Source organism: Fundulus heteroclitus, unplaced genomic scaffold (assembly GCF_011125445.2).
Source record: "Fundulus heteroclitus isolate FHET01 unplaced genomic scaffold, MU-UCD_Fhet_4.1 scaffold_39, whole genome shotgun sequence".
NCBI classification, from domain to species: domain Eukaryota; kingdom Metazoa; phylum Chordata; class Actinopteri; order Cyprinodontiformes; family Fundulidae; genus Fundulus; species Fundulus heteroclitus.
The window spans coordinates 1911323-1983411 of record NW_023396803.1 but is presented as its reverse complement, the minus strand read 5'-3'; the positions used below and the strand labels follow the sequence as shown (position 1 = coordinate 1983411).

The 72089-nt window shown below is 42.3% G+C and overlaps 1 protein-coding gene and 2 long non-coding RNA genes across 5 annotated transcripts; 2 read left to right on the top strand and 1 right to left on the bottom strand.

The window, feature by feature from the left end:
- The first annotated feature begins 15499 nt into the window (after positions 1-15499).
- LOC118560121 lies at positions 15500-17742 on the top strand. Its single transcript, XR_004929092.1, has 4 exons — positions 15500-16144; positions 16424-16550; positions 16746-16844; positions 17682-17742. It is a non-coding gene; the product is annotated as an uncharacterized LOC118560121 (long non-coding RNA).
- A 2610-nt stretch (positions 17743-20352) lies between these two features.
- Positions 20353-21866, bottom strand: LOC118560110. Its single transcript, XM_036130834.1, has 4 exons — positions 21509-21866; positions 21084-21389; positions 20496-20889; positions 20353-20368 (listed from the first exon to the last, which is right to left on the bottom strand). Exons 1-4 carry the CDS (start codon positions 21840-21842, stop codon positions 20353-20355), a joined length of 1050 nt encoding a protein of 349 aa, XP_035986727.1. The 5' UTR covers positions 21843-21866.
- A 15039-nt stretch (positions 21867-36905) lies between these two features.
- LOC118560118 lies at positions 36906-60687 on the top strand. Of its 3 annotated transcripts, XR_004929086.1 has the most exons (5): positions 36906-37001; positions 40032-40131; positions 59408-59484; positions 59595-59687; positions 59788-60687. It is a non-coding gene; the product is annotated as an uncharacterized LOC118560118 (long non-coding RNA). The 3 variants fall into 3 exon arrangements; XR_004929087.1 differs by lacking the exon at positions 59408-59484; XR_004929088.1 differs by lacking the exons at positions 36906-37001; positions 40032-40131 and adding an exon at positions 58642-58873.
- The last annotated feature ends 11402 nt before the right edge of the window (positions 60688-72089 follow it).

The following is a 72089-nucleotide window of genomic DNA, read 5'->3' as shown; positions in this document are numbered from 1 at the left end:
AAACAAAAAGAGAGCTCTCTATAAATAAATAAATAAACTATAAACTGTTGGCCATAATGGCAGAAGAGGAGAACATTGATCTGGTCGAAGGTCAAAGTAACATTGTGGGTAAAGAGGAAAATCCTCAATGGGAGACTGAAAAAAGGCAGGTGAAACTTACAGCCAAAGCTTTGCTGGTGAAGATCAGTAACTTAGAAAGTGAAAGAAAAACAAAGTTAAATAAGCTCACAAAATTAAAATAAACTATTACAGTGTTGAAAAATGACAAAGGGTGTGTGAATGACATTAAGGTGGAATTTAAAATGTTTTTGGGTTTGTCTGAAGAAGCACAAAAGGTACACCAAGGTTTGTTGGGATTATTGCCTGTGGATGAAGCACAGAAGCATGACATGTGGTTTCAAGCTAAAATGTTGAACGTTAATGATTTTGTTGCTGCTACTCATAAATGGTTGGCTGAGGCTCAAGGTTGCTCAGCCGGTGTGCCAGATGATATCAAAGAAAACGAGAGTAAAAATAATAATGAAGCTGAGCCAAAGACTGCCAGTGGTGACATGACCATGGGGGAGGAGGAGCCACAGATTGAACCTCGTGATATAATTTCAAATGTTTCCTTAAGGTGTTTTAGAAAAAATGGGAGTCAAATGGGTTCTTCAATATCATCAGTGAGGAGGAGCTGTCAAAATGGTCGTACTTAAAGCACATTCATGTTCTTCGCATGCATGATGGTGTAGACCTACTAGTGAGCACAAATGCATCTAAACTAATGGAACCTTGGCAGGTGATTAATTGTCGGGGTGAAGGGCCCTATGCAATCAGAAGCCTCCTAGGATGGGTTGTAAATGCTTCAGCAGAAGGTTGCAAGGATCTTGAAAATGGCTACCCTTCAGTTCATGTCAACAGAACTACAGTTGATAAAATAGAAGAACTTCTGACCAGCCAGTACAACTATGACTTTATTGAGAAGTCCTTTACAGAACAAGAGGAAATGTCAAGAGCAGAGACGGTTTGTTCATCAGGGCGATTGGGCGACGCACTACCAAAGAGAGAAAGAGAGAGGAGGGAATTTATAAGTTAAACAGTCAATCTGCGTTAAATGTTATGTTGAGTACGTCTCCTCCTGTGTCCTGCCTCTTTTTGGCCGATTACAACATGGTTGAATATCACCCTGATCTCTCTCATAGACGTTCACGTTATGAACGTTTTTTTCAATACGCAGGCTCTGCAATGCATTCTCTATGGCTTCCGGGAGTGCTTGTACTAACGTATTTACGTCATACAGTACGTAGATCTGCTGGATTAGTCATAAAAATTTGTAGCAATACAAGCAGATGAAACCACGGATGTTGCAACACAAACTCAGCTGATGCTTGTGTTTAGATACATCGACGGGAACCATGACGTGCATGAACGCTTCTTTAAATTCATCCCTATTTCTGATGCAACAGCCGACACAATTGCCACTGCAATTTTGAAGAGACTGGATATTATCTTCACTGATAACAAAGGCACCCTCATCGCGCAAGCATATAACGGGGCCAGTGTTATGAGGGGAGAGAGAGCTGGTGTGCAGCAAAAAGTGCGTGAACATAACGAAAATGCCCATATGTGCATTGTTACGCGCATCAGTTGAATCTGATTATGCAACAAGCCACTTCAAGCATCCCAGCAGTGAGAGTTTTCTTTGCAGATTTGAGTGGCATTGCCAGTTTTTTTTACAAGATCGCCAAAACGCACAAGCATTCTCAACCATATTGTAACAAGAAGGCTGCCAAGAGCATCCCCTACCAGATGGAACTTTAACAGCAGAATCGTGGACACTGTTTATGAGAGCCTTGATGATCTAATGGAGTGTTTTGAATCCATCAGCAGAACCAACTCATTTGATATCACCATAGTGAGGGAGGCAAATGGCTACCTGAGGATGTTGCAGGATGATGAATTTAGATTTTTCCTGAACCTATTTCATCAAATCATTCCTCATGTTGACATGATGTACCAGCAGCTGCAGAAGAAGGACATTGACCCAGTCTTCATCCAACGTGCCCTCCAGAGATTCACAGGCAGTGTGCAGGCCATAAGGTATGAGTAATATATCATATTTTCTTATTAGGATTATGTTCATACCCTCTTGATTTGTGTAATTATCATTTGTCTAACAAAGTTAAAAATAAAATATCTAGCCATTCCCAGAAAATCAGAGAAAAAAAAGCCACAGAAAGAATTAGGAGACCACTGCAGGATTTTATTATTACTTTATTTTTTTACTTCTACTTTTAAACAAATTTTATATTCATGTAATATATTTTACATTTACAGTATATTTATACTATTATATATATATTTTTTTATCTGTGGCTGTATATAATAACTGTTTATCGTTTCTGTCTTTCTAAGATGGAAATTGTATGCATGATCAATTACATACTGTTTGTATAATATAACAACCACTGTTGGTATGTCCTTCCTTCAGGGACCAAAGCTCTCAATGGCGTACCGCGAGCGAGTTATTTTTAGAAAGTGACGTCATATCATGTGGTACAGGTAGGGCAAATATGCGTTTTCCTCCACTCTTTCGCTGTACGTTACCCTTGGTTTTACTCAGTAAAACTACCGCTTTTTCTAAGTCTAAGACGTCTCCTAACCATGGTTTTTAAACATTGTTGTTATGGAACGTGCAACAACGACTCGAGGTACGCTGATAGGCCGCATATGAAGAATGTTAAAGCCGCAAGCGGCGTCGATCGGCCCTCGCAGCCAAGCGCCGCTCCGGCCTATTGGCCACCGCTGCATGCCGGCCGGCCAGCTGGCCGGCGGGGTTTGCGCACCGCCAGCCGCCCCCCACTGCAGTTGCTGTCACGCATTTTCCTCGCCCGTCCACCGGGCGATTCACACGAACGCGTTCGGCAGCGCTCCCCCATGACTCACAACAAATCTGGTGCAGACCGGTCGATGCAGCGAGGAGATACAGCCGTTGGATAATAATAATGCATTTGGCCACCGGACCGGACTAAATTGTTCGGCGGGCCGGACAATTTATACCGATTCCTGGACGGTGACTACAAACAGAAAAAAATGTCCGATGACGCCATGAACGCCGAGCAGGAGAAAAACATCGACTTACCATTCTATCAACTCAGCCCGTTTTGCAGTCTTTCTAAATTCTCGACACTCAAGCCATCGTTTGAGCTGAACGTTGGTATGTTGTTCCACAGTTCTACCAGTAAAATGGGCGCCTGGACATCCTCTTGTGAAAGTTTAACAGCTGTAAAGTCGGTCATATCGTTGTATCTGTTGCATGTGTAATGGCTAGTTGCTACGTGCGCACTCACACCGTTTGTCCTACCTTAGCGGCAAGGGTCGTTGGTCATGAGATGGTGACGTCACGTGCGCGGTACGCCATTGCAACTGTCAGAAGCAACAGGAGCCACAAGATCAAGGAGAGCCTTAGGAGAAGAAGAGAAGCAGAGGCTGTCTAAAGAGGTATCTTCATTTACTGACCAATAGGCAGACTCTGTTAGGTTAGCCTGCATTAAGGGATAGATTCTATTTTTTATACAGTGTTGTACTATATCCCAATACCAGTGCTTCCATATCTCTCAACATTTTGCTTTCACAGCAATGTACAAGTGTGTGTGAAATTAATAAATATACAGTGTATGTAAATCCATTTATTTTTTCACAGATCTGTGACACAATCCTGGCCCATGCCAAAGAGAGGTTCTCTTTTACTGACCACCTTGTGAGTGCGACGTTACTACAAGGAGAGCTGTTTGAACAGCATTGCTTAACCAGGCAAAGCTTCAGACTGAACTGTCTCTTATTTACGAAAGTCCTGATTTCAAGAGCTGCTGTGGTGCACTGGCACTGTACCAGGCTCTACAGAGGTAACCTGCAGGATACTTTCTCTGAAACTGTGGTTTCGCTGAACGTCCTTATAACCACTCCAATGACAACAGCTGAAGCTGAGAGGTGTTTCTCAACACTGAAGAGAATAAAGACCTTCCTGAGAAATGCAATGGGGCAGGTACGTCTGAATGCACTAGCCATGGTTTCCATGGAGAGGGAGCTGGTCAGGAGCATGCCTACTTTCAATGAAAGGGTTATGGACAGATTTGCTGCATTGAAAGAAAGGAGAGCAAAATTTCAATATAAATGAGTACCAGTTGTAAACTGTTTCAAACAGTACAAAGTGAATAAAATGTTCAAATGTACATTTATTTATCTGTAATTGCACATAAATGACTAATTATCTCTAATGTTTGCTGCACTTGAGATAAAATGACAACTGAATAAGAGGATTTTGAGTATTTTTATTTTATTAATGCTAAAAGAGATGACTTTACATCAAAATGTGTGAAATGTTAATTGTAAGTCCAAACTCACAAAGCACTGACAGTAAACAGGGTTTAGGTAGCCGTCAGTTTACCCATTAGATGGGTCACTTTAGCTATCACTGCTGCAACTATTGCCCCCCCGACACATTTGGCAGGAGCCACCACTGGTGGCTCCTGCCAAATGTGAGGAAATCAGGCACCAAATGTGCAAAATCAGAGGAACAAAAATTCCTGGATATAATGGATCGCTCTGCACAGATGGAGAATGGACATTACAAACGGAAACTGGCCAATTCAAACACCACTGAAACATCAACACTGGAGTTGACAAAAGAAATGCAAACTCTCAAAAACTCAATGGGAAATCAAAGTGTGTCTCTAGAAGAGCTCACACAAGCTGAGACAGCCATACTCTCCTTTTGCCAAAAAGAAAGATTCCCTGATGAGTTTGCTGCATTAATATCCCGCAACTCGGAAATACCCAGAAGCAGCCTGATTTACAAACTGGACCCTGTGCTGCAAGACGGGCTTCTGCGTGTTGGAGGCCAGCTGATTGAAGCAGCCATTCCTGAGAACATTAAGCATCCTATCATTTTGGCAAAAGACCAGCACATCTCCTACCTTATCCTCCGACATTTTCACTTGCATCTTGGTTATGGAGGTAGAAGTCATGTCCTCTCAGTCGTTAGAAGAATTTTGGATAACAAATGGAGTTTCAGCTGTGAAAAGGGTCATAGCTACATGTTCTTTCTGCAGGCTGTATGGAGGACAAACCGGTCAACAGATGGCAGACTTGCCAGAGGAAAGAGTGGTCCCTGATCTGCCACCATTCACAAATGTTGGTGGAGATTATTTTTGGCCTATTGATGTGAAAAGAGGACGCAGTATTGTAAAACGCTATGGAGTAGTGTTAACTTGCATGACAAGCAGGGCTGTGCACCTTGAAGTGGCATACTCTTTAGATACTGTAATGTTCTGTTGTGGTTCTGGTTATTTTTTCAGTTTAGGATTATTTCTGTTTCTTGTTTTGGATTCATGCTTAGCCTGTTTTTGTTATCTGGCCTTTGTTGTTAGTTTTTATTTCACCCCGTGTCCGTTTAGTCTCGTTCCTTACCTTAGGTTTTTCTTTATCTATCTTATGCTCCCTTTATCACCTCCACCTGTTTTTGTTAATTAGCCCCGCCCTGCTCTCCTGTTCTGTTGCCTATTTAAGCCCGCCTTTGTTTTTGCTTAGTTGCCGGTATATCTCATCTTGTCCCTGTCCGCTACCTCGTGGTAAGAGCTTTGCAGCCTCTGTTTATGTTATCTGTCTGTTGCCCTGAATGATCTGTCCTGTTTTTTGAGTCTGTCCCAGCCTTTGCCTTTTTGTCACCCTGGAGGATCCATCATCTGTGTCAATAAAAACCCTTTTTTAGCATCAGCTCCGTGTTTGGCTAAACTTTGGATTCACCACAAGCAAAACATTACAGATACAGACCCATGTATTAATGCACTGCGCCGATTTATCTCTCGAAGAGGGCAAGTTTCACACATGAGATCAGATAATGGCACCAATTTCCTAGGAGCAGAAAGAGAGCTACGAGAAGCTCTAGCCTCTCTAAATAATGGAAGAATTGAGAAGGCCATGGCACACAAAGGGATTAAATGGAGTTTTAACCCACCATCCGGATCACATTGTGGCAGGGTTTGGGAGCGTCTCATTCGCATGATCAGAAAGGTTTTGCACTCAGTGCTCCGTCAACAAATGTTGGACGATGAAGGATTCCACACTGTACTTTGTGAGGCTGAGGCAATACTTAACGATCGTCCCATCACAAAGTTATCAGAGGACCCCAATGACCTTGAAGCTTTAACACCCAACCACTTGCTACTCATGAAGGGAAAACCAGCCTTTCCGCCAGGACTCTTTGACAAAAAGGATGTTTATGCTAAAAGAAGGTGGAAACAAATCCAATAAATTTCAGATGTCTTTTGGAAACGTTGGATTCGAGAATATCTACCATTATTACAAGAACGACAAAAATGGATAAAGAAAAAAAGATGCTTCATCCCTGGAGATGTGGTGGTAGTAATGGACTCCACAACATCTCAAGGGTCTTGGATATTAGGGAAAGTTATTAAAACCTTTCCAGATAAAAAGTGTCAGAACTTAGCAGACAGCGCCATGCAGTTCTCTGCTGGCGCTGTCCCCTCTGCTCTCTCCACAGGTGACTGCAGCTGACTGGTGGGCGGGGTGCGCACACCTGCGGCTCGTTCTGCGAGTCAGCGCTGGAGCATAAGAGCAGCGCTCAGACAGCCGGTGGATGCCTGAGTGTTAGCATCAGTGGTATGCTTGTGTGGCCACTGTCTGTCAAACGATTATTGCTCGCATCTAATCAGTGCCTCTTGTCCTCTCAGGTTTCCCGTGCCTTGATCCAGCCGTGGCGCTTATGCACTCGTCTTGCCAGACTTCAGAGGAAAACCAGTCAGTCTGACTCGCCAGATTCCTCCGGCTGTCCTCGACCACCTCGGGCGCTGCTCGGACCTCCCCTTGCTCCCTCAGCTCACCGCCGCTCAGTCACCAACCTCCATCAGAGCCGAAAGCGCTAAGTTCCTCCTCCGCTCCACTTCCCCCGGTCCGGTCCCCGAACCTTGTGGTAAGCGCCCCGCCCCTCAGTCCGTTATTTCTCTCACCGCAACCCAGCCTAAACTTCTTGTTTCTCTCCCTAGATCCTCTCACCCCGGCTCCGTTCAGCCTTAAATTCTGTGATCAGCCAGCTCCGCTCCTGTAAATAAACCTTTAAACTGCTCATTGTTGTCCCAAGTGTCTCTCTGCATGTGGGCCAAATACGTCCGAAACATGACAGAAGAACACTCAGGCCAACAATCAGACCCAGCAGGGGCATTTGGGACGACTTTAACAGCCCATCAGGAGCAGCTTCAGACCCTCCACATGGCCGTGCAAACAACACAGAATCAGTTGCAGGGGCTGGCAGCTCAGATCAGTCAACTATCTGACACTTTCCGTGCTACACTACAGTCCGGCTCGGCATCCAATGGTGCCCCTGAGCCCCAATCTGCCGATCCTCCCCGATCTGTACCCGAAAACTCAGCCCCTAGTCCAGAGAAATTCTCTGGGGATAGTGAGGATTGTGCTGGTTTTCTTTTTCAGTGTTCGTTAGTTTTTAACCAATCCCCGCAAAGATTTGCGCTAGATGAGGCAAAGATCTCATTCGTTTTACGTTTATTATCTGGGAAAGCTTTAAGATGGGCTGAGTCCCGCTTCCCAGACTGTCAGCTTTTCGGCTGCACTTTTGCTGAATTTTTGCAGGAATTTAAAATGTTTTTTTCCGCTGATTTCGACCCAGTTCAGCAGTCCCGACATCTTTTAGCCCTCAGGCAGCGTGGCAAGCGGGTCTCGGAGTTTGCTATAGAGTTCCGCACCCTGGCGGCTGCTGCGGGCTGGGAGGCTCGCGCTTTGAAAACCGTGTTTTTTCAAGCCTTGGACGAGCCACTCAAAGATGAGCTGGCCCGCCTCGAGGAACCCGCCACGCTAAACGAATTGATCGCGTTAACAATCCGTTTAGACAACCGTTTAAGGACTCGAGGCAGGGGACGCGCAGAGAGGCCAGTCCTCTACCGGCCGCCTCCTCCCACACCTGACCGCGTACCCCTTCGCCCTGTTGCCACTCCTCCTTCCCCCCCGGAGCCCATGCAGGTGGGTCGGGTACGTCTGACTCCTGAGGAGAGGCAGCAACGTTTTGATGACAAACTATGCATGTACTGCGCGTCTCCTGAGCATTTTGTTAACACCTGTCCTGCTCGGCCAAAAGGGCGGGTCCGTCGTCAGTAAAGGGGAGGCCGGCGGACCACACTGAAGTTTCGCTCCCCGCATCTCCTAGGCTCTGCTTACCCACAACGCTGTTAACAGCTAACAAGAATTTTGCTCTATCCGCCCTGGTTGACTCAGGGTGCGACCTTAATTTAATTGACCAATCTTTTGTTTTGCGAGCCGGGATTGAAACTGTTCCTTTGTCTACCCCCCTCCAGGTTTCTGCCCTGGATGGGGGCAGTCTTCCCCGGGTAACTCAGCAGACCAAGCCCCTTGAGGTTGTTATCTCCGGTAATCATAGGGAGTTTATTTCGTTTTTTGTTTTCCCAGTTAAGCACGCTCCTGTCGTCCTGGGTTTCGCTTGGTTAAATAAGCACAACCCGCATATTAATTGGGCCGATCGGCGAGTCGAGTCCTGGTCCCAGACGTGTCTGTTTCGCTGCTTGCAATCTGCTGTCCCTGCGGGGCTCCCTTCCACGCCGTCTTTCGCTGAGGGTGACTCAGTAGATTTTAGTTTTGTTCCCGAGCAATATCATGACCTGAAATTAGTCTTTAGTAAGGCCCGGGCTGAATCTTTACCACCGCACAGACCATACGATTGCGCAATCGAGCTTTTGCCGGGCGCTCCCCTGCCTTCTAGTCGCCTTTATAACATTTCCCGTGCAGAGCGACAGGCGCTGGAGAAATACATTAAAGAATCCCTAGCATCTGGTCTAATCCGTCCCTCCTCTTCTCCGCTTGGGGCTGGGTTCTTTTTTGTCGGCAAAAAGGACGGATCTCTCCGTCCCTGCATTGATTATCGAGGGCTGAACGCAATAACTGTTAAAAATAAATATCCCTTGCCACTTCTTTCCTCCGCCCTGGAGCCGGTGCAGTCCGCCACAATTTTCACAAAATTGGATCTGCGCAATGCTTACCACTTGGTTCGGATCCGCCGGGGGGACGAGTGGAAAACAGCGTTTAAGACCCCACTAGGGCACTTTGAATACCTAGTGATGCCCTTCGGCCTGTGCAATGCGCCTTCAGTTTTCCAAGCCATGGTAAATGATGTCCTTCGGGATTTTCTAAACATTTTTGTCTTCGTCTATCTGGATGACATTCTGATCTATTCAAAGACTCTCGCTTAACACCAACATCATGTCCGACTAGTTCTTCAGCGCCTCCTGGAAAATCGCCTTTTCGTCAAGGCCGAAAAATGCGAGTTTCATAAGCCTTCAGTAGTTTTCCTCGGTCTTATCCTGGAGGGTGGGCGGGTCCGATCAGATCCGGAAAAGATCAAGGCTGTCATCGAATGGCCGGTGCCTGAAACACGGAAGCAGCTCCAGCGCTTCCTCGGTTTTGCCAACTTTTATCGCCGGTTCATAAGAGGTTACAGCCAGATCGCCGCCCCCCTGCACGCTCTCACATCCACCAAGGTCCCTTTCCGCTGGAGTGCCGACGCCGACTCGGCGTTTAATGACTTGAAGAACAGATTTTCTCAAGCACCTGTCCTCATTCATCCAGATCCTGCGAAGCAGTTTATTGTTGAGATCGATGCCTCTGACACCGGGGTTGGGGCCGTGCTCTCCCAGCATTCCAGCAGGGACCAAAAGATCCATCCGTGCGCCTTTTTTTCACGGCGCTTATCCCCGACAGAGCGCAACTACGACGTGGGAGACCGGGAGCTGCTGGCCATTAAGCTCGCTCTCGAGGAATGGCGTCACTGGCTCGAGGGGTCCGAGCAGCCCGTGGTTATTTGGACGGATCACAAAAATCTCACCTATCTACAGACCGCGAGGCGGCTCAACCCAAGACAGGCCCGTTGGTCCTTATTTTTCTCCAGGTTCAACATCTCCCTCTCCTACCGCCCTGGCTCCAAAAATCAAAAGCCTGATGCCCTCTCTCGCCTGCACGCACCCCAAGACTTCGAAAAAGAGCCGGCCCTCATCTTACCTCCCACCTGCACCGTTGGAGCGATACATTGGGAGATAGAGGATTTAATCCAGCAGGCTCAACAGTCTGACCCTGACCCAGGCAACGGACCCCCTGATCGGACCTATGTTCCCCCTGCTGTTCGTCCCCGAGTATTACAATGGGCCCACACAGAGAAATTCTCCGCCCACCCTGGTGTTCGCCGCACAACCACCTTCCTTTCCCGTTACTTCTGGTGGCCATCCATGTCCAGGGATGCCCAAGAATTTGTTCTAGCTTGCCCCGCCTGCGCACAAAATAAACCCTCTAACAGACCACCCGCGGGCCTCCTCCAACCACTCCCCGTCCCGGAACGCCCATGGTCTCACATAGCGTTAGACTTCGTCACCGGCCTGCCGTCATCCCAAGGCATGTCCACCATCCTCACTATAGTGGACAGATTTTCAAAAGCCTGTCATCTGATCCCCCTTCGCAAACTTCCTTCTGCTTTCCAAACGGCCCAGCTTCTGGTTAAGCATGTCTTTCGCCTGCACGGTATACCCCAAGACATCCTGTCCGACCGTGGTCCCCAGTTTATCTCCCGGGTCTGGAGAGAGTTTGCCTCAGCTCTCGGAGCCAGGTATACGCTCTCCTCCGGGTACCACCCCCAAACCAACGGCCAGACAGAGAGGCTGAACCAGGAGCTGGAGTCCGCCCTCCGCTGTTTAACATCTTCCAACCCGGCGGACTGGAGTAAGTACCTCCCCTGGGTTGAATATGCACATAATAGCCACACCTCCTCTGCCACCGGACTCTCCCCTTTTGAAGCCTCTCTTGGCTATCAGCCCCCCTTATTCCCCGCCAGTGTCCGACAGATTGCCATCTCCTCCGTGCACCAACACATTCACCGCTGCCATGAGTTTTGGAATCAGACCAAGCAGGCCCTTCAAAGAACGGTGGAGCAGAACCGCAGGTTCGCCGATCGGAGGAGGGTCCCAGCCCCTTGCTACCGCCCCGGCCAGTTCGTTTGGCTTTCCACCCAGAACACCTCCATCCAATCCTCTCACCGTAAATTGGCTCCCCGTTATTCTGGCCCATACGAGATTCAGACCATAATCAGTCCCACGGCCGTCCGTCTGCGCCTTCCCTCACACTCCCGTGTTCACCCCACTTTCCACGTTTCCCAAATCAAACCCGTACGTTCCAGTAACCTGTGCCCTCCAGCCTAACCCCCTCCTCCCGCCCAAGACCACCAGGCGCAGGGTCGTGGACTCCCGTCGGCGAGGTAGAGGTTTCCAATACCTGGTCGACTGGGAGGGCCGCGGCCCTGAGGATCGGTCTTGGGTACCGGGTTCCTTTGTCTCTGATCCTGCCCTGATCGAGTCCTTTTTGGCGTCCCGTCCTTCCACTTCCTCTGAGTCGCCAGGTGGCGACCGTTGAGGGGGGGGGTGGTGTCAGAACCTAGCAGACAGCGCCATGCAGTTCTCTGCTGGCGCTGTCCCCTCTGCTCTCTCCACAGGTGACTGCAGCTGACTGGTGGGCGGGGCGCGCACACCTGCGGCTCGTTCTGCGAGTCAGCGCTGGAACATAAGAGCAGCGCTCAGACAGCCGGTGGATGCCTGAGTGTTAGCATCAGTGGTATGCTTGTGTGGCCACTGTCTGTCAAACGATTATTGCTCGCATCTAATCAGTGCCTCTTGTCCTCTCAGGTTTCCCGTGCCTTGATCCAGCCGTGGCGCTTATGCACTCGTCTTGCCAGACTTCAGAGGAAAACCAGTCAGTCTGACTCGCCAGATTCCTCCGGCTGTCCTCGACCACCTCGGGCGCTGCTCGGACCTCCCCTTGCTCCCTCAGCTCACCGCCGCTCAGTCACCAACCTCCATCAGAGCCGAAAGCGCTAAGTTCCTCCTCCGCTCCACTTCCCCCGGTCCGGTCCCCGAACCTTGTGGTAAGCGCCCCGCCCCTCAGTCCGTTATTTCTCTCACCGCAACCCAGCCTAAACTTCTTGTTTCTCTCCCTAGATCCTCTCACCCCGGCTCCGTTCAGCCTTAAATTCTGTGATCAGCCAGCTCCGCTCCTGTAAATAAACCTTTAAACTGCTCATTGTTGTCCCAAGTGTCTCTCTGCATGTGGGCCAAATACGTCCGAAACATGACAAAAAGGGTCTGATGCGAGTGGTTCATCTTCAAACAAAAACCAACATTATTGAAAGACCTGTAACAGAAATACAGATATACTGTCTCTGACTCTCCGAGGTCGGTCGTGTCTTTTCTCTCTCTGCAGCTTTTACCCCCCTCCCCTCCCCCTCTCCTGCTTTGCTATGTCTTGTCTTCTGAGCACTTTCTTCATATCAAGCGAACTCTGAAAAACATGGATCTGGTAAGCTGGTCTCTCAATACTATTGATACATTTTTTTCGACGGGTAGGCAACGGAAGGGGGACCCGTCCGGTCCTGATTTGACTTATTTTGTGAGATACACCCTAAATTCCTAGAGGAAAACGTTGTGTCTTTCGACCTTGTCATTCCTGGACGTTTGAAATTTTCACATTGGATTAAGGATACTGGGATCTCTACTTATTGGTCTTTGTGGATTTTTGAAGTATCTGCAAATACAGCGGATGTCGGAGCCATTTGGCCTTGATCAGGCTGCCAGCTGCATGAAGCGCTCACTAAGGCTGTGAACGGACAAACCTGGCAGGTGAATGGAGCGAAGCCGAAAAGCTGCCTGTGTTGGAATGCAGACTGACTTTGGTGGTTGAACTCAAGGGGAGATGGGATAAAATCTGGAAGTGAAGCGCAAAAAAGCCCAATAATTTGGAAAATTGGATTCATCATTTGAGCCAGCAAAAGACTTAAAAGCTGACAGGAAAGACAGTGCAGCTTGTCTCATAACAAATAACATATTTGGATTCCCTCCCTATCTCTACTCCTGGATTGTTATGGCGGAGAGTGCTCAGAAAAGCCCCTGACTACCCCCCTCCCCCGCTGACACCTGAGGATGCTTCTCTGAACTTTGGGCCGGCTGATAACATCAAGGACAATGGCCTCTGGAGAGTGTTCACGGAGATAAAACACTTTCGCCCATACACACACGCATAACTGATACTCATAAAACTGATGAATTACGCACATGCGACAGGTCTCAAATGTTTACCTTCTGCATACATGTTGTAATGTGTTATTTGTGCTTTCGTGTTATGAGGGGTTTTTTGTGTCGGTTGTTTGTCTCTTTATTGGTGAGAGCATAAATAGGCAAACATCTGTCTCTCTTTTTCTCCCCCCCTCTTTCCCCCATGTTGTTGCACTTCCTTCGACAGTTCAAGGGCAGCGCCTCGTGAACTCCGTGTAGGCAGGGTTCGGGGCTGTTTGGAGGAATGTGGCCTTGACGGCTGCGCTATTTAGCAGCGGCTGGCTGGCTGCGTTCCTTGACAACACAAGGCCTCAGTCAATCGCTCCCCCCAAAATGTTTGTTTGTTTATGTGATGGACGGTTGTACTGGAACTGACTTTTCGATTGCAATGCAAATTGTAATTGACAATAAAATTTGATTGATTGAAAAAGTTGTCTGTTATGTGAAGCTACAAACTGATAAACTGGTAGAATAATGAATATGTAAACCTGATTTGCCTCTTATGTATACTTATATGGAGACATATGTTTACTTCTGGCTCCTTTTAATTTAAGTGTGATAATTGCTATGTCATCTGCCACACGCAATTAGGGGCTGGCGTGTAGGAGCCATTTTTCTTTTCCTGTGTTTATCGCCACCAGGGGGCGTATTTCATTTTAAGTTCTGAGTGTCTGATGGGGGCTGGGGTTATTTAAGGTCAACCATGACTGTGTTCAGGTGTAGTTAATGGGAAGAGGCAACAGTTTTCTATTGTGCTTGGTTTGGATTGAAGTGGAATGTTTGTGGATCTAAATGGAAACATTAAGAAAATGGACATTGTTCTGATAATAAATTACTTTATAATAAGTCAAACGGAAGATCGGCCTTGCGAATCTTAGTCGAGCGCACGTAAAACCAACGCCTTTCAGAAACTGTTTGTAATGCAAACAGTTATGGGATAAACCCATAACTGAATTCCGGGTTCATCCGAAAAATCCTGACATTCCAATCTCAAACCTCCCTTTTATCAGTAAGACAATTGAAAAAGCTGTGTTTCAACAATTGAGCACCTTCCTAACAACGTTTTCCAGTCTGGCTTCCGTGCTCACCACCAAGGACCGCGGAACCGGTCAAACATGTAAAATAATATATATAAATAAAATTAAATTATTCAATAGCTATTTTTTCAAATGCAAAGTAGTCTATGGCAGCAGCATCATTCTCCAATGAGAAAGCGATAAATCATCCCATCTAAAAATGTATAGGGTAGTTCACTGCTATTGTTTTCATCCGGGTTTTTCGCGCATGCGCGACTGGTTGGCAAAAGGCGAACACAATGGCGGACGCAAACAGAGAAACTGACGAGTTCTCCACGTATTTTGCTTCTTTAGATAACGTATCACAAGATCGTTTTAAGAGTAAGTTGATGGTTGATGGTATCAGATTGCCAGATCCACACAGCAAAAGCCTGAAGGGATGGAGCAAGTCTGTGAAATGCTGGCCAAGTGTTCCGTGCCGCGACATATACAGCTGCCTTATAAACACACCAGGCCAGTACACACGGGAGAGCACGAAAGCCATGAAACCACTGGACGGCTACAATTATTTTATATCAGGAAAAAGGCTCCAGCAACGCTCGTGACGCCATGAGGGATTAAGCGGGTTAGAAAATGGATGGATGGATGATGTTCACATGTTTGTGTAACAGCACAAAGCGGCGTCGGACACAGACCGCGTCTCAGCAGAGGAAGACTGCCCGGTAGGTTAAAAAAACATTGTTTACTACGGATTATTTTGGTGTTTTTGTCTTGTTAAAATGGGTGGAGGTGTCGGCGATATTGCAGCGTAAACACAGACGTACTAGCGCCCGTGAACGAGGGCGTAATGGAGCCGGAGAAGCGGCTGCTACAGCAGCAGCAGCGGCTTCTCCGGCCCGTGTAGCGATTGCCACCTCCCCTCCGCCGCTATTTAAGTAGAACAATGACTAGAGCAGAATTAAGTTGTATTTACCGGAGATGAAGTGTAGACTGCAAATTCTGTCGTAGTATGATGGCTCCCCCAGTCCATTGGGAGTGTCTGCCTGCGCTCTTTTCATTGAAAATATCCATTTCTTTCTTCATCCTTCCTCCTTCGGTAAACGACAGAAACGTACATCCAACGATTTGGAATGCCTCTCTGTGCAACCGGGAGCACAACAAGTCGTAGGCATTGTTTAGATTCCAAAAATAAACAAAGTAAAAGTACGCTCTAAATCACCCGTTTTGTCATGTAGTAGACGAGAACAGTACTGTTTGTGCCTACACGCCGTACCTGGATGTAGCGCTGACGTCACGCGTGAACTACCCTATTGCTGGGTTTCAGTCACGTGATGATTATGACGCGGCCAGGGGGCGCGATTTCAGATGGAGGGCAGGAAGTCTATGAAGCCAGCGTAAACATGGAGGACACCGTTACCGAGAGCCCGTATTGTATGGAGTTAGAGCCTATATCAAGACATAGATACAAGGAGTTAATTAATAGATATGTTGGACGTGACCCGTACCTCATGAAGATGTGTGAATTTTCGGTGGACCTTAAAGATTTGCCGACAGTGGAGGCCGTTGATATAACAAACTACCTGGTCCTTCAGACATCGTTCTACACTAAACAGCAAATGAAGGCCTATAAAAGTATGGAGGCATATAACTTCTTTGTCTGCGGGTGGGTCCACAACCTCGGCACCAAACGTCTCCACGACGATAATACTTCAGTCTTTGCCAGGGTGAGTGTTTATTCTTATATTGTTTTATGTGTTAAAAGATGCTAGCGTTAGCGGTAGCGGCTATAGTGAACGATCATCAACGGTCATGCAACACATCTTAACAACAACGTTAGCCTGACAGTTGTTTATGTTTCAAGGTAAACCACTCTCAGCGTTCAAGCGAAACACCTCTGAAGACGTGGATTATTGCGAAGAAGGATGGAGAAGTCATTGCAGCTCATTGCAATTGCATGGCAGGGTGAGTAAGGCTAGGATGTTTACCACGAGATCTCTCTCTCTCTCACACACACACATGTAGCACTACTACTAGCATACTGACAGTGTACTTCAGAACCAGGGAGAGCTGTAACGTTAAGGGATAAACATGTTTATTCATCATTTAAGGGGCTACTCCATATTAGTATAAGTGGGCTGTATTACACATCATCAAAAATGTGCTGATATAGATTGCACTTTGCTCCTTGTGTAGATCGCAATTTGGGTTTTAAAAAAATGTCATATTGTATTCTATTCACAGATTATCAGAATCATGTTCTCATGTAGGAGCAGTGCTTTTTTCCATTGAAGCTGGGGTAAAAATGCGAGATGCAGCTTCCTGCACAACAGAGCAGTGCAAGTGGCTGATGCCATCACATGTAAAAAAGGTAGGGTAATAATTTACCTGTTGGGCAAAGAGGAGCTAAGACAGCAAAGACCCACATAAACACAGTTTGGCATCTCAATCCTGTGATGATAGCCCTACCTGTTTTCTTCACAGCCATCAGATAAACGGCAGATTTATACTGCATATAGATATGTTATAAAATATAATGATCTTATTTGTATTAACTTATTTTCAGATTCCTGCTGCTCCAGTAGCTCAGATTGACTTCTCCTCAGCAAAATCCAAAAAAAAAAAGCTTGACAGCTCCATTGACGGCAGGACAACTATAAACAAGGTTGGGAAATCACTTCCAGTTCCATGCCCAAGAGTGAAGAGAGGGTCAGAGACATATGCTAGTTTTTTTGCAAAATTAAGCAAAAACTGCCCAAGGAGTGCAGCATTGATGGCTAGGGAGCCTTACCACAAAGATTTCATTCCCGTATCTAGCATGCTTCCTAAAACTCTTCTTGAATACAGAACACCAGACACACTGCAGTTACCCCCCAAAGAGCTTGGAGAGCTATGCCAGGATTTCAAGATAGAAGAGCTCACCCTGTCCCAGGTCCAGGCTGTAGAGAGGTCAACTCGGAGTCAGAGCGCAGGCAGGACTTGGTTTAGACAAAGAGCTGGGCGCATAACTGCCTCTAAGCTTAAACAAGTGCTAAGGACCAACCCCCAGCAACCATCAATGAGTTTGATCAAGGCCATATGCTACCCAGAAGCATATAGGTTCACCACAGCAGCTACAAGGTATTTAGGGTTTGAATTAGGGTAAGGCAGAGGTAAGATCTGGGGTATGAGGCTGTCTACATTTAGAATTGTAACTAAAAAAGTGTTCTATGAAGTGGGAGGAGAGTCCATACCACAACTATAAAGCTGTGGTCCTTACTCTGCCATCTACTGTAGACCTTTTTTACATTAGAACAAATGTTTACTGTTTTCATAGTTCATTTGTGGTATGGACAGCTCTGAAGAGTCAACATACGTTATAGGGTTATAAGGTTAGGGTTATGCAGGAGTAGAACTAAGTATAGGGTTTAGGGTAATGGCATTGAAATCACTGAACTGGCTCTACACATCCAATACTAAGTAATAATTTCTTTTTCATGTTTTGCATGTGTACTGTTTACAGTTATGGATGCAAACATGAGGCACAAGCCAGAGGAGCATATGAGAAGCTGATGGGTCGGTAGCATGCAGGCTTTTCCTGTATGGACAGTGGTCTCTGGCTGAACCCCAAGTGGCCATACATGGGATCCTCTCCTGATGGGATTGTCGCTTGTGACTGTCACGGAACTGGCATCTGCGAAATGAAGGTGATAATACAGTCTATGTTGTAGTAAAGTCCCTAAATCTTTGAGTCTAAAGTCCTGGGGTCCGTTCTTCGTACGTCGCTAACTCAGTTAGCTGGATTTGATTGTTGACGATTTGGCATGATCTTGGATCGTTTGGTTCTTCTAAAGACATCCTGCACTTGTTGTCATAGCAACATGTGTGCAAGCTTAAGCCTGCTCGCTAACAGGCTTATTTAATGTAAACAAGATTAGATCACGGCTGTATAAATGGAGGAGATAGGGAAGTCTGTGCAGCCATGTCGTCCATTTTTACAACGGCAACCTGTTACAGAAGGTGCAAGAATAATTTGCAGAGTTTTATAAATTAATTGTGTATTCAATTGCGTAATAGACAGGATCCTTTAGCGCAGCGCGACAGTGTAATTGTAGAGAGATTTTTCTTGGTGGCTGTTATAAACAGACAAACACATCATTTAACAGTGGCCTTTAAAGAGGAAAAAGTGGTGTTGGAGCCATAAATATAAAATATTTAAGTTATTTGTATGATGGTTAGCTTTTTATTTTTATCATATTCAGTAAGAATAAACTTTATTGTGAAGTTTGAAAGGCTTGCTTCCTGTCGAGCCGTATATTGTATTAGAAAAAACTATGGATGGATTATCTAGACACGGAGCAATACAGTTTTACTGTGTAAATTGTGGATGACTTGGAAAAGGAAGATTTTCATTTTTTATAGAGTTTGCACACGTCCTTTACTTCCCGTGTCTAAGGAATGACACTGAAATTTGGATCTCCTGACGTAACAAGTGCCTTGTTAAATTAAAGTATAATAATTAAAGGCTACCATTTTGTAGAATATTCTTGGATTTCACTTTTACTTGTCCCCATGTTCTAGTGGGTCCCATGGAGGCTCTGACATAAAAGAACAAAGTAAATATGAGATTATTAAAATGCACAAATTCATACTGTAGAAAGTGATAGAAACATCTACCATGGACAGTATTTACGCATTAATTTGTCTGCTGCTTTTTGCCAGCCCTCTCTCCTGGTTTTAACATATTTTGAGGTGTTTTAATTAATGACTCAAATTCAGCATAACCTTCCATTAAAAGCTCGTGTTCTGCTTGAGAGAAAAACTGTGGGTGTTCTTTGGCCATGCTGAGCAGCCAATAGCAGCGCTGCTGATCAATGTTTCTACTATCGATACATTTCCCCTTTTAAACAAACGCATGAACACGCAGGTATCTCAGATAACTTAATCCAGCCATACTAATCATAAAAAACAGGTGTGTTCGAAGAACCCAATTAGCCGGATCATGATTAGCCGGATGAAGTCATCTTGGATGTCTCATTTGATCTTGGATGTTTTAAGCAACTTACGAAGAACGGACCCCTGAACTGAGCAAAAAAGCCGAAAATATATTTTCTAATCTATTGTTCACATGTCCTTCTCACTGTGATTTTAGTGTCCATATTCTTACCAAGATGAAGCCAATCTACGTGTGTGTGCTGGGAGAAAGGGCTTCTGCCTTATCAACGATGGGGATCATGTCATGCTGGACCGGAGTCATGATTACTACTTCCAAGTTCAGGCACAGCTTCACATTGTAGATGCAGAGTACTGTGACTTTGTTGTGTGGAACCGCAATGACATTTTTGTGGAAAGGATTTTGCCTGATTTTGAACTTTGGGATGATGTGATTCCTAAAGTTGAGTATTTTTTTTAGAAAAAGTGTACTTCCAGAAATACTGGGACAGCAAGTTACAAACGTACATGTGTAATGTGATGAAAGAATGTTTACTGTAAAAATTAAATGCCATTGATAAGATGAATAACACATGGTGGTTTATTTACAAGATTGGGTTTGTCAGCAATTGCCTTTAGACCCCTCTTAAAAGACCTAAAACTATCATTACATTTCAAAACATATTTAAATTACATTACATATTTACAGATTGATGTGTGTCAGGGCTCAGGTACTGGACTGACTGATTATCCTTACCCCCCTCCTCCTTACTCCAATGGGACGACAGACTGAGAAAGATTAGACAAGACACAGCAAATAACCCCAATCTTGTCAATCAATGCTAGTGCCTCACCTGGTTTTGTTGCCATGTGCTCTATGGGCATAGCCCTGCTTTGCAGAATCTGATATTTTCTTCTGACTAAACCGATGATTCTCTCAACATGAATACGCAAATTAGCTATTTTTCTAGTTTCTGCCACCTCATACGCTGACAGCTGTTTTCTCCCCTTGGTAAATGCAGGTGTCTGTAGTGAAGCACAGTAAAATCCCACACTGTCGCCAATATTGAACCCACGGTCTGCTAGAACAATATCTCCAGGTAACAGGTTATTTAGGAGGCCACTCTCTATTGTGATCTGTTTATCACTGACTCTCCCTCCCCAGGCACAAGATATGTAAGTGACATAGCCTTGGGGTGCAACACCAATCAGAAATTTTACAGTATGGTGATGCTTATAGTTTGACCATGTTTGTGCTTGGGCTAGTAAATTAGAGGGCTTCTCGATAAAAACTTCAAAACAGTCAATTATCACAGCAACTTTACATCCAAATGCCTGTCTGAATCCCATTGGCATTGTAGCTTGAAGTACATGTCGCTCTGGCCACTCAATTTGAAATTCTAACCTTTCATGAAGTATATCAATTATTTTATGCCAAACTCTAGAGGCGGTGGGCAGAGATATCTTAAACCTGAAAGCTAAATCTTTCAGTTGGAGATTTAGTCTCAGCCTCAGTAAAACTAAAATTAACTGTTCAAATTTTGACAGCACAGACATAGGACCAGAGGGAATGTAGGGTTCACACAGCTCAAAAATCTGCATTAAAACTAAGAAGTTGGGGAGGCCTGTGTAGAACTTTGTCTTGTCTTCATTTTTTTCAAAGGACTCCTGGTTGAACTGTGTGTCCAGTGCTTTGGTTCGAAGATCTCCCAGCTCTGTTGTGATCTGTCCCAGAACATCCTCCATCTTCTCAATGTCATCCATGGTTAGCTCAGTCTGGCATCCGGCATCTGCATAGGCTGCAATATAGCAGTGGGGAGCATAATTAGTTAATTCATAAAAATGTATTATGTGAATTGCTGTGAAGTTATCTTTTTGACCTTTTTACAAGCATGCAAGTTCTCTGGCCCAATTATACAGGTTGATTTTCTGACAATCACATATGTAACATTTAATAATAATGCTGTTTACACATCTTAGTACAATAATTTACCTAGATCATTTAATGTCCCATTGTCCCCACTGCTGCCTTCTGATTGTGGGTTGTCAGCTGGCTGCTTCGGTTCAGAGCAGTCGCCTGTCTGCGTTAGATCGGAGCTCATACCCGGGCTCTCAGCTGTCTTTTGGAGATCCAACATAGCCTCTGCACATTCTGACCGGCTTTGTTGATCTTCTTTGAGCTTCATCCTCTTCTCTCGTTGAAGAGAGGCTTCCGATTTGGGCTTAGTTTTTTGGTAACCGAGGTTTACCGTCGGAGCCCAGTCTACCGACTCAACGTCACCCAAAGCGCTAGGACAGCCTAAACAGTCCCAATGAAGTTAATCATTACTAAGTAAATGAGCATTTAACGACAACCTTATGCTATATAAACACAACCACAAAAACAAGTTAGCTAGCTAACATAACGTTATAGCTTACCTCCGACGAAGTGGTCGCTGCAGACACGGGCGTTGGCAGACTCTGCTCCTCCAGACCGCAGACGTAAGTTTAATATCCATTTTTTACGGCGTTGTTCTGTGAGCTTTTTACAGTTTTCACCTTTATGGACAACAATCTTTGGTACTCTGTAAAAGCTCTTTTCCTTTTCTCGGTTCGAACGATTGGAGCAGCCGTAAACCACACAAAACATAGGCATTGTTTCAGACGGCCGATCCTCAGCTAATTCACCTCCTGCCCTCCATCTGAATTTCGCGGTATCGCGCAGCAGCACTGTGACGTCACGTGAAACCAAGCTATTGGCTGATTGTGTCATGTGATGTAAACAAAATGACCACTACTTCGTTTGCTTCGTTAGCTTAGTTAGCTTTAAGGCTGTGTCCAGTGCAAGTGCTGAGAGGTGTTTCTCGTCCCTCCGTCGTATCAAGACCTATCTGAGATCAACAATGACCCAGAAAAGACTAAATAGCTTGATGTGCGCCCACACACAGGGATCTTTTGACCACAGTGGATGCTTTGAGGATAGGACTTCATCCAGCATAATGACAGACGGAGACACTTTTTCGGGAATATTTAGAGCAGGGGTGAGTTTGACTTTTCTTTTTAAAGTATTTTTATTATGTAAATATTGTGTTAGCTGTAATATAATGATTGTAAGTGGAAATAAATCCGGGGCGTGTGTGCTGGAACGTCAGAAAAAATGTTAAATAAAAATTCGGTGCCGATTTTAATTATAACATCGCAGACACATTTATCATGCTCAGGGACCACAGCCTATGAGAAAGCAATAAATTCTGGTGTCTAAAAATGGATTTAGACACCAGACTTTCACATCTCCCACAGGTGCTGGGTCCCAGGTATTAAGTGTTCACTTATATACAGTAATCTTATAATTTATTTATTTATTTATTTATGTTTTTTCACTTTCTTTTTTCAAATATCACATTACACATGTCAGCTTACATAATAATATATATGATTTAGCAATGGCATCTAGGTGTTATTCGAGTGTATCTGTTGCTTTATGTCTGTTGGTTGTGCTGTTCTTTTTGTGTCTCTTTCCAGGTGATGGAGCAGACAGAGGACGTTTTATCATTCTCTTCCTTTTATCTCCTCTTTCTTTCACCTCTACTCTTTTTTTTCTTTTCTTTCACTTTTTGTTCTTCCTTTACTCTCCCATTGTCATGTCCATATAATTTGAAATTCTCCTTGCAGGAATCATAATAAAGCTATTTACAAGCATAAATCAAGTGGAGCACTATGGCGAAAGCTGTTTGCCCCACTTGTAAAAGCAAAATCTGTCGAGCTCTATCTGGCATTGAGATATCAATTCCTATTGCCATATTGCTAGACAGGACACTGGGAAGAAAAATAAATAAATAAATAAATAAAATAAAAAAAATAAATAAAAAAAAATAAATAAAAATGGATTGGCTTGTCTTGTGTCATGTGACGCAATTGCGTGATCAAGGGGATGCTGGTGTTTTATGTATGCGAGCGTGTGCGTATGTGATGGGTAGTGGTATTGGGAGTATAGGGTAGTTTAAAGTCCCTTTAATAAAAAGGGACTTTAGGGTAGTTCACTGCTATTGTTTTCATCCGGGTTTTTCGCGCATGCGCGCCGGACTGATGGGCCCGACCAATTTGAAATGCGTTCCGCGGTCCATGCTCACCACAGTACAGAGGCCGTCCTTGTCAAGGTGTTTAATGACATCCATATAAATACAGACTGTGGAAGAACCACAGTGCTGGTACTATTGGACCTCAGTGCAACATTTGATACTGTCGATCACTCCATTCTGTTAGAACTCCTGGAGAACTGGGTCGGCCTCTCTGGTACAGCTCTCCACTGGTTTAATCCTACTTAAAGGACAGGGAATTTTTAGTGTCAGTAGGTAACTTTACATCCCAGACGACAAAAATCACATGTGTGGTTCCCCAAGGGTCCATCCTGGGTCCCCTACGCTTCAATATCTACATGCTCCCTCTTGCACAGATAATATAAAACAACAACATCAGCTACCATAACTATGCAGATGACACACAGCTCTACATTACCATGTCACCAGGTGACTATGAACCAGTTCAGGCACTAAGTAAATGTTTAGAAGAAATCAATATGTGGATGTGCCAAAATTTTCTTCAATTGAATAAAAACAAAACTGAAGTAATAATATTTGGACCAATAGAGGAGAGATCAAAAGTTAGCACACAGCTTCAGTCGCTTCAGCTAGGAACCACTGATCAGGCCCGAAATCTGGGTGTAGTGATGAACTCAGACCTGAACCTCCAAAAGCATCTAAAGACAATTACAAGGTCGGCTTTCTATCACCTGAGGAACATTTCTAGGATTAAAGGATTAATGTCTCAGAAGGATCTGTAAAAACTAATCCATGCATTTATTTTTAGTCGAATAGATTACTGCAACGGCGTTTTCACAGGTCTGCCTAAAAAGTGGACCAGACAGCTGCAGCTGATCCAGAACGCTGCTGCCCGCGTCCTCACTAAGACCAAGAAAGTAGAGCACATCACCCCAGTTCTAAAGTCCTTACACTGGCTCCCTGTATCTCAGAGAATAGACTTTAAAATACTTCTGTTAGTCAATAAATACCTAAATGGCTTAGCACCTAAATACATCACAGACTTGTTATCAGTGTATCAACTTTCCAGACCACTAAGGTCTTCTGGCTCCAGTCTACTCTCCATTCCCAGAACCAGAACCAGACATGGAGAAGCAGCATTTAGTTCCTATGCTCCACTTATCTGGAACAAACTTCCAGAAAACTGTAAAAACTCTGAAAGCTTGAGTTCCTTTAAATCAAGATTTAAAAACATATTTGTTTAGGACTGCCTTTGACTGTTCTAGTTAAGTTGTTAACATCATTAGTTTAAGTTTGTAGTCCAACTGTTTTTAATATTTGCTCTTAGTTTCTATTTGCCAGTGTTTTGTCTTATTTTGTTTAAAAATCTCTACATTTTATTTCAACTTGCATTTATTCTGTTTTTCAATTCAATTCAATTTTATTTATATAGCGCCAATTCATGAAACATGTCATCTCAAGGCACTTTACAAAGTCAAATTCAATCATTTTATACAGATTGGTCAGATTATGCAGATTGGTCAAACATTTCCTATATAAAGGAACCAGTTGATTGCTTCAAAGTCCCGACAAGCAGCATTCACTCCTGGAGAAGCGTAGAGCTACAGGGAGAGTCGTCTGCATTGTACATGGCTTTGCTGCAATTCCTCATACTGAGCAAGCATGAAGCGACAGCGGAAAGAAAAACTCCCCATTAGCGGGAAGGAAAAACCTCCAGCAGAACCGGGCTCAGTATGAACGGTCATCTGCCTCGACCGACTGGGGTTACAGAAGACAGAGCAGAAACAACAAGAGAGACAAAAAAGCACAGAAGCACACATTGATCCAGTAATCTGTTCTACATTAGATGGTAATATGCTATTCCTATGCTTTAATCATGTCAAGCACTTTGTGTTGTCTTTATACTGAAATGTGCTAAACAAATAAATTTGGCTTGCCTTGCAAAAGGCAATCAGCTCCGTGTTGTTGCATGTATCCGCAGAAATCGTCCAGAGCTGTGATCATTTCTCATAGGGTTAATCACTCTTCAGTTGGCTATGAGAGGGAGGAAATTCTGTTTTCTCAGATTTATTGGATGGCAGGCTGTTGATTCAAGTTTGTGGACTGGAAAGGGAAGCTTGTGGATACACAAATAGCAAAAGCTTTTAAAAATCTTTCTTAAGCTTCATCTTAAAAGGTTGAATAGAGGACAGTATGAACAAAACCAGACATCTAATCTGGGATTCCAGTCTAAATTGAGGCACTCCGCCCTGTCACTTCAGGGGGCCTGCGCTGGAGAGATAGAACCTGCATAGCTCCTCTGCTTATGCAACCTCAGTCTGTGGTGTTAGAGATTCAATGAATGGTGGGATACATAGTTTGTCTTTTCCAGTGAGGTAGCCCAACAATTTACTTTAATGAAACCTTCCTTCGAGGGTGGAGAACTCCTTTTCAAATTAAACTCAAATGTTATTTGAACGTTAAATGTCAGATAGGATAGGGTTATGTTATAAGAATTATTATTCTGAAGTCACTATGGCCTCACACCATTCGGACAGAGGAGGCCTGGAGACCTGATGTCTGTGTATAAGATCCACTGTTTTCTGATTGCAAGGCCAAATGCTGCAGCTGCTGAGGGATACTGATTGTTTACGATAGACTGTCTTTGTTTTGTCTCATGGGAAGGCCACGGTGCAGTATTAGGGGAAGCCCGAAAAGCGAGGCAGACAGAGACAGGGCAGACAGAGACTGCAGCGGAACCGTGGGGTGCGATTACTTTCCATCTATGTGAATCTCTGCTCTGTTTCTCAATAAAAGTGCTGGAACGTCATCACCGCCGTCTCCTCATTTAGTAAAGATGGGAACTCAGTTACGATTATTGAGAATTCCACCCAAAACTCCCATAACTGTCACGAACCAGAGACAGAGGACCCAGTATTCAGCCAGACAAGAGAGGTTTAAAGCAAAAAACAGGATTTAATAATAAAACAGGGACAGGCAGACTCAATGATCAAAAGGGCAGTCCAAAATCCGGTACACTAAAGGCAGTCCAAAATAGGCAGAAGTACAGACAATGATAAGGCAAACTCAGAATATCACAAGGCAGGTCCAGGTCAGAAAAACAGGTAAGCAATCATACAGGGCAAGAAAATCAGGTTTACGGATCAGGCTGGCTCAGAGTCAAAAAGGCAATCGGGTCGGTATCAACAGGGCTATCAGAAATAAAACGCTGGATAAGACTCACCATGTGGTTTGAATTGATCTGGCAGATTGCAGAGGTTTGTGACAGGACTATATAGGGGAGTGAGCAGGTGAACAGGAGTGAAGACTAATTACTGACATGGGTGGAGTTTGTCAGGAACAGGGAAGTGACTGGAAGAAAACTGACACTGATTGGATGGAGACTGGAGAAGAGGAGTGACAGGGTGTTGACTAAGAGGTGAGCTGGCAGATAGCTGGCAGGTGAACTGAGTGACTGATTAAAGGCTGGATACAAAGAAGTGAACTGAGGAGGCCAAGTGACTTAATAACAAACTACTCCATAAACCAAAACAGAACCTAAACCTAAGACTAAACAAAACACAAGCTATAATAGAAACCAAACAAGAAAGAACCCAAAACCGATTTAAAAGGCCGGAGAGTTAACTAATAAATCAAAACTAACAAACAGCCAAAACAAAACCCAAATCCTGACAATAACAGGTTATTAGGAAATACACAGTCAATGCCACATGTAAGCACAAGGTCCATAATATGGAGGGAAAAAAATGGTAGGTCTATATATATTTGGAGCAAAGTCAACTGAGTCTAGGATAGCATTAAAAATATACATTTTGGCTATTAAATTCAGTGAGAACAATAATGTTAAAATACCCCACTATAATGAGCTTTTCAATATTTACTACTAAATGTAATAAGTGGTGTGGAGCAGAACCCGGTATTCAGCCGAACACGGTAATTCCTTCAACTGGGTTTATTGAAGGGCAGGCGAACAAAACAAAAACAAGGGTAAGGCAGACATCCAGACACACTTGACGGGAACAGGCGAACAGACTAGGCAGAGTAAAGAGAACAGGTAATCCAAAACAGAAACAAGGTGCTGGGAGCTCTTACCAAAAACAGAGAGTGCAAACGTGGAGGAACGGGAGTATAGGCATAAGCGTGTGAGTGTGACGAACCAACCAATAACTGAGGATGGAGTGATGCTTAAATAAATGAACAAACAGGTGAGCGGAGTGAACAATTAACCAAAGGGTGGAAGCAATTATGACACTGACAGGAGAATAAACCTAAGACTGAGGATAATACAGAAACAAAACAAAGCACAGAACTAAAATAAGAACTAATACAAATACCGGATAACTTAAAACAATACACTGGCTTAACCGGAACCTAAAACAAGACTGAACCTGCAATAGAAATAAAATACAGTGGATTTTAATAGGTAAATCAGAAAACAACCTGCCCTTGTGATTTTAAATATGCATAATATAAGAAATATGAAAAGGCAATAAAGTTCATAGAAGTTCTTCATAAAGATTCAAGTAGTCATGCAGGAGGCACTCCCTTAACAGAGCAGTTTTACAGAAATCATAGGAACAGCTGGTCATTACAAGGACTCACAGAAACTTTCGGTCATTACAAGGACAAGCTACTTTAATTTCATTCAGATATATAGAAGTGAATGTAATTTGTTTATGATGAGTAGTTGGAAAGTCTCTGCTGGAAAAAATGCAGATTGAGAAATTACAAATACTTAAATTACTTCCAAATTAGGGATGAAAATAGCTTGAATGAAAGATCCCTAAATGACATTGCAAACACTTACTCTTCATATAACGTTTACACTTTACTGATAAAGGCATTTTAAAAGGGTATGGAATATTTTATACTTGCATTCATGAAAAATGCTAAATACAAATGTGACCATGTCTGTCACAAAACACACAATTTGAGTCAGTTCAAACAATTCTGGCCATAACAGTAAAATGGTAATAGCTTTGTGCTTACAAAAGACCTCCCAGGTTCCAGAAATGTTTCTGTGCACTCAGAGTAATAAGAGGATCTAATCTCCCTTTTCTAAATATTGGGACTGGTAGTTTACCTAAGTGTCATAATTAAATGAAAACAGAGAGGAGATGAAAGGGGGTAAAAGATAACTACATCTCAGACAGTGAAACACTGTATAAACCAATTCCCATAAAGTGCTTCTCTGGAAAAGTTATTGCTCCAAATCTAAAGGTTGCTATAAATATTTTGGCAATATAAACAGGATTTATTTGATTAAATCATGTGTATGTAATATTTAAAACCTGATTCTTCAAAACTTTTTATGTGTTCTCATCCTTGTCCCATGTATAAGAATATACATATATATTTGTATGCAGTTAACATTTTGTAACCTTATTTAGATAATGCAAAAATGACATTCGGTGTCACTGTTTGTATTAGTAACCCACAATAACACTGTTTTGCTTTTAGATAATGGTAGGGTTAGAGGGAAACAATGTCAAGAGAGTTACAGTTCTTTGAAAAGTTCAGTAGTTGCGCCATTACAGTTTTATTCTGTTTTGGTTTTCTGTCAGCAAATGCAAATAAACAATTTTCAAACGAGGCGTGCCCAGTGTCGCAGTGGTTAGCGCCCACGATCCATGTATGGAGGCCTTAGTTCTCGATGCAGCCAACCCAGGTTCAACTCCGACCTGTGGTCCCTTGCTGCATGTCTCTCCGCCTCTCTCACACCCCCTTTCCTGTAAGCCAACTATACAAAAATGAGTGCCGTAAAATCCTCAAAAAAAGATGGGTGCTATACTCTGTAAAACTGGTCTACACTGATGTATGACATTAGTTAGATATTTCAGAGGGATTAGTTAAAAAATCCCTCTGAAATGTCTGCCAACCACAGACACAAGGAACTTTGTCACCGACTCACTGCAAAATAATATTTTTTCTAGCTGCAAAGGTTAAGATATTGTACAGTCTTTTGTTGACTGCCGTTTTCAGACAGGCACCTAGACAGGCAGACAGGGACCTAGACCCAGAATCAAGGATGTTGGGTCGATGTCTACACTCACCGGCCACTTTATTAGGTACACCTGTCCAACTGCTCGTTAACACTTAATTTCTAAGCAGCCAATCACATGGCGGCAACTCAGTGCATTTAGGCATGTAGACATGGTCAAGAGAATCTCCTGCAGTTCAAACCGAGCATCAGTATGGGGAAGAAAGGTGATTTGAGTGACTTTGAACGTGGCATGATTGTTGGTGCCAGAAGGGCTGGTCTGAGTATTTCAGAAACTGCTAATCTACTGGGATTTTCACGCACAACCATCTCTAGGGTTTACAGAGAATGGTCCGAAAAAGAAAAAACATCCAGTGAGCGGCAGTTATGTGGGCGGAAATGCCTTGTTGATGCCACAGGTCAGAGGAGAATGGCCAGACGAGCTGATAGAAGGGCAACAGTGACTCAATTAACCACCCGTTACAACCAAGGTGGGCAGAAGAGCATCTCTGAACGCATAGTACGTTGAACTTTGAGGCAGATGGGCTACAGCAGCAGAAGACCACATCGGGTGCCACTCCTTTCAGCTAAGAACAGGAAACTGAGGCTACAATTTTCACAAGCTCATCGAAATTGGACAATAGAAGATTGGAAAAACGTTGCCTGGTCTGATGAGTCTCGATTTCTGCTGCGACAGTCGGATGGTAGGGTCAGAATTTGGCGTCTACAACATGAAAGCATTGATCCATCCTGCCTTGTATCAACGGTTCAGGCTGGTGGTGGTGGTGTCATGGTGTGGGGAATATTTTCTTGGCACTCTTTGGGCCCCTTGGTACCAATTGAGCATCGTTGCAACGCCACAGCCTACCTGAGTATTGTTGCTGACCATGTCCATCCCTTTATGACCACAATGTACCCAACCCATGATGGCTACTTTCAGCAGGATAATGCGCCATGTCATAAAGCTGGAATCATCTCAGACTGGTTTCTTGAACATGACAATGAGTTCGCTGTACTCAAATGGCCTCCACAGTCACCAGATCTCAATCCAATAGAGCATCTTTGGGATGTGGTGGAACGGGAGATTCGCATCATGGATGTGCAGCCGACAAATCTGCGGCAACTGTGTGATGCCATCATGTCAATATGGACCAAACTCCCTGAGGAATGCTTCCCACCTTGTTGAATCTATGCCACGAAGAATTGAGGCAGTTCTGAAGGCAAAAGGGGGTCCAACCCGTTACTAGCATGGGGTACCTAATAAAGTGGCCGGTGAGTGTATATTAATATGAAAAATTAATCATTTCACTTAGAATTTCAGCCCGCCCAGTATCTTTGAAGTTGGTGGCAAGACCAGAAACAATGCGTTAAAATTCCCACATCAGTTTTACACTTGAGACAGAGAGGGGAAAGAGAGCGGTTGAAGAGATTCCTGCGATGAGAGCAGATAATGTAATCTGTGTAAGGTCTTAAGTTGTATTGCTCTTGTCTGAGATCCCTTTTGCAAGAGACCAGATGGTATCCCACTTGTCCTCATCTATGGTTACAGACAACTCCCTCTCCCACACCACCCTTGACACCCGCGCATCAGTAGCTGAAACTCTGTTAAGCGCATGGTAAAACCAGCTCAGAGACTGTTATGCCCCCTCTGTCTAGGGGTTCAGAGGAGGTAACATAAAACTGTGTCCAGAGAAGTGGAGTGGCATGTGAAATGGTTTATTTATAAGGAAGGGTTTTACAATAACCAAAACACAATACTCTTAACTCAATTTACAGAACCAAAGAAAAGGGCTAATGATTTCATGGATGTTAAATGCAAAAGAAAATACATAAGGTTTAACTGGTCAGTAGTGATGGGTCCGGCAACACCGACGCGTCGGCGCATGTGTCGAGCTCATAGAGCAAAACCCGTGTCGATGCGCGTATCGACACGGGAAAGTCATGTGACCGATACAGGAACTGTTTCGAACTGACTGAGGCGCCAAACTGTTTCTGTTCCCTTTAAGCTGCACGCGTGTGCATTTGCGCACAGCAGCGCGCACAGCAAAGCTATGCTGTGCAGTAAATAAAATCCAAGCTGAACTGTAAACAAAATAACGGTTAATAATGGTTAATTTTTAACCATGTTGCAACTCTGGTGTGATGGTGTACCACAGTCTCGCTCTGTTAGTGCCAGGTGCTGATCGGAGCGCACCACTGATTGATGGGTTGGGCAGACGCCTTTATGGTTGGGCGGGTTGCTCTGTGCGTCTTTGTTCTGAGCGTCATTTCAGAAAAAAAAACGGCTGATCTACACTGAGTAGAAAGCTGCTGCTCTGAGTAGTTCTTCCTCCCTTTGTCATACTCAGCATTTCCGATTTCAGAACAGATGATATCAGTCATGTAACTAAACACAGCGCCCGATCAACCATTGAACGTTGATCGGGCGGCATTTAAAGGACATGGCAGCAAAATAATTGTAAAAATAAATAAATAAAAAAGCCAGTCCACAAGCATCCTCGTTCACATTATTTATTGACTGTATCTAATAAAAATCAAATATATGTTTAATTCAAATGAAAATATAAAATAATACAATGCAACATACAATGATTTAAATTGTATTGTGTATACTTGGTCATCAAATCAGTGTCAGGTAACTCTGTCAACCAGGTTGCCTGTAGAGATTTTTAAGGTCCAGCAGGTGTCAGTATTCAGTGACACAGTATCGGCACAGTATCAATATAGTTTGCCAATGTGTCGAAACGCTTCATGACGCCTCATCGACCCATCACTACTGGTCAGGTCAAAGATAACTCAAACTACCCAAGAGGACTAATAGAGAAAATAAATGTACACACAAAGGGAGCCTCAAAATCTCCCAAACATGAGCTATGAGCCACTACAAAGTCAAGCTTCAACCAAAGCAAGACAGCTTAACAAACAAAGCAGGCACAACTGGTTTCTTGAGTCCAAGAATCTTTTATATGGTGCAGGAGGGCCTCATCAGCGGTCTGATTGACATGGCAGTCCTCTGCTGGTCCAATGAGGTTGCAGGTCTTCGGCAGCCAATCAGGAAGGTGTTCTCCCACAGCGGAATCTGCATAATTAATAGAAGCCTGCACAGTCTCAAGAGGCCAGGGGCCATAACAGAGACACTTTCACTTGTTGATTAAACAGAATTTTCTCAACAGCAGATATTTCAGGATGGTTAATAAGGGTTGTGCTGTGAGAAAATATAATGCCTTATTTGCAAAAAACAAAAGAAATCTTGTTCGGGCAACTTGTAATTGTTAGCAAGCTGGTCAAATGACAAGAGGTTATGATCTGAGAATAGGTCACTAAGGGAATTTATATTCTTGTTAGACCATTGTTGAAAACCAGGGTCCGAGGAGCCTGGGGGGAAAGCAGGATTATTTATTATTGGGGTGAAAACTGATGTGATGTTTGATCCTCCCTCAAGACAGTGAGTAATCTGCTATGCTTTTTTGTTGATTGTTACCGGATTTGCACAGAAGGCTTTGATTTCTTTAAAACTATTAAAAAATAACAGGTCATTTAGTCTGCAGTGTGATAGTGCTGTCTTAATATCCATCCAAAATGTGGTTTTACCCTTATTCCAGTCATTTAAACATCTCAAATGGGCACAAAGTTGGTAAATTTTAATATTAGACTAGAAAATTTCTGAAGAAATTTAGCAAGGCGCCTGCCACTTGGTGCATACCGTACCGTCAGAAATAGCAACAGGAAGCAACACTGCGAATTTCAGGTTCCTACGGTCTTCACAGCCCCAGCAGCGGCCATCGAAAGGTACCATGTTAAGTCAAATGAGCTCCTAGGAGCCTCTGGCTAACAGCGTTGTCATGGAGACTCACTGATAGCTGCAGCCCTCTCTGTCTGTAAGGGCAGAAGAACCCTGGCTAAGCAGAAGTTGGTAGGACCTTCCTAAAGCTACGTCCGGTTAGCAACATGCTAACGGTTAGCTGCTAACGTGGCTGTGGTCAGTATCACCGGGTGATGTTACTCTGTTAGTTTGGTTGAAATCCTGTACTGAGAAGTGCCTAAAAAGTAAGAAAATCCTAAAATTCACCGAATCTGTGAAGCAGAAGTTTGTACGAGGTTCCTAGAGCTACTTCCGGTTAGCAACATGCTAACCATTAGCCGCTAACATGGTTGTGTTCAGTATCACCGGGTGATTCTACTCTGTCAGTTTGGTCTAAATCCTGTACTGGGAAGTGCAGGATTTGCACTTCCCTGGGTTCCCTTAGATCAAAGTCTTGACAAGCAGCGTAGAGCCGCAGGGACAGTCATCTGCATTGTCCATGACTTTGCAGCAATCCCATGCAGCATCCCAAGCATGAAGCGACAGTGGGAAAAAAACTCCCCTTTAACAGGGAGGAAAAACCTCCAGCAGAACTGGGCTCAGTAAGAACGGTCATCTGCCTTGACCGAATGGGGGGGTAGAGAAGACTGAGCAGAGACACGAGAGACAAAAAAGCACAGAAGCACACATTGATCCAGGAATCTGTTCTACATTAGATGGTAATAGTGGGTGATCTGTCTTCCCTGGATGATGTCACAGTTAACAGAACGCCAGACCAGGTGTACCTACTGTGAAGAAAAAAGAGAACAAAAAGTTAAAAGATGAAATGACAGACAATGCAAATTGGAGAGCAGTAGGGGAATTCAGCAGAGTGACAGAAATAAACCCTAAAGTCCTCCAGCAGCCTAAGCCTATAGCAGCATAACTATAGAGGTAGCTCAGGGTAACATAAGTCAATCTAACTATAAGCTTTGTGAAAAAGGAAAGTTTTAAGCTAGGTCTTAAAGTAGACAGGGTGTCTGTCTCACGGACCAAAACCGGGAGTTGGTTCCACAGGAGAGGAACCTGATGACTAAAAGTAACCGGGTTCTGCTTCACTCCACTGTACCAGGCTGGCCCAAGTAACCCCTTGACTCTGCGTTGTGTAGTTTTTTTTAAGTGAGGACGAGTTTCTGGGTGATCAGCAGTTTATTTCGGGTGATTGTGGCTTGATGGGTTGAGTAGTTGTCTGGCAATCAGAAGGTTGTGGGTTTGATTCAAGCTTCCCCTTGCCACATGTCAATGTGCTTTTGGCACTTAACCTTAAGTTGCCTACCGAGCTGCGTCTTGGTGTATGAATGTGTGCGCGTTAGTGAGAGAGACTGGGTGAATGTGGCTATAGTGTACAGCGCTTTGGGTGGTCAGCATGACTGGAAAAGCGCTATATAAGTTCAGACCATTTACTATTTCCTGAATGAGAACATATCGAGGTTTGAATCAGCTTTACTCAGCACACTCTCGTGCAGCTTTCATAGACTGGCACTGACTACCGGAGCCAGCAACATATAACCAACCACAAAGAGAGGGGGGCGCTATTTCCCCATTGCGCTGATACAGAGAAAGAAAGTGGAATTCTACAACTTAAACCTAAACACTGTTACATTCCCCCCTGCTGAATTCCACTTGCACCCCGAAATAAACAAATATCACAAACAAGAGCAAAATCCCCACTATAAAAAACAAGCCAGATACACCACAGCAACCAGAAGAGATGTTAAGATATCAACTGGGTGAATCTATTGTCAAATACAAGTTAAGTGCAATCTAATAATGTAACTGAATACAGCCCCAACACCTCTGGTTACTGTATTGCATGAATAAGCTCCAAAAAAAAAAACAAAAAAACTTTATCCCCAGTTCCAATAATTTCTAACAAGTCTGAGATATTTTTGTTTAAGCCATGTTAATATCTCCGTGTTTCAATTTAATTTGGGCTGGACAAGTAATATGAAATGAAAAACTTCTATGTTATTAAATTGTGTGTTATTTCCTCTTTCAAACTTTTAGTCAAACCTTTTCTGTTTAATGGAGGTCTCCAAAGTACATTTGTTTTGAATGCTGCAGTCATTTAACATAAATAAACACTTCTGAAACCGTGATATCTATAATTTTAACCTGGATTAGATGGACGAACAGAGCTTTCACACACCAATATACATATACATACGAGACATTTAGACGAACAAAATACACACAGGCCTTTCCTTTCACACTATTTTTCACAGATCATGTTTGAAAAGTTTATATAGCCGAAATATATATTTTTGTTTATTATCCAACGCACCACTGTTATTCCAGACGGGGAGGGTGTGCGGGCAAGACTTCCCCTGCACCGCCGTGACTGTTCAACTCACCAACTGTCCGACGCCTCGCCTCCGCAGAGACAAGCCCTAACATCTCACCGCTGTTTTCCTTCTTTTATTTTCGTACGTTTTTAGCTATTTTTCCCCGACTAGCCGAGAGAAGCGTCTATCCGGTCCGTCACTAAAATGTGTCCCCAGCGCATTCTTTTTTCTTTTTCTTCTACGTTTTCATCTCCAAGAGATGTTTTATCTCTCAGACACCAAAACTTGTGATGTTCCTATATGACTATGCTGATTTACACTTTAGTTAACAACAAGCCGGTGTACATTTAGGTTATAAGTGTCCCAGCTCACTGTTTATAATATGACACACACATACTCATACACATGCATACACACCCTTTCTGGTCAAGCTTCAGTGAACTCTGTACTCTCTTTCATGTCCTTTACCTGTGACAAGGGTGGCAGAATTTTAAGTCTCTTTAGGAGAAACTATGGATGCCTCTAAACCAAAAAACCCACTGCGGCATTGGAATTTTCGACTCACTCCAGCTGTGAGTTCAGGCCTTTAAACCTCGGAATACCAGCCCAACGCGCTTGTTTTTCAAAAAGGCTAGCTTTTTTTATTCCGCGAAAACAAAAGAGTTTTATGTTCGCTTCCGCGCAATAAGGGGCTCTAAAACCCACTTTTCTAGGGTACACAATATTTTAACTTGCGGGATCCAACACAAATTAGGACATTAACCTTGTATAACCACGCGGAGATTACACGTCCTCGTCGACACCTTTGCAACACCTTTTCATCTAAAAACATTTCTCTGCCTCAAGTAATACAAAAGTCAGCCCTTCCAGGAAGCAAAAGACACTGGAGATATTTTAAATGGAATCTCCTTACCTTCTGTATGGCCGTTGTGTGTTTTTCTTCCGGAATGACGTCCTGGCCGGAAAACAGAATGTGGAACGTCGCCCTTTGGGTTCGAGGCAGAAACACCAGTTTGTTAAGAGCTACCACACCCCGTCGGTGGTGAACACCCTAAGTGGACCCAGCTCTTTTTACCCGCCAGGACCCCCACTTACATTTTACTTTGCATGCAAGACACATGAAACAGACAAGTATACTTTAATCTACTAAAGACAGAGAAACAGTTACAGACACATTAGCGCTGATGGGCTCTTGATCGGCAAGAAGCCCAGATTGCTCATCATAACAAACATTATAAAGGAGTTTTGGTTGACACCCACAGAGGGCCGTACACATCCAAAATGCGTCATCAGTAGAGAAACTGTGTCACCTCCGGGACACTATCTGACAGATATGAGTCATTTCCTTGTGTCCGGTGCTATCTAAGTGTGCCATGCAGCTCCTACGTCAAGCTGGTCGCTCCACTGACCCACTTGATATCTTAACAGAGAAAAGGAGAACAAAATCAAAATGAATATTCTAGACAATTTTACAATGGCATCAGTGGCGCCATATGGCCGTGGCTACCCCTGGCGATGTACTTGCTACCCCACCAGCCACCCGACTCGCCAGTGTAAATGGTAGTAGCGTCAGTTTAGCATTTCATCCCATTATGCACAGCCAGCAACATAGCCGCTCTTCTTGACCTTCTTGCGCACCGTAGCTCACCCGCCACTCCCCCCTCCCCCGCCCGTCTCCCTCAGCCGCTGTTGCGTTCTCAGACAACTACGGCTCAGTGCGTGCCCGCCTTCAACGGTGATAAAAGGTGAAAAGTGAACAAGACTAACGGTAAGTAAATAAGTCAAATCATTCGTTTGTAAAAGTTTTCAAAGAGTTATGTAGCTACCGTTGTTAGCTGGTGCTTCTGTATGGTTTGTCAATTCCCACACAATGAAGGGAAAGTCCACAGGCATGTCTTCTTATTATTAAGAAGAAAATAACAGTAGAAGGAGATAAAGAGATGAAAGGGGAGCAACAGAGAATGAGTGAGGAGGAGGAGGAGAAAGAGGAGGTGGATGGAGGAGAGGGACAGATAGAGCAGCATGATGAGGACACAGAGTCAGCATTAGTAGAGGACAGTGATGAGGAAAAACATCAGACAGCAGCGAGCAGAGCAGGAACAGTCAGCACCATTGATCACAGAAGCATGGCAGAACTCAGCGAAAGCAGGTGTTCCTGCACCGACAGGTGAAGTTATGACCATGTGGCCATAATAATGAAATTAATGAATTGTCAAGAAAGTAATATCCTCGGAAGAAATGTATGTTTTGTTTAGTGTGTTAGTTTTTTAGTGTGATGGACTTACTTAAATATATAACTTAAAAAATAAATAAATAGATTATATATATATATATATATATATATATATATATATATATATATATATATATATATTAGGGCTGGGCAACGATAAAAAAATTTAATCGCGATTAATCGCATAATTTGCCCAATTAATCATGATTAATCGCATTGTATGCGCAAACTCCAAGAATGAATTCAAAAGTAGTGTAAAGAGCACTTTTATTTTAATATTCTGCTGCCATATGAACAAAAGTGTTGTAACATTTGTAGCACTTATTTTATACTGGATATTTTCAACCCATCTATTGAATTAATGCACTAGTTGATCTTTTCTTCATAAGAGAACAGCAAGCACTGCAGCCAAAATATGGCCTTTTTTGACCTGCTGTATATTAGCCAGTCCCTAAGCTTCATGTATCATGAAACTGTTGACCTTTTGGGTTTTGTGGTTTTTATTTTATTATTACAATTAAATAATAATAATAATAATAATAATACTAATAATAATAATAACAATAATGTCATGTTCAGTGTTTTTTCGCTAATCCACCTCTTATATATTTCAATCCTTATGTAATTTTGTCTGTGTTGTGTGCACCTGCCTGTTGCTTTAATCCTATAAATTTCCCTGTCGTGGGATAAAAAAAGGATTAGCTAATGTTATCTTATCTTAAATGACACTTTTAAATATATGTACTGGGTTCTTTCAAGGTCTTAATTACATTTTCTGTGTGGGCTCCAGTAACATATGATAGATAATATCTACTTTGAAAGTTAACATTAACTGCTGCTGAAGAAGACCACTGATCTACCTGGATGTTCCCTGGAGGACTGAAACGCCTCAGTCAGAGACGTCAGTCTGTGGGTCTGTCGGGGCAATGACAGAAGTTTCGTCTCCTCTCTCCGTTTCTGTGGCTCGACGTTTTCATGTTTTTTCACGTGCTTAGATAAATTTGTTGTGTTTCCACTGAAATGAACCGGCTTTTTACAAAACATACAGCTTGATTTCATTTACGGTATTAAAATAAAGGCAAACGGTGCTACTTCCCCTGTACATGTTTTTCCGCTGCTGCGGTCTCTCTCAGCTGTTTGTGTGATGAGTTTGTGTGAGAGCTGAGTGGGCGGGCCAGGCTGAGCCTGCGTGCTGATTGGCTGGCGCCGCTGAGCCATGTACGAGAGGGGAGGGGGAGCACCAGAGTGCTGCCGTGACAGCGCACTGCAGTCAGCGCGCGTGCTGACTGGCACTGACTGAAAGCTTGTGAGCAACATGCGTTAATGCGCGATAAAATAAATATCGCCGTTAATAGTCTAATGAATTAACGCGAAATTAACGCGTTAACTTGCCCAGCCCTAATATATATATATATATATATATATATATATATATATATATATATATATATATATATATATATTACATTTTCTGTGTAATATATATATATATATATATTACACAGAAAATGTAATATATATATATATATATTACATTTATATAATATATATATTATATATTATAATATACGGCGTTAATAGTCTCATTAGACTATTAACGCCGATATTTTCTTTAACGCGTTTCTTTTGCGCGTTAACGCATTTTGCTCACATGCTTTTATTTTGTGAAGGTCTGTTGCTGCGGTGTAGGGGTTTGAATCAGAACAGTAGGTGGCGATAATGCGCCAATAACCTCGCTGTCAGCCAAACCTCGGATTCAGAGTAAGAAAGGTGCTGGCCGGAAAAAAACAAAGCCTACATGCGGAAGGCGGTGTTTCCCGCAGAAATTTGCTTAGGCGAGGCGGTGAGTTGGCGGCCGGAACAAGTTTTGTGCGGAGCGGAGCGGGGGGGTCTGCTTAGACGCCATCGGTGAAGTCGCTTCTCGTTTCAAAGTATCCATGTGTTTTTGCCTGTTTTTCCCTGCCATTCACTATATGCACGCGAGAAAGCAACAACAAAAAAAACGCGTAACATAAAATGGTAATGCTGCTCCCTGTTGTTACCTCAGAAATTGCCTGTTTTTGGTAGATTTTTTCCCCATAAAGAGAATTCCCTGTCAGTGGCAATAAGCTTTAATTTATTATTATTGCTATTTTTTGTTTTACATGTCTAAGTTGAGCTTTACACTAAATATGTGTTACTGATAAGTGCTACAAATGTTACAACACTTTTGTTCATATGGCAGCAGAACATTAAAATAAAAGTGCTCTTTACACTACTTTTGAATTCATTCTTGGAGTTTGTAAATACAATGCGATTAATCACGATAAATCGCGATTAATCAGGGCGATTAATCGCGATTAAATATTTTAATCGTTGCCCAGCCCTAATATATATATATATATATATATATATATATATATATATATATATATATATATATATATATATATATATATATAGTTTTGTTTTGTTTGTCATTAATACAGCTATAATTGATCATTACTATAGAGAGGCTGGTAATATTATTGTTATATCATCATTTTAATGTCAGAATAACGGACTTTCACTCCTGTTTCATTATAGATATATCCCAGTCAAGAGTAGAGCGGTCCAAGCAGCCACAACTAAAAATCTTCCCTCGAACCTGTCAAGAGGACAGAAGAAGATGGTTTTCTAAAGACTGGTAAAACACATATCAATGGCTTGAATTTACATGTGGTAACCAGAGTTGGAGACTATGGATCTTTGCTGGGAAGTTATTTTTGTAAAAGTAATTATTATTTTTGATTCAGACTAAGTAAAGGTATAACTGTTTTTACACATACAGTTTAACCTTGTAGTCAAAATATGACTGTTGTTCCCTGTTTTCCCTGAAATTCCTGTTACATAAATAAAGATGTCGTCTTTATTCTATTCTATTGCTTCTATTTATATCTGCCTTTCCCCAGTAGTTTTTTGTATTCAATAAATGAAAAAAATACACCCTATTCCATCATGATTACACAATACAAAGCAAATGTTGTTCAACTCAAAATGGTTATTGGTCTGTGTCTATGCAGATTAGATCATTAGTAACATTAAAAATCACACAATAAAGCAATAGGTGTTTATTTAAATCTTTCTGATAGTTTTCTACAGGAAGCTTTACTACAACCGTAGAATAAAATCTTGAAATTATGGCTTTTAGTTTCAGTTTGCCACCGCAAGACTTTTAAGTGGCCCCTTCTGCCCACCCCTAAGAAAAATTTCTGCAGGCGCCCCTGATTAGCATATCCATAGACACTGAGATATGAGATATCCGCTCAGCAAATTCCAGGCAGTACGGTTACAAAGAAAATCCAGTCAGACGACTATTCTCAAAAGAATCAGTATAAGAAGAAGTGCGCCAGGCCCTTACCTTACATGTGTGGGAAGCAACCAAAAAATGCAGATTACATATTTTACCATTTCAATCTGAAAACTCACAGAGAAAGAAATGGCAATTAGAAGGATTTTATTGACACTGTAATTTAAGTCTTTGGCGCTAAGACCTCGGCAGGAACATTAATGCTGAATTATACTTTAATATGCATAAGTAGATGTATAAGAACAGGGATGTTCCCCCCAGGTCTGAAACTGGTGGTGGAGTGGAGATAGAAGAAGTTTGTAAAGTCCATATGATGATCTGTTTAAGATAGATGTCCAACTTGATAAACACAGGTTTGCATGAACTGTCCATGATGAGCAAGCTTGAAGCGACTGTGGAGAGGAAAAACTCCCCTTTGGGAAGAAACCTCTGGCAGAACCGGGCCCAACATGGTGATCTTCTGCCGGACCAATAACGAGGTGATAGGGAGTGCTGAAGACTGGGAGAAAACACTCTGATGGTTGAGGATGGAGGAACGTCATGGAAGCTAGATGAACTCAGCTATGATGGTGGAGAAAGGGTTGGGGGTGGGTTGAATCGAACATCTGATTCGTAATCCGACATGATGCAATGCTGTTTGCGCTTGCTGGGTAGCAGGCTGAGACGTGGATTTGAAGTTGCTTTTAAGATGAGCGCGGGATGCTGATTGGGCTTCATGGAGGTGCGGTTCATAGCTGATTGCCTCACATCAGAGGCGGATCGGGCTCTGATTGGATGGAGGCAGGCGATTAGTTCTTTAATTGAACTTCCGCTTTAGCTTCATTTCAATCTGAAAAACTCACAGAGAAATAAATGACAATTAGAAGGATTTTATTGACACAATAATTTAGGTCTTTGGCGCTCAGACCTCGGCAGGAACATTAATGCTGAATTATACTTTAATATGCATAAGTAGATGTATAACAACAGGGATGTTCCCCCCAAAAATGCCGAGGTCAGAGCGTCTGTATGCTGATAAGGCAGTGTGACGGGATAGTGAGATGAATGGGAGATGATGATTAGGTGAATGAAATGAAAAAGGAGAAGTGAGCAGAGATGTTTTCTTGCGGAAGATGTCTTGCGTATTGATAGGGTTATTAAAGATAACCCCTTTTATCCTAGAATGAAAACCACACAACACAAGTTTTAGACATTTCTATAGAAAAGGACAGAGGAACCCAAATGGAGAACTACACTCCCTTAAGGTTTAGGAACGTCTGCGCTGGGTCATTTCTGTCCTCTTGCTTTTATTTTCACACATCAGGAGAAAAGGGTCAGGGGGGTTGGGTCAGGAGGTTACAACATGAGGGTTGAAAAAGGGTCAGGAGGCTTCAGGAATTTACAGCATGGGGGTGGAAAGCAAAGAAGGGAGCAAGGCACTCCTTATCTGAGTAGAATTATTTGTTATTCCTGTCTGAGGTTAAATACAACAGAACCTTCCTGAAAGCAAACTCTTAAAACAAACCAAATACCTGTAACTTGATAGAAATAAAATGATTACATTCACATTTTCTAACATTTCCCCCCTTTTAATCATTTTATTGAAAGCTTAACTTAACCTACTTCAAGTATTCTTTTCTTGCATTCTGCATTTTCAATGAGACTGTCATTTTGTTAAGCATTTAACAAGGGAAAAGTTAAACTACGGGGTGTATTTCTTCAAGAGGGATTTGTGAAAGCATCTGATATTGAAATACTACATTTCCCATAGTTTTAGCAATCATAGACTTTAGGCATGGGATTACACAAGCAGTAAAAACACAAAAAATAATAAGAACAATAATAATGGGTGTCATTATTTTCAGTAAAAGGTGCCACCATGGTCCTGAAAAGAACCAGGAGAGAAAGTCCATACTTAAAGGAACAACATCCTGGGACATTGCTCGTTGCAGATTCTTTAAGGCAGACATAGCTTCAGTAATATGAGTTTCATTTGCATCAGAAATATATGTACAGCAGGAAATTCCAATCATTACACATACGCCACCTTGGCTAGCAGTTAACATGTCCAAAACCATTCTGTTTTGCAGTACCATTAAACGCATTTCACTTAATTGTTTGTTTTGTCCTTTATTGATGTCCATCGTCATGTTTGCCAGGGTCTTCATTCTATAGTCCAATGTCTCAATCATCAGCATAGATTTACCAACTCCAAACCACGAGAAAGTGAAAGTCCTATTTTACTCCCTGTACGCCAGTGCTTATGTTCAGAGGGAACGTTGGAACCCCACATGGGATCATGGGGTTGGAACACTGAGCTGGAGCTGAGTTCTCTTCTCCTCCTATTAGAAGGATGATTTTCCTTCACAGCTTGAGCTGAGATGATAGTGTGGTCAGAAACAAACACAGGTACGAGGGCAGTCCTCAGGAAACATGTTCCGTCTCCTGCCGGTATGCTCTTAGCATACAGGTTGGGTTGTCTGGTAGATTTGGGCATCACTGAGCATACGTAGCATATACTCATGTTCTTCTCTTCAGCCAACATTGTCACATACATCTGCCACAAGTTCTCTGAGTGATGGTCTGGGAGATTTCCCAGCCAAATCTTCATGGCAGCCATTTTTTTCTAGGTTAACAGAGATGTTAATTTTACCCAGGACTCTAAAGAACAGGGATCAGTTGGTTTCTTCACCGACGTTGAGACGAGTGGCCCTAAAAAACCAAACCCCTTTGTAAATCGGACTTCCCCACTGTTCCAACCTTTAGGCACTTAACACTCTCTGTAATTTACAGTGGCTGAGGTGACTCCAGGAAGGTCTTTCAGCAATCTTCACAGCCGTTGGCGTGGTCAGGAGCTCTTGGAATGGTCCTTCCCAACTTTGGCTCGCCCAGTCTTTCCTTCTGATGACTTTGACAAACACCCAGTCTCCTGGTCTCACTGTTTGTGGATCCTGTGGAGACAAAGGTTCTCCTGGCAGTAAATTTGCTTTGGACACTTTTTTAAACTGCATCATTTCTCTCATATAGTCTGCTAGAGTTTTTCCTTCCTCCTTAGGTGGTGTCTGTATTGTGAACAGCGGTAATTTATATGGTCTGCCATATATTATTTCAAACGGAGTCAAACCACTGCTCGTTGGAGTTATTCTCATGTACAGTTTTACTAGGTCCAGACATTCTGGCCATGGCCTCTTTGTTTCTTCCATGCACTTTTTAAGCCTGGATTTAAATGTCCCATTTGTGCTTTTCACAAGTTCTGCACTTTGTGGCACGGTGTTTCTTTAAGGTTATTTGTAACCTGCTTGCCATTTGCTGAATCACCTGATTCAGAAAATATGGACCATTTTCACTGTAAATTTTCTGTGGGATGCCAAACCTTTGCATCTATCTTTTAGCTACTGTCAGTGCATCTGTTTGCTTTGCTGGAACTATTTCAACCCATTTTGAAAATGCATCAATCATTACCAGACAATATTTGTAAGGGCCACTTTGTAAGTTCATTAAAATCTATATGCATCACTTCAAAAGGTTCCTTTAGTTCTGGAAACCTTCAATGTTCTGATCTAAAATTAACCTGAGGGTAATTTTTAACACAAATCGTACATGCTTCTTTACAAAAAAATATTTTTTTTGTATGAATTAAATCCTATGAAATAAATCCATATGTTGCTGTATTATAGTTATCCCTCCCTTTTTGAGACATGGCAATTGCCCATGGCTCAAAATAGCTGCTGCTTAGAATAAGCTTTTAGGGAGAACTGCTTTGTTACAAACTATAGAATCCTTCTGATTCATTGTTGCTACATTTTTTACCCACATTTGTGTTTTTCTACAGTTGGTGCTGTTTGTCTAATTAACAACACTTCTAGAACAATGATTTGCTCTGTTTTTTGCTCTAGGCAAATATCAGAAAGACCAAATTGTAATACATCTACTACATGGGGGTCTAGTGGTTGAATGAAACCAGACCACTTCAGCTGAACTTTCTACAGCCATTGTAGTTGCTCAAACTGCTAGCAGACATGGGGGTAACGCTGCTGCTTAAGGTTTGAGCTTATCACCACGGGGCTGTAAACAACACAGAAGTCGTAAAACTAGAGCTAAGACAGTTGCTGAGATAAGTTTTCATTTAGCTCTGTGAATTGCTGCTCTACTTCTGAGGTCCACTGGATTGTGTCTGACATGGCCATCAGCATGTCATGAATAAAATTTAAGAAAGCTAAGTTTTCTCTACATAATGTCAAATCCAAACTCTTCAATAATTACACAATCCTAAAAAAGACATCATTTGTTTTTTAGGCTCACTTACTATAGCAATTCTTCACTTCCTGTGTCTTTTTACCTTCTTCTGAGATAACATGGCCTAAGTAACGGACTTGTTTCTGCACCCACTGCATTTTATCTTTGATAACTTTGTTTCCCATTTTAGGCAAAATGATGTAGCAGCTGATTTAAATACAATTAGAAGGCCACCTATGTACATTAATACTTTATTTCCATGCTTTAGATTAAAGCTCTTTAAGCATGTTAAAATAGCCTGGATAAAAATTGTAGAACGGTCTACAAATCCCTGTGGCAGGCGTCTCTACATATATTTTTTCCTCTTTCTTGAAAGTAAAAACTGAGAATCTGGACATGGTCTAATTATTCCTGCATCCAATGAAATGTTTATAATTGCCATTATACCCTCCTGTTCTTCATATTTTAGCCCATACTGTTTTATCTGGAGCCTGTACTTTAATTTAGGAACTATTTTAACTGGTTCTACAGTTGTCAATAATCCTACATCAGCTGGCCCTGTAGACCACAAAGCACTTGGAACACCTTTTAAATCATTTTCATTAGATTCTGATAGCAAAGAATGTTGGATTATTTTGTCTCATGCCAAATCTTGGACACGGGGTTCTGCATCGAACAGAACTTTGTGAGGCTGTTTCCATAGTTCTGTACTACGGCTATAAAGCCAGCCTGTTTTATGTGGACACGGCTGAAAATCAGACGGTCTTTCTGCAGCTTTTAAACGCGGGCCTGTGTCTCTCCACTCTGCTTCATTGGTCTTAAACAATGACAAAAAATGTTCCCATGGTAAGCCATACAAATTTTTCATCTGTGTAGAAAGCATAACAGTAATTTCTGCAAATTAACTCCCATCTGTGTACATATTTTGTATAGCCACAATTTTAGTTTCCTGTTTTAGAAACTGTTTTTCAAACTTTTCATCTGGGGTTAAGCACACATTCATAGTGGTTTGTAGATCAGCTAACCAAGTTTCATCCTCTGGTTTTGACAATGTGCTTCTAGCATTTTGCATAAGTTTACTTTTTTTTCTTTTATTTGGAGCAGAGACTGTAAGCATAGTGCATAAAACACAGGAGGATTTTGTTGCAGCGACATTACATGTTCTACACGGACAGCTTTCATTCCATCCTGCGTAGGAAAAACTGCAATACCTAATTTTTCCATTAAGTCCTGTCCTAACAGATTAATGGGGCAAGTTGGTGACATTACTACAAGAGCATACAACCTTTCTTCCTGTTTGAGGGTCTTTTATTTCTAATGCTTTTAACATCCATTCTTGGGATGTTTGACCATTTGCTGATTTTACAAAAATGGACATTTTAGAAGTTTTTAGTCCTAAATTATCTTTTATACATGTTTTATAGGCTCATGAATTGCATAAAAGAGTAACTGGCTGTCCATTAATTGTAAGCATGTATGGTTTTTCTTTTAATGCATAATAGCTCCCATGCTCCTTACACATCTACTGTTTTTAATGCTCTGGGTCCCCATTTGCTCTAGGCCCCTAGTCACATTTTATATGAAGAACCGCCCCTGCGGTCTCTTCCTTGTCCCCGCAGATGAGGTGCTTGTATCTGATTGGGACATTCCCTGGACCAAATGGTCGGGTGACCCGCAATTCCAGCACCCCCCATCTGTTTTTACTGATTTGGGCTGAAAGCCCCCTCGGTCGCTAGGACCGCCCCTGCCTCCTCGGAAACCTCCTCGACGCTGTCAAGGCGGTCCGGTGGCTTGGAAAGCAAATATTTCTTCTGGGTCACATGAAGGATCTGCCCAGAAAATGTGTCCCCCCCCCCTCAGACGCACCACCTCCCTTTTTAGCGTTTTTCTCGGCGTGATGCACATAGGCCTATTCCATAACTGGTTACGTTAGACGTTATCAGTGTAACTAAGTATTTGTTTTTTTTAACCCACGCAGATATATGCGGCTGGAAACCTTCCATTAACAAATATAAGTATTTTTATTGTTTTATGGATCCCAAATTTCCAATTATCCGCCCTCCTGCGAAAACTGCTCCCTACAGTTGTCCACTTCTGTCTCTGTTCGTTCACTTACGCTTGATGTTCAAATATTCCGCCTTGTGGGGTTCTGCCTGTATAATTCGCCCTTATTTTTTCCCAATGTTTTCCCACTGACGACTGTAAGGCTTATCCAAACTCATGTCCATTTAAACCATATGAGTTATAAATTCCCTCCATGTCTTGGATCCATAATGCTGGGTCTTCCTGCGGAGAAATTACACCTTCTACAGTCTTTCTAGCTTCTTCTAACGACCACGGACAGAAAACTAGGATTGTTTAAGGCTGCTGTGTTCCTACATTGACATTTGCGAGCTGCACCATAGGATACAATCCTTTGGACCGGTCTGTAGATAACGAATGATCCGATTTACTCAGTCCATCCAGGTCTGCATACAGATCTGAAATATCCTTGGGGGGGTTAAGAGATTATACGGTGGTGGTCTGTCTTCTTCAGTTGCTACCATAGTTTGCGTTACTTTAGTATTGTTCTGGCGAGTTCTTTTTTTATTTAGAGCCTAATTTTGTGGGAGATCAACAGGTGTTGGGGGAAGGTTGTCAGCCGGACGCGGCGGCGCTGCAGTCGCCACCGTTCCATCAGCCAACCCAACCCCTCCTGCTGCACGAGGCTGTCTCTCATCCTGCCTATTTTGTGCTTGAATTAACTTACAGCGAGCAACGTCAAGCCCTTATATAGCTATAAATATATTTATATACATACATACACACATACACATAGACATACACACACACATTTTTTATTTCCCCTCTTTTTTTTTTCTTTCTTAGCGCTTATTTTTTGGCCGGCACACAACGTTTTTCCATTGATTCACCTTCAACACACACCATCTATTTTATACTTTTTCTTCCACTTCTCCAAGTATTTTTTAATATTAAGAAATATATATGATAATATTTATTGCAATAACATTTTAAATTTACTTGGATACACAAACTTTTCATCCCCTCTGGGATTTCCCTTTCTACTTTGTGCTGAACCCATCCTAATTACTTTTGCGTTGTGTTTATATCATTTCCAGGACTTTAATCCTGTTTTCTTTTTTTTTTTTTTCTTTTTTTTTTATATACCTTTCAGGACTTTAACCTGGATTTTCTTAACTTCTGCGGCGGACTCAAACCGGCAGCTTCGAGAGACTCAAACTCTCGATTAACCTTTGGGGGATTTTTTTTTTAATCACCCGTAACATGGGACTTAAACCCTAAACGACGGACTTTAACGGTCGTTTAAAACTTACTTGCTGTGGTGTGCTTTTCTCCCGGTCGGATCCCGTCAATCCCTCGTTGGCGAAAGGAGTAAACCTACGACGCTGGCCCAGCGAGGAAATTACCTCCCGGGACTTTAGACAGGTCCTTGACTCAGACCACCGGTGGGTTTCAGCGTGTCCGCTCCTCTCGTCAGCGAGCTGATATGTTGGGATCCGGGTCACGGCACCAGGCTGATAGGGTTATTAAAGATAACCCCTTTTATCCTAGAATGAAAACCACACAACACAAGTTTTAGACATTTCTATAGAAAAGGACAGAGGAACCCAAATGGAGAACTACACTCCCTTAAGGTTTAGGAACGTCTGCGCTGGGTCATTTCTGTCCTCTTGCTTTTATTTTCACACATCAGGAGAAAAGGGTCAGGGGGGTTGGGTCAGGAGGTTACAACATGAGGGTTGAAAAAGGGTCAGGAGGCTTCAGGAATTTACAGCATGGGGGTGGAAAGCAAAGAAGGGAGCAAGGCACTCCTTATCTGAGTAGAATTATTTGTTATTCCTGTCTGAGGTTAAATACAACAGAACCTTCCTGAAAGCAAACTCTTAAAACAAACCAAATACCTGTAACTTGATAGAAATAAAATGATTACATTCACATTTTCTAACACGTATGGTTTCTTGCGGAAGATGTCTTGCGTATGGTTTCTTGCGGAAGATGTCTTGCGTATGCTTTCTTGCGGAAGTTGTCTTGCGTATGCTTTCTTGCGGAAGATGTCTTGCGTATGCTTTCTTGCGGAAGATGTCTTGCGTATGCTTCTTGCGGATGATGCACATTGATAAACGAGTGATCATGACAAGATGCAAGACAGGTGACGGGACGCATGATAGGATGCAACGGGATACATAACAGAATGCATGACGCATGCATGAGAGAACACATGACAAGACGCAGGACCAGACGCGACAAGATGCACGAGAGAATGCATGACAGGATACATAAAGAATGCATGACAGATGCATGAAAGGATACATAACAGAATGAGTGACAGGATGCGTGACAGGATAAAGGACAGGATAAACTGAGAATATGAGTTGTGATATGAATGAAAGTATACATGTGATGAATGATGATATGAAAGAAGCACGGAATATCAACTATATAGAGAGGAGAATTACAGGAGTGTGATGATTATGAATTATAAACTCAATTTGAAAGAGTGAAACATGAAGGGTCTGGCGAGACATGTGAATAGTTTCAAATCCACCACCAGTATTTGGAGATAGATTACCTTAAAGCTGAGAGGGCATTGAGCAGCTAAAATGAATGGATGCTCAGAACGATATGTGAGGCATGATGATGATGACCATGGCCCATTGTTGGAGTGATCAGGAATCTGCGAAACAACAATTATAAAGAACCCCCCCCCCCAAAAAAACCTACGGATGGCAGCATCTGTAAATTTTCAAACATATCTACGACAGAAAGACATTATAGAAATATATTTCAATCCAGGCGAGAAGCAGACCAGACCAGAAGGTCAGAACGGCAGCTCTCAACCAGAGTATCATGTTCAAGAAGGAAAGAACAAATTTAGTGAACTCGAGCTGCCTGGAAATAAAGCGTGACTCTGGCAATGATGCATCTGTGAGATTGAGGTAACCGAATAAGGAGGGCAGCTGATGAAATGAACTGATATGGAATGGGACTGATATCTTGTGAACTCAAGAACTGAACTGCAGGCAGGAAGCTATGCTGGAACCAGGTTGAGATCAACACCTAGAACTCAATTTTGCAGGCTGACAGGTTTAATTTGAGAAAGGACAAACTGGGAATAGTGAAAGGAAGATCTATGAGAGGAAGTGACCATAAGATGAATGAATGAAGAGGATGAAGATGAGTAACATATCTTAAGACATAATTTATCAAATAATGTTGCTTAACTCATGAAAGCGTAGAATGCCGAACGCATACTAAATGCTGTAATGAATCGATTAAGCTTATTTAGCTCATTCCATGATGTTTGAAATTAATTTAATAGTTTAACTCAGATTCTGTACTGCCTTCTGATAAAACTGATTATCTTCATTACTTATTAGCTTAATTAGCCTCACCAGCCTGCAGACAGGCTCCGGAACTGAAATACTATCACCAGAAAACAGCACCCACGGTGATGCTCTCCGGATGTTTATCTTAAAATAAATTCTTGAACCTGAAAAAGAAAATTGTCAATCCCTAAATACATGAGCAAAATTGCTGTTAAAAGATCGCCAATACTCAAATCATTCCCCTACCGCCATCCTGACGTCAGCTCCCAGCTGACATTCATCAGACAATACCTACAAACAAGAACATTAAATATCTTTAACATGTATAATTTCACGCACCTGAAGTAATTGATTGGCAAAACATTAAAATGACCAACGAAATGACAAGAGTGACAAAAGTGGCCTGGTCAGCATGAATAAGAGGACTGAATCCAGTACAGACCGGTCCAAACGAACGCCAAATTGCACCAGAGTTGCAGCGATTTTGACAATTGGTATTACATGCTGGATTTAAAATGCACTTCTGAAATAAAAATAGGGTTAGTATCAACTCAACCCTACAGTCCGGTTAAACTCAAAGTAAATGATATTGAAGGTGCTTAATGCGGAAGGATTGCCAATAGAAAGTCTTTGAATGAAAATCAGAAATTTGAAAATGCTGACAGGGTTTATACAGGAATGAGTAACCCTAATTTAATGCTTTTTAATGCTCTTTTAATGCCCATAGAAATATTTTCAATGCCATCAAGAAGTACCTATATATATATATATATATATATATATATATATATATATATATATATATATATATATATATATATATATAAAATACTTGTTGATGGCTGTGTTCAGACAACAGAACACCTCCGCATGCAGTGTGGCATTGGCTCCAAATGTTCGCAGACCGTCTGATTTCCTGACGTTAGTGGCGGTAGAGCTTGCTCCAGCTGCTGCTGTGCTGTTTGCGGTAGCTAATGCGGACGTGACTGCGTTGGTTACAGGAAAGTAACTTGCCATTGTTAGCTGTTGTCTGCTCCTTGCAGCTGGTCCCTGGAGAAGTGGGTATACTCTCAATGTTTGCCCTTTTAGACCCAGCTCAGAAAAATGCTGTTTTAGAAACTATGACATGTAACACTGCTCTATTTAGTTTACGCAAAAATCCATCACTTGGGTTTACTCATTTTAGCATAAAATATTTAGCCTAAAACACCTAGATTAAAATATTTCCTTGAGCTACTACGTGAGGTGTGAAAATACTGTTGTCTCTTTTTTTTTAAAGATTTTATCGAGCTTCTGGCAAGTAATGTAAAATTTTCTTTGGTTTATATTGAAGGAATTCCTACACTACATCCAGAATCAATATTTCATTACTTTTCTGCAGTTTTTTAATATAGACCAAGATGATAAGGCATATGGAAATTCCTAAATTGAATGAAAATCTATAGAAAGAGATAAAGTTAATGATTTAGAGAACTTCACTTACATCACTTTGTCTTTGAAAATCATGAATTGTCAAATATACCAGTTGAAACACCCAAAGAACTGCTAATCCTGTTGATTTAGACACCCTGACAATGAACGTTTAGCCCCTCGATTTTAAAGTGGACGGTGATTTTTTAAACTTGACAGTCAAAAAGGGACCTCAGTTAAATAATTTTTATCATTAAATATAAGGTCTCTCCCTCCAAAGACTTTGTTAGTTAATGAATTGATTTCTGATAATCAGATTGATTTTTTTTGTCTCACAGAAACCTGGCTACAAGAGGACTACGTTAGTATAAATGAGTCAACCCCCTCCAGTTATTCAAATTTCCACATTCCCAGATCTGTGGGAAGAGAAGGAGTGGCAACTATCTTTCAGTCTGATTTATGTATTAGTCCCAGGCCAACTAATAATTACAGTTCTTTTGAACATTTAACCCTCAGTTTCCGTCATCCAAACTGCAAAGCAATAAAACCTCTTCTGTTTGTTGTTTTATATCGTCCACCAGGCCCTTACACTCAGTTTTTGGATCAGTTGTCAGATTTCTTATCTGATTTGGTGTTAAATACTGATAAGGTGGGTGATAGTGATTGTGGGTGATTTTAACATCCATGTTGACACTGTGTCAGGATGCAGTTTGTAGGCTGCATGCTGAGCCTCTCTCCCTCTCTCTCTTTCCTGCGCAGCCTGATTGGTTCCACCTGTCAGGCTGCAATCAACCTCCAACTGCTCCCACCTGGTTCCACCCTTATTTAAACTCACCTCATTCTGCTCTCGTCGCCGGTCCGTAGTGTTCACTCCTGCTCAGTCTCTGCCAGTATCCTGTGTCAGCTCAGTTTTTGTTGCAGTCAGCCTGAAGACGTTGCTTCTACTTGGTTTTTGTTCTAGTCATTTCCCTAAGACTCTGCTCAGCTCTGCCTCATCGGAAGCTCTCAAGTTCTGCAGCTGTTTCCACGTTCTCAAGTTCCTGAGTTATTCCACGTTCTCAAGTTCCTGAGCTGTTCCACGTTCTCAAGTTCCCACACCTGCTCCACATTCTCAAGTTCTGCAGCTGGTCTGGCATAGCTAAACATGTGGCAGAGGTGCTGCAAGCGGTGCATTGTTAGCAAGTCACCGGAACCAGAGGCTAGAGCACCTTTGGAGAACATCAAGACATCTGAGCCCCTTGAACTAGACTTTCAGACTGAAAGATGGTTGTTACTCCTCCTCCTCTTCCCACAGATCTGGGAATGTGGACATTTTAATAGTTGGAGGGAGTTGACTTATTTATACTAACGTAGTCCTCATGTAGCCAGGTTTCTGTTGGAGGGAGAGACCTTATATTTAATAGACCACATTTAATTGTTTTATTATTTGGTTCAAGGTGAGCCATATTGATTTTCATTAGATTTTTTCATTTGCTCCTTTTTGATCCGTTTTTGATCTGTTCAGTTTTGGACGTGGAAAAGACACTGTCTCAATAGGGTAATGGGTGGGTAACAGTACAGAAGCTGCAGAGAGGTGTGCTTAACTACGGCTCTGTTTTCTGGTCTGGATCCTGGGTTGTCAGCATTCATAGATTCATAGAAAGATGAGCTGCACCATCCAAAGTGGGATGGATGCCGTCTCTCCAGATCAGACCAGGGTTTCCCCAGAAAGTTCGCAGTTATCAATGTAGCCCACTTCGTTTTCAGGACACCACCTAGACAACCAGCGGTTGAATGATGACATGCGGCTGAACATGTCATCACTGGTCAGATCAGGCAGGGGCCAACATATTTTTAGCAAACTTACCGTAGCAACACTAGCTTTAGTGACCTCCGATCAGCGTAACCGGGTGTCATTACCACCAGTGTGAATAACAATCTTACTGTATTTACGCTTATCCTTAGCCAGCAGTTTCTGGTAAGATTCAATGTCGTCTGTTCTGGCCCCTGGCAGGCATTTCACTATCGTCCCTGGTGTCTCTAGTGCCAGGTTTCTGACTATGGAGCTCCCAATCACCAGTGTCGGCTTCTCAGCGGGTGTGTTGGGAATATTTGTTATAAATGCAGACGGGCCGGTGGTGACCTCGGGAATGGAATATAGAACTATGCTTCCTACGAACCGCCACCCAGCAGGCCTGGTTACCTGGCTGATCGGGTGCTGCTGCTGGTGGACCGCTACGTGAAGTTAATCTGTGTGGCTCCACGCTAGCTAAGGGGTGGCTATAAGCTGGTTTTTCAACAGCACGGAGACGGGTCTCCAATTCTGACACCCTTGCCTCCAAAGCTACAAAAACATTACATTTATTACATGTACCATTATCACTAAAGGAGGCAGAGGAATAACTAAACATTAAACACAGAGATCAGGAGAGAGATGAAGAAGCTGTTGGAAGAATTGGGGAGAAAGCCATTGTGAGGCTAAAGCTAGGCTAGTGATCTCTTACCACGCCAAGAAAAGCAAACCGTGTGAAACACAAAGAGTTCCCAAACGTGAAGTTCAGCAACAGAGAATGTTTTAAAAGTGCTTATGTGTTAGATGTCACATGAAAAAGATTAAAGATTAAAACGAGAGTCTGGAACACCAAAACCGCAATTACCACCGTGACAACAGGAAGTGACACAATACGCCTTACCGTATTGTAAGGCGTATCGTTGGCCGGATTTACCTCGACGCATGGCTCTGGAACCAGTCTCCTTGAGAGGGGCTGGACATTCTTCCACTCTGGAGTTGCCCCTGGTAAGAGGCGTCAAGCAGGAGTGGGCATACTTGTTGCCCCTCATGTTGGTGCCTGTACGTTGGGGTTTACCCCGGTGAACGTCAAGAGGAGCCAGTTGAGGTGGCTTGGGCATCTGGTTAGGATGCCTCCTGGACACCTCCCTGATGATGTGTTCCGGGCATGTCCCACAGGGAGGAGACCCAGAGGAAGACTCAGGACACGCTGGAGGGACTATGTCTCCCGGCTGGCCTGGGAACGCCTTGGGATTCCCCCGGAGGAGCTGGCCCAAGTGGCTGGGGAGAGGGAAGTCTGGGCCTCCCTACTGAAGCTGCTACCCCTGCGACCCAACCCCGTATAAGCGGAAGAGGATGGATGGATGGATGGATGGATGGATGGATGGATGGATGGATGGATGGATTGTTGGCCAGCTGGCCAACAATCCCTCCTCTATAACTCCAGTTCGGCAGGTATTCCAAGAGATATTAGTAGGAAAAGCCGGGAGGAGAAACCAACACACCTGGATAAGAAGATATAGACCTGTGTTTCCATTTTCCATTCTATTGTCAAGGGAAATACTCAATCCTTAATAAACAAAGCGGAGGAATTGGATACTTTAATAAAATACCAGAAACTGTATAGAGGGACTAGTTTCTGATGCTAACTGAGGCGTGGTTAACTGAATAAATGCCTGTCTACAGTGGTGTAGTCCAGGGTATACGTGGGTATACGGCGTATACCCACTTATTTTTCAGTCAGCATTGCGTATATCCACTCCTACATCCTCCCTGATGCGCACCATTCAGCAGTATCTGCAAGCCAAATAGTGTCAGGTCGGTCGTGAATGAAACGCCTCTTAGAGCCGGGTCTTTGAAGTGAACGTCGGGAGTCAGCTCCTCACTGAGGGCCTTTTTATTTTTTGGATCTGAAAGCTGCACGGGGCTGCTTCTGTCAGCGAGCAGACAGTGAAGAGCAACTTCTCTACCCTGACACAGAGCAGAGCACCTATGGAGCAATATTTGTGCCTTTTGTTGGAGCGCGCAGGAACCAATCTGAGCACACAGTGAGACAGGTATTCAGCGTTTAAACATCACACGTGTACGCTCAAATCTGGTAAACTTTTTTCAATCCACTATCCTCGCACTCGGTTCTGTGTCTGCTCACGCACTCGACCGGATCCTTCCACGCTCAACACCAGCTGTGCGCTCGCTCTGCTGGAAATACAGCAGAGCGAGCTGGAAATACAGCAGTGTGCTCGTGACTTCAAAAACTGTCCACCTCACCAGCCAATCACAGAGAGGTTTCTTTCCATCCAATCAGAGTATGGCTTGCAAATGTTGCATTCAGATGGATAAAATCAAAATCCTGCAGCTTTTGGCAGAAATTACTAAACATAACAGTGGGATTGAAGAAAAAACAACAACCAATAAACAGTTTAAAGTACTTCTTGATTCTGAGATCGACCAACTCGGAAATACATGCATTAGTGACCATATTTTCAAAAATGTGGGATTAAGATTGTGATTGCACCGTTAAAGGTTTTTTTAAGGACTAAAAATTGGCCTTCTGCGACCGCTAGGCTGAAAATCCACAATTTGGGTCACGTGGTACGATGACGTAGTTTGTAGATGAAGCCCAAGCTAAGCTACAGAGAGTTCAATGGAGTAAACAACGACAAGTTCAAATGCGGATTCACAAAGTGATGATTTTAACACGAAAGACAGTGCAGGCATCTGTTATGATTCAGGTAAGTCTGACATTTTAGGAGAATAAATGAAATGGGTTGCTGGTGTATAATTGAAACTGGGTCTTATAATCGCGGTTCTGGCTGACGGTTGTGATGTAAACACGGAAACAACACTTCGAAGCCCGATTGCCTGGCATCGTTTATGATGGCTGAAAATCGGCGAACCAGTTCAATTCAATTCAATTCAATTTTATTTATATAGAGCCAAATCATGAAACATGTCATCTCAAGGCACTTTACAAAGTCAAGTTCAATCATATTAGACAGATTGGGTCAGATTATACAGATTGGTCAAAAATGTCCTATATAAGGAAACCAGTTGATTGCATCAAAGTCCCGACAAGCAGCATTCACTCCTGGGGAAGCGTAGAGCCACAGGGAGAGTCGTCTGCATTGTACATGGCTTTGCTGCAATTAAAGTTAAACCTAAAAGCTAGGCAATATTACGACTGCTTCTGCTATGTGTAACTAACATGACACTCGCAGACCGAACATATTTTGTAACCTATATAATAGCTGATAACTAAGTGCTTCTGCGTTTTGTCCTGAATGCTGCTGTCATCCTTGGGAGACATAATTTATTCCAGCAAGTATTGAGTTAATAAAGCAACACAAGTCAGTGAGATAAATACAAAACAAATGAACGTTTTGCCGAATTAAAACAACAAAAAACGACATCAGAACCAGCAGCACTTGACACACGACAAGGCCGAGGTAAGTGTATACAGAGCCCTTTAGGGGACATGGGGAAAATATATATTTTTTTGCGTTACCTCAGAATACTTTTGCGTTCCCTCGCAAAGGTTTTCGCGTTCCCTAGAGGAATGGCTGATTTATTTGTTGTGGTCTCTTGTCATTCACACAACAGTAAACCGTGAGAGCCGACATGAGTTTTGAAACTGCAAAGCTTTGTCTTAAGCGGAAGATGAGACGTGCATCTATCTACACAGCACAGCGCATTCAGAAAGCTATGGTGCATTCAGGAGCATGGGACATTCGAATTTTCAGAATAAAAAGCTAGCAGGTGTGCATAATCAAAAAATAACAGAAATACAATTATAGAGCATTCAGTATTGTAAGAAAGCCCACACTGTTTCTGGATAGACACAATATTGTATGAGTGAAGTTCTGTTCCGTTTTATGCCTCTTTCCTTGTAAATATGAAATGTCCCATGCTCCTGAATGCACCATAGCTTTCTGACGCTCCCAAATGAATCTGCGGATCACTGTGGTCCACTCATGTCGGACTTTTTCTTTTTTAATTACACACTAACTCTGTAAACAGGCCATATAGGGAAGCTTAAAAGTATAATGTTGTCGCCTCAAACGTACTTTTAAAGAACAACAGCAGCAGAAAAGGTAATTTTTAACTTACCACTGTGATCTCTGTTAGCGCTGTCCATAATCAAGCTGTGGCCGCGGTGCATTCTGGGAAAGCGGCCAGCTGATGCAGGCTCGTTTCCGGGGAGGCAGGCCTTGGCCAATAGTTGTGAAGCTTTGCCGGTGACACCGCCCCCCTCTCCCCCCTCCCTCCCTGCCATCGTATTAACATTAACAGCTGCAGTCAGACCAAGTGGAAAAAGAGGAAGTAATAAAACACGAAGCACAAATACACGAAGTGGAAAAAGAGGAGGTAAAAAAACACCAAGTAGAAATACATGAAGTGGAAATACACGAAGTGGAAAAAGAAGAAGTAAGAAAACACGAAGTAGAAATACACGAAGTGGAAAAAGAGGAAGTAAAAAAACACCAAGTAGAAATAAACAAAGTGGAAAAAGAGGAAGTAAAAAAACACCAAGTAGAAATACACGAAGTGGAAAAAGGGGAGAAGGAAATAAAAAGGGCAGGCAAAAATTGATGCGGTTGGGTAAAAACACGTTAGAAAACGTTAGAGGCCGAATAAATGATTGTTTCAGAACTATAAGTTTAAATAAAATCGAAGAAAATCTTTATGGTTGGAGGAAAAAAATGCTTTAGAACTTGTTGCTTTAAAACAACGCAGTCGAAATCCACGAAGTGGAAAAAGGGGAAAAGGAAATAAAAGGGCAGGCGTACATTCCTTGGGTAAAAAAACTGCTAGAAAAGTTAGAGGCAGAAATAAATATATGTTTCAGAAATACAAGGGTTAAAAATAAGTCAGCATAAAAGCAAGAAGAAAAGTAAAAATAAAAGTGTAAGTTAAAATATATATTTTTTGATGAATAATTGATGAATTGTTGAAGAAATATCTTATTTTTATTATTTTGTCACATTAAATGGCACACAAATTCATATTATTAGCCACTTTTCTTAAGCCATTTTATATTATTAAGTCCTTCATTTATTTCTGTGTGTATTTTTAATTATGGCAGGATTGGTCCTCCATAGGAGGGTTGGAGCGAGTGCCTTGGTGAATGACAACAGAGAGACGGTTTAGCCCAAGTTAGAGAGTTTAGCAGTGAATGTACAGTTTAGGTCACAGTTGTTGGCAAATAAAGGCTGTCACAGTTAAAGGACAAAGCGGAGCCTTCGTGTGAGTTGTTCACTAACTGCTGCAGAGAAAGTAAAGGGGGTCAGCCCCAAAAATCTCCCCTGTGCTTCCCAACTACGGTCTGGGAGTAGAACAGGTAAGGTTAACACTAGTCATGACTTATGTCATGATATTTATCAGCCATCCATCACCAGAGCTAAATCCCTGCCATGAACAGTGAAATATCTCCCATTATTAATATACATTTATCTAGGCAGATGTGTATTTCACGTATTGATAGATATTGGTTTAAGTTGGAGAAAACAGCAATGCTTAGCTAGCATCGCTGTTTGTGTTGAAGTGAATGTACTAGCTTCATAGGCAAAGCACGTGCGTTCTGTGCTCTAAGATCTTTGGTGAGAGATGGTATTGATCTTTATGAGAAAATATACCAAAAAATTAAAATAGACTTCAGTTTTATTATATGGTGGTGAGCAGTGCTATCCTCATGTTTATAGGCTGCAGTAGATCACCATGTTAAGTTTTCACCATACTGCAATTATGCCTCATTTGCCAGTAGAATAGGAATTGTTAGATGTGGTGTGGAATTTCTTGTTGTGTAATTAATGATGGCAAAATAAACTCATTCAGCTCAATCAATTATGCACTTATGCAATGCTATTTTTTTTAGTACTTTGGAGCACAACCAACTTTACCTGCCCCTAATGTTTCGAGTGTCAGTGAAACATGATGATGATGATACAGCAGGTGAGGGTTTTCTTGATGGCAAGTGGTTACATAGACTGTTAATATGACACGATACATTTAGCTTTTTATTTATTTGTTTGTTTGTTTGTTTGTTTGTTTTATCATTGCAGGTTTATCCACTGCACAAGTGACTGAAAGTGAGGAGCAGTTACAAGCACTTAAATTTACTGATACATCAGTTTCAACCTCAGCCAGCATGATAGGTCAGTTAATCTAAAAGTTTTTGTTTTGTATTGGCTTTACTATAAAATATTTTGTTATATTATTTCATTATTCTATTTTTTTAATATAATGTCCCCACAGGTCCTTCTACATCTGCACCCACTGCTATAGATTTCCCATCCACTCCCTCAACAAGCTCCAGCTATCAAGATAGATCAACAGCTCCTCCAATTAACTCAATTGAATGGTCAGCATTCCTGTCAAACTCAGAAAGGACTGATCTGGTAAGAAGAGGGCCAATGCCAATAAGTGACACCTTTACCTTCTCCAAGAAATCAGATGGACGAAGCTTTCACTACCACTATACATACAGACAATTAATTAATGGGGAAAAAATCAAGCGAAGCTGGCTAATTTATTCAAAGAAAAATCATGCGGTTTACTGCTTTTGTTGCAAATTATTCTCGAGAAAGTCTACAAAACTGTCAACAGGGGGACAGCGTGATTGGGTAAATGTAGGTGCTTTGCTGAAACAACATGAGAATAGTCAAGATCATTGCAATAATATGGTGAAGTAGAAAGACTTTGCCCTCCGTCTTTCTAAGCAGAAGACTATTGATGCAACAGAAATGACCATTTTGGAGACAAAAAGAAATCGTTGGAGAAATGTTCTCATCTGTTTGATTAGTATCATTCAGTCCTTGGCAGAGAGGAATCTTGCACTCAGGGGGTCGGGTCTGTCGATACTTTGCATCAGGCCAACAATGGGAACTTCCTTAAAGAGGTGGAACTGATGGCAAAATTTGACACGGTGTTAAAAGATCACATCAGACGAATTGATAGTGAAATGCAGCACAACACGTACCTAAGTAAGAGAATCCAGAATGAGCTGATAGAGTCAGTGACAAAATAATTGAGGTAATGGTGGCAGAAATCAAGGACTGCAAATAATATTTGTTTTGCCAGAAACCTGTTTGATTATGATTATTAATTCTAATTTGCTATTATAATTTTAACAATAGGTCATTCAAACTCAAATCGTAGCTATAACAAATATAGTTCAAATGGTTGTGATTCCAGGGCTATAAGCTTGTAATGATTAATACCAATATTGCATTTATTGATTTGCTGTTATGAACTTATTTATGCTGGAACAGTGTGATCTGATCGATTTCTGACCAATGAGATTTATGCAGCAAGCGTTGATAACTCAAATTATAACTGCAATTGGAATTTAATCCTTATTCCTTTACCACAAACCAATGAAAATGTCTCAGTTGATTTCAGATGTTAACTCAAAAAGAGGTAATTCTGTACTCTGAAAGACCATAGAACTTCTGGATCAAAATAAACACAAACAATTACTATTCCACACGTTATTATTTATTAAACCAAAACAATTTCCTGTTACAGTAATTATTCTAATTCAATAACCTAGGAAACTCTACTCACTACTAAAATAAACATGCAAAAGAAAATAAAGGAAAATAAACAAGTTAGGGGGGTCTGTAAGGAGGTGGAGTGGTCGTTGTAGGGACGCCAACAGCAGAGACTTGTGTGGGACGGGCCGTAGTATCAAACCGTTTGAAAAATAGGTTCAATTCATTGGCCAGGTCCATGCGGCCTTCCGACCCCATGCCAGCATTCTTCTGGAACCCGGTGATGGTTCTCATCCCACTCCACACATCCCCCATGTTGTTTGCCTGGAGTTTATTCTCCAGCTTTCTCCTATACTTGTCTTTAGCCTCCTTAATTTTACGCTTGAGTTCCCCCTGCACTCTCCTCATTTCATCACGGTTGCCATCTCTGAACGCCTTCTTCTTCTCATTCAGGATGGCCTTTATGTCCTTGGTGATCCATGGTTTATTGTAAGCGTAACAGGTGACAGTCCGAGCTGGACCATTGCAGTCGACACAGAAGTTGATATAGTTCGTAATGCACTCTGTGAGCCCATCAATGTCCTCCCCGTGGGGCTCACAAGGTGCAGGGCAGTCAGTTACTTCAAAGCAGGCCTGCAGTTCCTCATAAGCCTCCTCCGACCACCTCCTCACAGTCCTCAATAATACAATATGTTTGTATTCAGAAGTTTTAATAAAAGAGTGAAGTATTTTAAGTATTGTTTATTTATTTTGTATTAATACATAACCTCACTGTATTAATTTATAATATTCACTATAACATTATAGCGTGACATTATTATCAGTAATATTCTAGTATAGGTGATTCTGCATGGTGGGAGGGAGCCCCCCCAAATCAAATTCTGCTTAAGGCCCCCAAAAGGCTTGGGTCGGCACTGACTGGACATGTGCAGCTGGACACACGGTGGGAGAAGGATTGTGTGTCTGTCCATTTTGTCAGTTGCGGATGTTAAAAATCTGTTCAAAATTGGATTTATGATAACAGGATTTCTGCTTTTTAGAGCTAGCGGTTACCTGGAGTATCCAGAAATTGTGAAAACATCGGCTGCTGTTTCGGCCCATGTCTAGGTTGCCTGAACTATGTGAGGGATATGGCTGCTAACAGCACTCAGACTGAAATGCTGTGTAAGCAGAACTGGAGGCCAGCTGATGTTTCTGAGCTGGCAGGATGGAAACGATCTTGGAGAAAGCTGGAAGCTGTACTCTAGCAGAATGACCACAATTTTGGATGTTGGGAATCACCATTGAGAAGAGCGAGCATAACTTTAAGGCAGACAGAAAAACCAGAGTCTTCTTGCCCAAAACAAATGTTACTATCCAAACTGGCTCACCTGCAATCAATTTCTCCTGGATGTCCTGTAAACAAGACACCCTGTGACATCTGACATCTGTGACCTTGAAACAGAGCACACTGAATTGGACTGCCTGATAACATTCCATCACTATCACAGGCTAATGGCTGCAAGTGCCATCTGCCACAATTCACAGACAAACACACACACACACACACACACACACACACACACATCATTAAACTAAAACACACAGGCATAAACACACCGCCTCTATTTAGATTTTTCCCTGCCTTCTGACTTAACTGTAGTGTCAGAAAGGTCAGATCAGAAACCTCAAACTGTTGCTTTCTTAGAATTTCTAGTGATGAAACTTGTCCCAGTGTTTCTGGTAAACATGTGCTCTCCCAGCTGAGCGCTGTACAGCAGCGCTTAAAGGTATACTATGCAACCGGGGTTGATTTTCCAGCGAGGCTCCCCCCAGAGGGCGAAAGTAAAAGTGCACTGTCGTAAAGATGCTCAGCTGTTCTGGTTCCTCCGTCAAGCCAGGCGCGGTTGTTTTGAGCTTAGCAGACAGGCAAACGCAACGAAAAGTCGAAAAAACAGCAGTACAAACAATGACTAACACAGTGAAGGTATGAACATCAAGCTTCTTGCAGCGCTATCTTGGCGCGGCGGCCGCCCCACCAAGCCGCGGCCGCTTCGCCAGTTTTATTATTATTATTATTATTATTATTATTATTTATTTTTTATTTATTTATTTTTTTATGTTGGCGAGACGCTACCGCCACCGCCTCGCCAAGCCGCGGCCGCCGCTGCCTCGCCGCGGCCGCCGCGGTAGCGTCTCGCCAACATAAAAAAATAATAAATAAATAAAATAAAATAATAATAATAATAATAATAATAATAATAATACTCGATATGCTTGCATGTTTATTTGACGTTAACACGCGATTCTTTGTTGTTGCTTTCGCGCGTACATATAGTGAATAGCAGGGCAAAAACACATGGAGTTCTTGTCGTAAAGCGAGACTTCTGCGTGTGCGGGCCGTGAGCTCTTGCAATTGCAAGTGCGGTATTTCCCCCACATACCCCCAGGGCGGCCGAGAAAACCTTTGTTCGACCTGAAATGACTCATTTAATCATCCAAAACGGTATGGAACACATTAATTAACTGAAAAATGTTGCATAGTATGCCTTTAAGTTATTGCGCAATGCCTTCATGTTTATTCTTGCTCCTCTTCCACAAGACCAAAGGTTTCTTCGTTGTCTTCAGTTAACGCCAGCTGGAAACTGTGAATGTTTGCCAAAGTTATGCAGTTGCTTGGTCAGTTTGTTCTGCTTTAGCTCTCCTGATATAGAATATATCAGGAAATCCATTCAGCACAGTCATAAACACTTCTAGTATATTTGGTTAGCTTAGTGGTTAGGTTAGCGGTCTTTTGCATGGACAGTTATTCAAAAAGGGATCTGGGGAACCTTCCAGAAAAATCACAGACTCTAGCTTTAAGATAAATAGCCAGGGTTTAAACACAAGGTTAACCATTTTAAAACATTCGAAATGCTCATTTAAAGCATTGAGGAGTTTCTTCATAACTTCATCTAGCATATTTTGCAATAAATAAATTAAATTAAATTGGAGGCAACAGAATCTTCGTTCAGCTTTTCTGAAAATGTTTCAACACATAGGAGTCAATTCTGGTGGCTCAAACACCCACAGGACAAAAGTGCTGTACACAATCATTAAATAACCTGTAACCTGTTGTTGGAGCGCTACTATTTTAAGTGGCCCATCCTCCTAGGTGCATTCTAAGTCAGATGCAAATCAGTAACCCACCAATTTTTTCCTGGGTCTGTTCTTGGTTTCGGAAATTTGCATATAGCATACCGGAAAATTTTAAACCTGAGCAGACAAAAATCATTTAGTCCTAAAGATAGAACACCCAAACTACAGCCGAGCAGCGTTGTGTATGTGATCCAATGCAGTGAGGACTGCACAGAGTCCTACATTGAAGAAATCAAAGAATAACTTAATATACGCATGGCACAGCCCAGGAGGGCCAGCAGCTCGGGCATGATTCTGCAGTCCACTTGAGCCTCAAGAGCAAAGGAGCCATTTTTGACAACAATAATGTCCATATTTTGGACAAAGAGAACAGTTGGCTTGAAACAGGAGTCTAAAGGTGCCTTCACATTTAATGCGAACAGTGCCACAATATAGCCACATTATCGCCGGCCATTCACACAGGAGGCGACAGCAACTGCACAGTGGGTGACAAGCCTGTAATATAGTAGTACAATGGTGCTATCTAGTGACGCTTTTGCTTAACTGCCACTCATGCCTCCTCACTCACTCTTCTTCAGGCTTGTTCCTTTCTGGACTTGTGTCGGTTGAGTCATACAACACAGGCTGACCACTATCAGCTTGGCTTCTGTGTTGAATAAAAACAGCGTCATCTCAGCTGCAGTCCTTCACCCCACGTCACAGCCACATCCACATCCAGTTCCTGATTGGTGTTCACGGTGCAACAAGACACAAAAGTGGAAATTTTGAACTCCAAAAACTGTCACTTTGCATTTATTGCAGGTGTCGTGTTGCTCTGGCTTTGCTTTATTCACCAAAATTGCGTGTTTTGTGTCACTAGAATTGCCCCTGTGGTCTCACTTAGCCTCTCATTGCTCTTGTTATTGCACCCGTCCATAGGGATATCATGTAAATCTGTCGGTTGGCCTGCCACATTCGCGTTTAATGTGAATGCGCCTTTAGAAGCCATCTTTGTCAAAAATAAAAAAGCCATTACTGCACAGAGGGGCAACTCCATAGTGTTTACAGCTTGGTCATGTATTGCAGATACATAAGCAGTCTCAACCTGGTCTGATCCGGAGAGACGGCATCCATCCCACTTTGGATGGTGCAGCTCTTCTTTCTAGGAATCTGGCCAGATTTATTAGTTCTCCTAAATGCTGATAACCCATGGTCCAGACCAGGAAGCAGAGCCGTAGTTTAACACACCCCTATGCGGCTTCTGTACTGTTACCCACCCATTACCGTATTGAGACGGTGTCTTTCCCACGGCCAAAGCTGAATAGATCAAAAACTGATCTAAAAGGAACAAATCATAAAAATCTAATAAAAATCAATACGGCTCACCTTGAACCAAAAAATAAAACAATTAAATGTGGTCTATTAAATATAAGGTCTCTTCCTCCAAAGACTTTGTTAGTTAATGAATTGATATCCGATAAACAGATTGATTTATTTTGTCTCACAGAAACCTGGCTACAAGAGGACTACTGAGTCAACTGTGGGATCTGTGGGAAGAGGAGGAGGAGTGGCAACCATCTTTCAGTCGGATTTATTAATTAGTCCCAGGCCAACTACAGTTCTTTTGAACATTTAACCCTCAGTTTCCCTCATCCAAATTGCAAAGCAATAAAACCTCTTCTGTTTGTTGTTTTGTATCGTCTACCAGGCCCTTACACTCAGTTATTGGGTCAATTGTCAGACTTCTTATCTGATTTGGTGATAAACACGGACAAGGTTAGTATAGTGGGGGATTTCAACATTCATGTTGACACAGAATGTGATAACCTTAGCGTAGCCTTTAAAACTATCCTAGATTCAATTGGTTTAGCTCAAAATGTGCATAAACCGACGCACTCTTGGCTCCATACTTTAGACCTTGTGCAGACATATGACATTGATTGTGAAGAATTAACAGTATTTCCTCACAACCCTCTCCTATCTTATAATTTTTTTATTACATTTGAGTTTAATCTAACCGAATTCTCCACCACCAAAAGAGGGTTCCATTTTAGTAGATCTTTATCGGACAATGCTGCATCAAACTTTAAAGAGTCTGTCCCCCTTTTCATATCTTCAGTATTGCAGAATACCCTTCAGATAGCAGCAATGTTGTTTCTTCCCATTCACAAATAGATGTCTTTGTTAACGGTGTGACTTCGTCATTGCGTTCTGCATTAGACAATGTAGCCCCCTTGAAAAAGAAGGTGATTATTCACAGGAAGCTGGCTCCCTGGTCTAATTCAGAGCTGCGTTCCTTGAAGCACAATGTTAGGAAATTGGAGAGAAAATGGCGCTCCTGATGAATCCAATTAATTACTTCGACTGCAGTCTTGTCTTGATGACATCAAAAGCTGCGTAGCTTTAAATTTCTGACAAGACAGAAGTTGTAATCTTTGGACCAGAGACCTCAAAAAATAAACTTCTTGATCAATCACTTAATCTGGATGGCATTAACTTGGCCTCTGGTAATAAAGTAAAAGATCTTGGTGTTATTTTTGACCAAGACATGTCATTTAAATCCCATATTAAACAGGTTTCCAGAGTTTCCTTTTTTCACCTCAGGAATATCGCCAAAATTAGAAACATTCTGTCCAGGAGTGATGCTGAAAAACTAGTCCATGCATTTGTTACTTCAAGGCTGGACTATTGTAATTCTTTACTATCAGGAAGTCCACAAAATGCAGTTCAAAGCCTTCAGCTGATCCAAAATGCTGCAGCAAGAGTTCTGATGAAAATCAACAAGAGGGATCATATTTCTCCAATTTTAGCTTCCCTTCATTGGCTTCCTGGTAAATCAAGAATAGAATTTAAAATTCTTCTTCTAACTTATAAAGCCCTTAATAATCAAACTCCATCATATATCAGAGCTCTGATTACCCCGTATGTTCCTAACAGAGCACTTTGCTCTCAGACTGCAGGTCTGCTGGTGGTTCCTAGAGTCTCTAAAAGTAGAATGGGAGGCAGATCCTTTAGCTATGTTAGGATATCAACAAGGTCAAGTGGAACGAGCTGTTTATCCCAGAACTGCATGGCGCGCTTAGATGGCACTGACCCAAAAGATTGGCACATATCTATCAGATACCACCCCGGAGGTGACACAGCTTCCCTGCTGATGTCACAGTTTGGATGTGTACCGCCCTTGTATGGGTGTGTCCCGAGATCCCTTTATAATGTTTGTGTGATGAGCACTCGAGGCCTCCTGCCGATCAGGGGCCCATCAGCGCTGGTGTGACTGTAACTATTTCTCTGTCTTTACCTAGATAAAATATAACTAAAAGCATACTTGTCTGTTTTATGCGTCCTACATTCAAGGTAATAAGTAAGTGGGGGTCGCCTGACTGGGTAAAACGAACTGGGTCCACCGAGGGTGCTTCACCGTAGACACGGCACGGTGAAACAGTAACAAAATTGGTGTTTCCACCCGGACCCAAAAGGCGGCGTACCACCTTCCGTTTTCCGGCCAGGACGTCATTCCGGAAGAAAAACACACAGCGTGCGGCCGCACAAAAGGTAAGGAGATTTCATTCATCTCCTAGTGTCTTTTTCTTCCTGGAGGGCCGACTTTTTGTATTCCTAAAGGCAGAGAAAGGTTTGAGGATAATTGTTTGCAAACGTGTCGATAAGAATTTGGGATTTGCGTGCGGTCACAGAGGTGAGAGTCCGGGAATCCTTGGCCAGGGTTCCGAAAATACTGTGCACCTTGAGAATTTAGGGTTTAAAAGGTCCCCTTGTTAGGCACAGAGGAAAATACGTGTTCCTCTGTGCGTAGCATAAAAGCGGCCATTCTGACAGACACGCCTGTACGCGTGGCTTCTTAAACATCGTGTAGCCTAGAAAATGTGGGTTTAGAGCTCCCTTATTTTCCGCGAGGACGAACATAAAAATCTTCGTTTTTGCGGTAATATAAAAGCAGCCTTTTTCGAAAAACGAGCGCGTATGAGACTGAGAACACGCGTGGCTTCTAAAACATCGTGTAGCCTAGAAATTGTGGGTTTAGAGCTCCCTTATTTTCCGCGAGGACGAATATAAAAATCTTCGTTTTTGCGGTAATATAAAAGCAGCCTTTTTCGAAAAACGAGCGCGTATGAGATTGAGACCGGAGGTACCTACAGAGTTAACTAAAGATTGGCCAGAGAGAGTGTGAGTGTGTATGTGTGTGTGTGTGTGTGTGTGTGTGTGAGACACGTTACTACATTGAGCCGTGGAAGTGAAGGGTATGGGTGCACCTGTTCAGGTGACATATGACCTGCTCTTCCTGAGTACACTGGCTCATTGAAACTGCCGTGTAAAAACACAATTATAAGGCATATAGGAACATAATAAGTTTTGGTGTCTGAGAGATAAAAAATAAGCTCTCATTGGACCGGGGTCAGGACGCTGTCCCAGCAGGTTGGCCAAGACGTGTGAGTGCTGAAATGGCTGAGAATCAGGCAGAAAATGAGCTCCAGGGGGGTTCTTTAGGAACACTGCTGGAGACAGGAAAAAGGAGCATAATGGCAAGCTTCCCACACAAAGATGCTGAAAACCATTTAAAACAATTTGAGGAGTGGTGTGAAAAAATGAGGAGAGACGGGGTTTTTGGTGATACAGAAGGGTCACCACCAGAGGCCCAAATGTGCACTTACTATTTGCAGATGTTAAAAAATAGATTAGCCCTAGCACAAGTAGAAACGGGTGATGCAGGTGAGTTTGCTCGAGAAAAATACCAAAAAGAGGAAATCAAAATAGCAGGCTTGATAAAACTAACTGAACTGTATTTCAGCATGTGCTTCTCAGGCCTCGACAAACAACAAGAGAGTGAAAATCTGCAGGGGGTAAGGGAATCATCTTCTTTCAAACAAGAAGGTAAGTACACAACTATGCAAAACAATCTGCATGGTGATAAGGGAGAACTGTTATCCAAGGCCAGGAGTGTGGTGACTTCATCAGACCCTTCGGTGCAGGTGCCTGGTATGGTGTTATGTGGGGGACAGATAAGCTGTGACGTAAGACCCAGATGTAACCTGCATTCTAGCGAAACTGATCTTTCTTTACCTGCAACAAAACAAAGTGTGCAACTGCCATTGTTTCAGACTCACAGTGCTACAGGACAGGTGAATGCAGCTGGTTACAGCCCTCTTTCATGTGCTGACAACGTTCATCTGAGGCACATGTTCCCTGATCCCAGAAAAGGGGCGCACCTTTGGATCCAAGCATTCGTGGAGACTTTAAGCGGGTATGTATTGGCTATTGGTGATGTGAGGACTGGCTTATCAGCATACCTGGAACCACAAGAGGTACATGCGGTTGAAGTTTTTGCTGGAACTGACGGACTAGAAGCAGCTGCCCCTCTGGCCCCGGTGGCACGGCAACTTTGGAGCACACTGAGGGCGTTTTATCCGTTAAGTACGGATTCTGCCCTTTTAAACGACACTACACGTTGTGCAGGGGAGTCGGCTTCAGCATATGTGAACAGAATGTTGATGGTATGGGAAAACCACACAGGCTCTTGCCCGTTATCAGTCACGCTGCAGCAACTCTTTAAACAAGCAATGTTAAAGGGCCAGGTACAGGATGTTAAGCAGAACATGTATAGAATGGTTGCGAGTTATGATATGCCTTTAGATCAATGGATGGCAGCTTTGGTTCATCAGCTGGATATAGATGATAAAAACATGAAGCAACTTAGCAGTGATATACAGAACTTAAAACAACAACTCGTAGCTGAACAGCTACAACAGCTGAGAGACAATCAAAGTAAAAGGAGGAAGAAGAAGAAGAATGTTGCAAAAGCTCAGATGGTTATGGCCCCGACACCTGTGTTTGGTTCAGACCAGTTTGTGGGATCCCTCCCTCCAGAAGTCCCATTTCAGATGTATCAGAATCCTCCATGGGGACAAATTCCCAGCAGAGATACACAGCAGTACAGAAATCATAGAAAGGGACCAACCAAAGGTTATGATGTGCCCTTGTGCTGGACGTGTGGTTACCCAGGGCATTTTGAAAGAAGCTGCCCTAACCGTCGTTAGGATCTGACCAGCCCTTCCTCCCTGTCAGAAGTAAAGGCCTGCGTGTGTTTGTTTGTCTGAATGTCATCGTTTCTATGTATCTGTATGTATGTAACTGTATGTAACTGTACGTATGTATGTGTCGTTTGTAACTAAACGTTCTTCTGTGTGAATTAATTAATTTGGTTAAAATTATTGTTCATGGTTTCAAGATGATCATTTGTTTTGGGAGAACTGCAGCTCCGTAATTCAAATGACATTTTAAGCATGGACTAGGTTAACAAAAAGGTAAAAGTAAAAGAGAGATTTAAATAACAAAGTTTTTTAACATTAAATATCTGGCCAAATTAAATTGTTACACTGAGATATGCTAACGTGTCTTAAACAGAAAATATCCCAGGGCTGTAGGAAATACTTGGGACTGGGGATAAAGTTTTTTGTTGTTTGGAGCTTAAATATGCAGTACAGCAACCAGAGGCGTTAGGGCTGTATTCAGTTATGCTATTAGATTGCGTTTGGCTTGTGTTTGTCAATGAATTCATGACAGCTGAAATAATAACAGAGTAAAAGCTTTTATATTGTAATTTTGGAACATTAATAAAATGGCAAACAGCATATGGGGAGCATATGGGAGAATGTTTGGGAGAAATGGAACTGGATGGGATATGTTTAAAGGGGAGATTTTTAACTAAGGATTTTACAGCTGCCTAAAAAGAAGAATTTAAGAGCATTAAGATATACATGATTTTTGATTTAAATAGATGAGACAAACTGTGCTTTAAACAAACTGTATGGGACTAAATATGGTTGCTTTTCTAAGGGTTCTGTATTAATTTATTTTATTTCTTTTTACTGGGGATTTGAATGCAGCTAATGAGAAATTTTGAGAAGTGTCAAGATATCACAAGGCCACATTAAGCATGTCATCGGTTACAAAAGCATCTGATGTTATTAGTTATGCTGAGCTGAGGCAAGCCTCAGAGGGTCAGTTTAACCTGAAGCAGGACAAAAGATATGATAAACAAATCTGACCATGATGTAAACATCTGAATGTTATGGCAAGGCTGGGTCTGTGTGTTCTAGCCTGGGGGCACGAAAACTATGTCAGAGGGAAAGAATGAAATAAAGCCAGCTTCTGAAGAGTTATATTCTACTTCTAATCTCTTTGTTTTTGGGTAGCTTTCTCAATGTGCTGAATTACGGGGAAAACTCTTATCATGTATAGAAAAACACTAGAAGCTCAAAAGCCTGAAAGAGAAAATGGTTGCTTTAAAGTTTCACCCTTGACCATTTAAGATTGAAAAGCATTAATAACTAAGTTTGCATGATCGAAAGAGCTAGAAAGAAATCAAAAGAATGCTATAAGATATTGGAACACACATAATGCACGCTTTGGGAGACTTTTTACTTTCGGGTTTTTATTGTTTTGTGTATTTTGATTATTTCTTTGTTAAATGATTCCTTTGCTTTAATTTTTACATCACCAGCGGCAAAAAAGTGACAACATTTAAGGTTGTTCGGCAGATAATTTAAGAAAAGGAGAAGTATTAATACAAAATGATGAAAGTAAAGGAACGAGAGATTCCTACCTCCCCTGGACCAACCAAGAACTTAGACACATCACGTTAAGAACCAGGACACTAGAAAGACCAGGTTTTCTTTTGTCACCTAATACACTAACAGAATTGTTTTTCTCTGAGTTACTTCTTTCAGATGATGTGAGATGAAACTGTAAAGCCACCTTGTTCCGACAGAAGACTCTTGAAAGTGAGCTCTTTCAGGCCGTATGGTAAGAAGTCATGATCTAAAATGGACATGCAGGGATTGACAAAAGTGACTAAATTATGCTAAGTTTAACAAACTTATGACAGGTAATATCGAGACCTTCTAGGCAAGGCAAGGCAAATTTATTTATAAAGTACAATTCAGTATTCGGTAT

What these genes read in the sequence shown, in the direction of transcription:
- LOC118560110 (XM_036130834.1), bottom strand. Translation starts at nt 21,842, where the DNA reads ATGACACAATCAGCCAATAGCTTGGTTTCACGTGACGTCACAGTGCTG. An exon ending in CAGCGACCACTTCGTCGGAG is followed by an intron (nt 21,390 to 21,508) that starts GTAAGCTATAAC and finishes GGGACTGTTTAG; the next exon opens with GCTGTCCTAGCGCTTTGGGT. An exon ending in TGGGACATTAAATGATCTAG is followed by an intron (nt 20,890 to 21,083) that starts GTAAATTATTGT and finishes GCTATATTGCAG; the next exon opens with CCTATGCAGATGCCGGATGC.